At 37.2% G+C, this 72,089-nt stretch overlaps 2 long non-coding RNA genes across 2 annotated transcripts; one reads left to right on the top strand and one right to left on the bottom strand.

Moving 5' to 3' along the window:
* The first annotated feature begins 32,166 nt into the window (after window positions 1-32,166).
* Window positions 32,167-63,389, top strand: LOC103691486 (uncharacterized). Its single transcript, XR_590958.4, has 3 exons — window positions 32,167-32,217; window positions 61,274-61,319; window positions 63,120-63,389. It is a non-coding gene; the product is annotated as an uncharacterized LOC103691486 (long non-coding RNA).
* Window positions 63,390-63,884: 495 nt separating this feature from the next.
* On the bottom strand, window positions 63,885-64,892 carry LOC108350231 (uncharacterized). Its single transcript, XR_001837000.3, has 3 exons — window positions 64,808-64,892; window positions 64,567-64,705; window positions 63,885-64,462 (listed from the first exon to the last, which is right to left on the bottom strand). It is a non-coding gene; the product is annotated as an uncharacterized LOC108350231 (long non-coding RNA).
* Between the last annotated feature and the right edge of the window lie 7,197 nt (window positions 64,893-72,089).

Genomic DNA, 72,089 nt, shown 5'->3' with positions numbered 1-72,089 from the left:
ACACACTCTAGGGGAAGGGGGGGCTGGTGTGCAGCAGCAGGTTGGTTACCGAGTACCCGCACCAGGGAAGATGGGGCCCCAGCCCCATGGATGCTGCAGCAGAGTGAGGAGGGGGCCCACTTGGATAGGAAAAGGGTATAGGACCACGTCCCCTTGTTCTGTGGGGAAGGGGTGGCCAGTATTTGTCCCAGCCTGGAGTTCCCACTCTGGTTTCCTATTTGCAGTTACTTGAATAAAAAAGAATAGCCTTTTCTGGAAACGAAAAAAAAAGAAAAGAAAAGAAAAAAGAAGCCATGTTCTTGTGGAGAGATAAAGAAGGATGGAGGAAAGACAAAGAAGAGGGGGGTGGTCTCTTGGTAGAGGAAGAAATAGAACTTAAAACCTATTATACTTTTTAAAAAATTTCAGCCATTTCTTAACTGAAAGATTCAAAATAAATAGAATGGTTTTCTTACATTTTAAATAACTATATTCTAAGCTTATATATTGGATGCAAAAATTTACAGCATCTCACAGGCACCTTAACATGTTCTGTAAGCCTAAAAGAAAGACATAGACACTGCCTTGATGCTTTGGTTCTGAGCATCACCTTGGATAGCTGAGCTCCAAACAGTTTTTTTTTTAATAAAAATGTGTTTTAGAAAATGTTTCAATCTAAAATAAATGGTTCAAAATATACAGACTACAAAGGAGATAAAATGGAAGATAAGAGAAGAGGGGCAGCTGGGGTGACACCTCGGTCAGTAACTTGCTATTGCACAAACACTTGTGTTTAATCCCCCAGAACACATATAAAAAGCTCAAGATGAAAAACGTTTCTGTAATCTCAGCACTGGGAAAGTGGATAATGGAATATCCTGGGGGATACCTAGTCAGCCAGTCTACTTGAATTGGTTAGTACCATGTCAATAAAAGAAATTAGAAATATCTCAAGAAATATGGCAAATGGTGTAAGGAAATATAACTGAAGTTATCCTGCACCCTCCACAGACATGTGTGCACATCTGCAAACATGTATGTCCCTCAAATTTTATACACACACACACACATTCTCTGTCTCTGTCTCCGTCTCCATCTCTCTCTCTCTGTAATATGTTAATGAAAAACAATATATCCAGTGAAATGATATTGTACTTTGAATTGTGTGTACCCAGCATAAGCAAACTTGTTGCTACAGTGCAGTCAGTGAAATGAATATCCAGCACGTACTAAGTTTCATGTCATGTTCACACACCCAGCAAAAGGAACTGAAAGTCAACATGTTACTCTGAGGATAAAAGATCCAAAGGAAGGCCAAGTGAGTTTGGATAATGGTGAAAGACCATTTTCTTAGAAAAAGAAATTTGAGAAATTTTTTACAGGTTCATTATGAACCTGTAAGCACCAAAGCAATTACACTTCTAACCACTGGAAATGTGGTGTGTGTTTTGCAACAGAACCATACATAAAAGTAACATTTCTTCCCCTGAATTAGAATGAGTGTTACAAATAAATCAACAGAGAACATGTAGGAGACAAACAGTACACTAAACTATATGTAGACAGAAAGATAAGATCTCGACTTCTATGACAAGCAAATACATGTGCTGTATTGGTACCTGAAGAGCATTTACAGAATTCATTATGTAGTTGGCCATAATCTTTTTGTAGTTGGGAGTCTTTAAGTTTGGTAAGATGATCGTGTGTGGAAAGAAAGGCTAAATTTCCTTAGTTCCATAATTCATAAGTTTCATAGCCAGAAATAAATTATAGTAACATGATATACTTGAAGATATTTAATCTGTCCAAATGATATTTTAATTTTTGAACATGTGATAATATTTCTACAATTAGTCATTATTAGACTTGGAGGAGATCTGTGCAGTGAGGAGGAACACAAACCAAAACAACAAAATTAACTGATGTCTGCCTTACCCTGTTTTCTTTTGCAGTAATGAAGTATTGACCTGCGGAGCCTGCCTCAGCCATGAGCAGGGTCCTGAGCAACGTGGGGATGGGAATGGAATGCGTGCTAATTTAATAATGACTGGAGTCAGTAGTGGATGTAAGTTGACTGTTCAGGTGCTCTCTCTTTGCCCAAGGATTCTCATCATTCTTCCTTCCTCTCTGTTTTCCTTCTCCCTTCTCATTCTTTTGCCTTCTCTGGATCAGAGAGCCTGAACACAATCTTTCATTTACTAAACCTATACCATCAAGGCTTGGAACATTGTTAATAATTATTTTTAGACATCCTTAAACTTATATAAATTCTGAATCCTAGATAATTAATCCCGGCTTCTGCTTCCTTAAAACACTAAACACGAAGCAAAAGCACATTTATTTATAGGTTTACACAGCCTGGTCTTCACGGGTAGCTGGGCACAGCTCTTGTGGTTTCCTGGTACAGTGGACAGCAGCCTTTAGTGACTATGTAAGAAAAGGAAGGTGACAGACTGCTAAGGTTGTAATGACTTCTTACAAATGACTTGTCTCTAATATCTCTCTATGCATTGTCATCTCCAATCCTTTAAGTAACTAAAAGAACAAAGTACTCACATTTTTTATGCTTATACATCTTTTAATTCTCTAATCTTGTTTCCTCATCCTAGCAATTTCATGGCCTCATGTACTCTCCTCCTAATAATACTTGCTTCAAGATCATACGCAAGCCTTCTTCCTATAAGATAAGCCCATCCATCATTTGCTTGTATTCTATAGATTCTTTCTGTTTCTACCCATGCCTTTTCCTCTTGAGTCCACTTTACCTTTCTAACTTTGATGTCCCCAAGTTTACCCTGCATAATTAATGCAGCTGTCATTGGACCAGAAGGTACATGTATTTCCTCTTAATTCCAAATTCAAGGCAAGCCTGGCAATGAACTACTCCTACAAAGGACCATACATGGTTTTATAGTCTCTGTAGTTATGTTGTCTAGATCCTTTCCAATGGCCCTAAAGTTCAAGTAGAAGGCCTGTTCCTCAACCTCCATAGCCTCATGACCACTTCCATTCCTCATCTCTGAGAACCGTGTAGCATGAAATAAAAAAAAAAAACATGAATCCTATGCTACCACAGGCAAAGCACCAGCAGAAAGGCAGGCCTGTTCTCAGCCTCGCAGTCTTTCTGATCCAGAGCTAAGAAATCTCTCCACCTGGCTTGCTAAGTTCCCATGGCGGGTGGCTGCCATACCAGCCTCATGCTTTCAAATTCCCATGGCTGGTAGCACTTTTCGCAAACCCATGCTTTGCCACCATACCTTTCTCTCTGGAACCCAGTTGAGTTGCTGTGTGAAGGAAAAAAACCACAGAAACTTAGTTTAGAATCAACAGGTTACACAATTGCAGGGCACAACAACTAGCATCCTAATGTGTAAGCTATTGTAAGTTATAAATCCTCTGGTAGCCGATCCCATCGGATCCGCCACCTGAACCTAGGGCCTCCACTACGTACATTTTGGCCTCCATACTCTTTCCGAACCCGAAAGTGAGTATCCTTCTCCTGCCTCCCCTCTTCCTTCGGCTGACCCAGAAATCTCCCTACTCACCCAGTGATTGGCTCCCTAAAATCTTTATTCATTCGGGGAAGGTTCGGCTACAGAACCGTATCCATTTCATTTATTATGGAACATTATGAATTATTATGGAATATTATTGATTAGCTGTGAATAATGGGGGAAGTATATTTCCCAGAAAGAGAGATTGATAGTAAAATAGAAGTGGCAAAATATCAGCTTCAGGGCATTAGTAGTCAGTACTGCTTGTGAGGATCATGGGATCACCCTGATGCTCTAGGGGCAGGGTTTGATTCATACCTCCCCTTACACAACCATGCTGGACCCCGTACTGACTAAAGCTGACTTTTGGAGACATGAGCTACTTTCATCTGACAAACTAAGGGATGGTGAGATAGGAATTCAAAGCAGAAACCCAGAAGCAAGAACTGAACTAGAGATGAGGAAGAGAGGAGGCAGACTGCTTAAGGGTTTGCTGAATTTGCCTTCTTATATTTCAAGGGGTTGGCAGTGTCCATATTATTCTTGGCTATACCACATCAATTACTAATCAAAAAATTACTCAGAGACTTGCCCGTAGGCCCATTAGGAGGAGACAATTCTAACTTCAGAGTCCCTCATCTAATATGATTCTAGATTATGTCAAGTCAGCATATTTGACCACTGCAAACTTCACATTCAATTACAGCACTACTAAATTATAACCTTTCCTCTTTTGTTTCTTCTCAAGGCCTTAGATAAAGATCAAATTATAAAACATAGTATAACTTTAAATGTCCCATAATCTTAAGAAACTGAACATTTTAAAGGTTCAAAATCTCTTTCAAATACTAATGTCTTTTAAAAACCCAGTCTTTCAATTGTGGGATCTGTAAAAAACAAAGAAACAAAGCAAAATAATTCAACAAAAGTTACAAAATTCTTATTCCACGAGGTAAGAAGTGAGAGTACGGTTACAATAATATCGAAGCAAAGCCAACATTCAGCATTACAAATAAAATCCTACAGCTTAGTGTCAGAGAGCTGGGATTCACTCACGATTTTCCAGCCTCCAAAGAGCTTGAGTAGTCAGCTCCACTCCTGTGCTTTTCCTATTCAGAGCACACATAGCAAATCACTTAGGATCAGGCTGTCTCTACTTCATACCTGCCACGTGGTGTCAGGCCTCAGCTCTCGTACATTACTCCCTTAATCCTGGGGTCTTCACTGAAACTAAGGCTATATTTTAACTGATAGCCTCTCCTGTCTTCTCACTGTGCCAAGTGTCAGCTGTTCTCCATCTGGGAATGGAGATTCCCTTCAAACCCCACCATCTGGGAGCTCGGTACATATTATTTACCAGGAGTTTGTGTTGACAAGGTGAAATACTTCCCCAAAAACTTTCCCTAAGTATAGTGGTTCCTTCTTACTCAAGACTGATTGATTTTTGGCCCCAGATAACTGGTTTGTGTCGTGCCAGTAGAGCAAAAATTTTACTTCTGTGTTGCAAATCTTTTGTTCACCACAGGTGATTCTTCAGCTCTAACTGATTAGAAATCACACACCCTTAATTTAAAATAGCATGCAAACATCCAGTAGACTCTTTGATGGACTCTCAAACTTCTCTTTGTAATGTCACCAGGTAGAATTATAGTACCTACATTGCTTTTGCGTTATCCTTAAATCTCCTACAATAGCTGATTAAGCTGTGAGCACTCAATGACATTTCTGGTCTAAAGATCTAATGTCCTCTTAATATCGAACATAGATCCTTGTGAGCACTGCACATGTTCATGGAACCCATTTCTGTTTAGCTCGGTGTCTGTTCTAGTGACCAAACACTGACCAAACCAAAGTGAAACCAAGAGAGTTAATTTCCATCTGACAGGGTACAGTCCAAGCAAGTGTAAGATCATAAATTTAGAACCTGGAGGAAGAATCTGAAGCCCAGATCACAGAGGAATGCTGCCTCCCCACTCGCTTTTCACTATTTTCTCAATTTTCTTCCTTATATGACGCAGGACCACCAAGCCCGGAAGCGTAACATCCCACATACTAACCTATAGGCCAGCATGACGGTAGCAGCTTGTAACTGAAGCTCCCTCTTCTCAGATGACTTTAGTTGTGTCAACTTCACAAACTGACCAGCACAATCACCAACTTTTCAGTATTTTAAATGGAGTTATGTTCGAATTTCATTAATAAAAATGCCAGTTATTAGATGATTCAGTTTCACTGTCCTAATGAAGTTCAGTATCTTCATTACTTGAAGTGTCAGTGTTTCTCAGACTCACATTATGTGAGGTCTGTGTCGATTCTGACTCTCCTCCAGGGTAAGTAGACTGATCTACCTCAGGGACTAGTATTGAAATAGTGATGATTTTAAAGAAGATCCAGGGAGACAGAATAACCACAGAGACAATAGCTCAAGTGTTTTCTTGAATCCTTGTACCCAATTGTCATCAGCCAAATAAGTCACATAGCCAGGCCTGTGACACATCTACCACAGTACTTATCTAGAGGCACGGTGATTCCCAAGGTGAGACATAGGATGTACAAACAAGAATATAAACAGGGAAAATGCATAACCATGTGCGCGTGCGCGCACACACACACACACACACACACACACACACACACACACACACACACACACAGACAAAATGAGAAAACAACCTCAAATCAGAAAATAGTCTTCCATTCCTCTACCATTAAAAAAATTCAAGCTGAACTAAATTTAACCAGAGAGAGTTGATTAAAAAGTAAAGCTAAAGTTAATATATGTTTATTTTATATTGGGAGTGGTCAAGTGTGTAGAGCCTGCTGTACAGAGATTGATTAACAACATTAAAATAATGTTCTGCCCACAAATCTATGGAATTAAAGAGCTACTGAAATGGATCGTGCTCTCTTCCAACCAAGTTCAAAACGGCTTTACTAAAACGATAAGCTTTACTAGATAACTACTTAACAAGTGGATGTTAAATTAAAATCAGGATTTTAAAAAGATAGCATAATAACCGAGCAGCATATAACCTTTGAAAAATGCTTAAAATCTATCATGGATGGATCCCTATTTGGGCCTGTCACTGGACTTCCTTTTCTTCAGGCTTTTCTCCATTTGTTTTCTCTGCAGTTCTTTCAGACATGAACAATTCTGAGTCAGAGTTGTTAACTGTGGGATACCCTGCCTTTCTACTGGAGGTGGGCTCTACAAGTTCCCTCTTCCCACTTTAGGGCATGGTTGGCCTTCATGAAGGAGGCTTTCCACGGAGATCTCAGGTTCTGCTAGGTGTGCGGGTTCAGACTAAAGGGATAGAACTCGGACAGGGAGGTGGAGCTGCTTCCACTGCCTCAGCTGCTGGTGCTGCTCTGCTTCCTTCTGCTGCGTGGGCTGGGCTGAGTCACCAGGAGACTGACTAACCCGTGAGGGGTACAGGGGAGCTTCTGGCGGCAATTTCAGGAGAGTAGACCTCTTCGCCAAGCAGCAGTGTTACAGCTCTTAGGACAGAAGCTCTCAGACCATGAAGTAATTCCTGCACACCTTTAATCCTTCTGAATAGGATTCTTAAATACATTTTTGGGATGGGTCAGGGTCTGACAGCAGCTACTTTCTATTGGTTTGGACTGAGAGCTTGGGAAGACCTCATCAACATATTTGGGCTGTGGTCCTGCTTGTGACTGATCTATCTTGGGCCTTTGTGACCACATCTGTGGAGGAGGGGTTTGGGAACTGATCTGTCTCAAACTTTCTACAGGGAGCTGTAGTCTCCTGAGAGACTGGGAATGCACTGGCTGTCCCTTAGGGTTCCTCAGGGATTTGACCTATCTCAACCAGGAATCAGAGTACCTTTCATAGCTCACCACCCTACAGGGCATTTCATCTAAGGTCTCTGCCTTTGAGTCCTGAGAGTCTCTCATCTCCCAGGTCTCTGGTATACTCTAGAGGGTCCCCTCAACCTCCTACCTCCTGAGGTCTCCTCTCATTATTCCTCTCCCTCCCCAACTAATGGCCAGAAGCTGGTAATCCTTGCAGATGAATGAGGAAAAGGCTGGAAGAAGCTTGGGAGGAGGGCAATCCTATAAGAGGACCAGCAGTCTCAAATAACCTGGACCCCCGAGATTTCTCAGATATTGAGCCAACAACCAGGCAACGTAGATCAGCTGATATGAGCCACTCAACACATACACAGTGGAGGATATCCAGGTCTGGACGCAGTCAGAGAAGATGCACCTACCCCTTAAGAGACTTGAGGCCCCATGGAGAGGGGAGTTCTGTTGGGGTGGTGGGTGAGGACATCCTCTTGGAGACTCAGGGAAGAGGTATGAGATGTGGAACAGTCAGTGGATGGACCGGGAGAGGGATAAAGTCTAGATTGTAACAATAGACTAAAGAATAAAAAAAAATAAAATTTATCCTAGTAACATTTATTTTACAGGGGATGAAACTTGTAAAAATGTTTGTGCCATATTATACTATACACTAAAAATTTCAACCAAGTAGAAAGAAAAAGGACAATAGAAAGAATCAACAGAACCAAAAGTTGGTTCTTAGAGAAAATCAACAAGATAGATAAATCCTTAGCCAGACTAATGAGAGGACACAGAGAGTGTGTCCAAAAAAAAAAAAAAGAAAAAAAATTTCAATACTGCTAAATTATTACTTAAAGGTATATCAGTATATCACATATCTTAGCTGATAAATGACCAACAATATAAAATGGAAAAAATGAACATATTCAAGAATTACAATATTTTTCTAAAAGGTTAAGATAATTGTAGTAGAAACAAGTAATAGAGTATGAAGAATATTGACACATATATAGTCTTCTTACCATAAGTGTATGAGAGTAAACTTATATAGCATATATTTGGAAAAAGAAATAAATTCATGTCTAACAAAATCCGAGTGAAATTGTATCTCTCTTTCAGCACCTTTACTCTGTGAACAGAAATCAAATCATTCTCCTTATCTAAGACTCACTCCTCAACCCTATTTCGGTCACATCAAACAAATTTCATCAAATCCAATCAGTTCCATTCATTTTTGCAATGTAAACTGAAGGTTCACAATGTGCTAGTCAAGCGCTAGAGTTAGGGGGAAAACATCGGGCAAAACAGCTTCTGTCATGTCAGCATGTCTCCTCCTACACAATGACAACAATCACAGGATTACTGTAAGCCACCAGGATGTTGTAAGTGTCCAAATGACACGCTTGATGAACAACCTGTTAGGGATAGATTTTTTTTTCCATTTTAAAGCATGTCACCATGGTTTTCAAGAAAGAGTGAGTGAATTCTGTAATCAAATGATAAGGAGATATACTGTGTGCTTACTGAGCATGATCATGAAGGACTGTCACATGTGTCATGCTTCCTTCTTATCTTAGAATGGAAAAGAGATTGACTTTATAACACACACACACACACACACACACCCCAAAACGAAGGATATTACAGGAAAATCAGGCTCCTTTTATATTAAAAATGATATAAAGGATCTTCAGAGCGCTTGCCTAGGAAGCGCAAGGCCCTGGGTTCGAACAAAAGAACCAAAAAAAAAAAAAAAGGATCTTCAAAGATTTTGTTTTTCCTCATAACCAAAAATCAAGTATATGTGCATCATAAAACATTAGCAAAATATTGTAAATATAAAGTGATTTGGTGAGATAAAAGGTGGACAAAAGTAAAAAACATAATAGCATAAAATAGAAAGGATCCTAACAAAACAAAAAAAAATTATACTAGCAAACATTAAAATGCCTTCAGATATATTAGTTATACAGTGGTCCTAAAAACCCTACAAGATCTGTGCTGTAGATCATGGTAATCCAAAGCAAGTTTTTAAAATTTAAAGGTGGGCCAAAGTATCAAAGAAACAATGTAATGTTAGTCATACAAGATGAAAATTAAAGTTCTATTCTTCTAAATATAGGTACAGAACAAAAAAGAAAGTAATAAAACAAGTAATTACATGTGTACAAAATGGGACAAAAATCTGTCAGAAGTTGGCCAAATGAAACTAAATTATAAATCACAAAATATGTAGGAGAAAACAGAGATGATAGAATTTCCAGAGAGGGAAAACATTGGTAATTAAGAAATATAACAAAACTCGGTGACAGAAATTTTCCAGTTTTAAAATGTGATGATAAAATGACTTTTATAAGATTCTAAGTTAAAATAATGTGCTCAGGTACACAGTGAAGATTACAAATTAGCTGTAATGAAAAAAAGTCATGATGTGACTTGAAGTTCTCAGTAGCAAAGTCTGGGGCCCATCTGTCTTCTATAAAATGTAACTAAGGCTGCTAGTAACAAAGTTAGGAGCAGTTGTTTGATCTCAGCTATACCATCCCCCCTGATCTCAGCTATACCATCCCCCTGATCTCAGCTATACCATCCCCCCTGATCTCAGCTATACCATCCCCCCTGATCTATCTCAGCTATACCATCCCCCCTGATCTATCTCAGCTATACCATCCCCCCTGATCTATCTCAGCTATACCATCCTGCCTGGCGCATGGCTTCATTTATCTACAACAGATCTCTATGACACCAATACATCTTGACCAAGAAGTAGTCTGGGACAAGTCTGTGATTAGGACACAATGAAAAGACTAAAGTCATCTACTGCTCTTCGAAATATTTGCCAATCATTGTAGTGGGCAACACATAGGGTAAAAAGCAACTGCATCCCCATCACAAACATTCTGTGATTTGCTCATTCTACATAGAAGTATACAACTGAAGACAGCGTATGTCTCTCTGCAGCTCTTAAAACTTAGTTTATCTAGACCGCATGATTGGGATAACTTTATAGGTGTGGCCTTTGATGTTTGTCAGCAGACACAATTTAGTGTCTAACTTAGTGACCTTTTGTTCTTATAATTTTCCTCCTTCTTTGAAAAAAAAATCTAAGCCACGTTTTAGGTGATGGACTGTTTGTAGACACATCCATTGGAACTGGGCTCCACAACTCAATTCCTGTGGGGTGTGTGTGTGTGTGTGTGTGTGTGTGTGTGTGTGTGTGTGTGTGTGTGTAGTAATATTTAGTGAAATAAAAATGGTCAGGAACTTAAAATATATTTTTGGTTGTGAGCCTAGCCTTTAACAGCTGAGCCATCTCTCCAGCCTGAACTTAAAATATATCAAGGGGTGGTATATGAGTGGGTTTGGAGAGTAAAAATGGGAGAAAGGATGTAATTATATTACTCAGAAAATAAAATAATAAAATAAATATCTGGATTTAAATTTCAATTAGTTCAGTTAGTTTTGTTATGGCACAGAGGCAGTGTCAAAATTGACAGTTGTATCCTTTAATAGCTGCCATAGCTTAAAGCTAGGCAGATATCTTCATTAGACAGAGCGATACAGACCTGTTCAGCTTATTGTGACCTGGTCTCTACAACCAAAGTGCAGTAGCAAGATGACACAGCACAATGGTGTGAATATAAGAATATATTCAGTGTGCAAAATGTATAAAAATATCCTGTAATTTAGTGCCATGGAGTATATACAATAAAATACATAAATCCTTTAGAAGATGACAATAGTATATGTACATAAGAAAGGAGAAGGCAGATGGATGTTTCCACAGTGAAGGATTAAGTGTCTGAGAAGGTCCATGGTTTTAAAATTTGTTTCAAACACTATCTAATAAATCTATTTATTTAAATATGACTTTATCCCGCTAATCTAAAATTATTATTTTATATATCTGATAATATACATGAAATAAAAATATGTTGAAGCTTAGTGAATGGTGAAAATATTCTATGTGCTGTAAGGAAATTTTTATTTTAAACTTTTTCAAATCATACAGATGAGATTTACTCTCAAAATGAGTAGCTTTAATGGGGCAAACATTTCTCTATAAACATGTGAACAATATAGAATAGTGTTCTTTATTGTAATAACATGATATACATATCGATGTGGTGGTTTTTCCTGGTGGATTGAGTTTTGTATAATATGAGATTCTTGATTAAGCTATAACCGTGGTGAAATTCACACTGATGTGGCTTCTCTGTTTGGGAAAAAGAGAACAGCTGCTTTTTCTAATGTTCCTGTGGTTTATGAACACAATGCTTCCTTTATACATCAAAGGGGATTCTAATGAGCTCTCTTTACTCCCTCCAGGAACACATTTCTCAAATGTTTTGTAACTCACTGTGGCTTGATAAATGTTAGATTGCAGATCCTCCTAGGTGTAGAGCCTAGGGCTGCTTAAACGCTGCCATTTGCTTGTTTATTTTGTTCTCAGGCTGGGGAATTGTTTTATGAACTCTGAGACATAAAGGAGAGCAACTGAGTGGGAAGAAAGACATTTGCTCTAATACTTCTTTTCCTGAGAAGGAAATTAGATTTTTTTTTTTTACCTATTGTATAGGAGGTCACACATTTTATTGTTTAAAGGGTTAATGTGGCCTATTACAGAAGTCAGTGAGCTCAAGCTGCAAATGGTCTCTAGGCTCAAACCATGGGGAGTGTGCAGATTTCTGTTTTTCATCGAGTTTTACATTTGGTAACCTGAAACTTTTATTATACCTTTGATCGATTGTTTGCTGTAGTTGGTTTTGACCTTGCTGTAAGACTAACGCACACTTGCTTAAGCACAGAAATCCTTATGTGGAGAGCATAGTTATTTATATTTGAAATAACTTCCTGGAGGTGATTTATAAAGCAGTTGAAATGTATTAAGCCAATTTTGAAAAAAAATGCAGTTAAATATATGTGCAGTATGCTTAGGCTAGCAAGAATTCCAATTTAGTTTTAGTATGAATTGTTTTGAGAATCAATGTTTATGTTTTAGAAGGAGAGCATGCAAAATAGGAAAAAGAAAATGAACTAAATGCAGAATTATGTAACATATGAGGCTGTAGGTACTCTCAATTCACATTTAAGAATATAAAGAAATTGCATTGCCTGAGTATAAAATTTATTTCTTCCCATAGTTTTGGATGCTTCATTACATAAAACATCCTTTATATCACAATATACATAACATCAGCCTTTATATAATTTAAGATTTCCAAAAATCATACTAAAAAGATAAAATAAAATAAAAGCACAATTAAACTAGAATGTGTGGATAATGAAATTTCAGTATATAGCATAAATTATACATTTTCATTCACTTTCTAAGCTCTGTAAGAGAATAAGAAAAATAATGAATTATGAGTATTTTGAACTATAACGTTCTGAAACAGATACTGGAACTTTCTTAGCGATTTTCTTAATGATTTTCTGATGTTATAGTGTACAGCATTTGTCCCTTCAATGTCTCTGCAGTGGAAAGTCCATATATGAGTTTCTCTCACACTATGTACTATATATATACATATATATATGTGTATATATATATATATATATATCAGAGTGCATGAAATATTCCTTAAAGAGCTCATTAAAATTGACATTTTCCTGTAAGTCTGTAGAATGAAATATTCACATTCTCTAACCTTTCAACTTCTTGTGGACCTATTAAAACATGTCGATTTTCTGACCATTATGAGAAATACTAGAAGAATGATTTTCTGATTTCTGCTTTTGGAGAAATGTCTCCCATGTTTCTGAAGTCTCCTATTTGCCTGCTGTTACAGCTGCTCTTGTCTTATTCTCTTAGTAAAGCTGTTCTCTGTCTACCCAAAATGAGAGCTCTAAATGTCTTTGGAGCTGCTATCCCTGAAGGCTTTCTTTATACAACACAATAGTATTGCACACAGTACATTATACTAGTATACTTGTGCATAGAAACAAAACAGGTCCTAAAGTGAGCATTCTGATCTTAGGATCTGATGTGCTCCTACTGAACACCAGGAGTTTTCTCATGAGGTCATGCTGTGTTTATTTTTTGCCTCAATGAATGTGCTCATTTTCTTTCTATTTAAAACTTTTTTCTATAATCATTTAATCATCATGTGTCTTAGAGTCAATGCTTTGAAACCTTAAGAAAATTCAAATTATAAATATATGTTATATATGTTATTTAGATATGCATTTATTTGTATCAAAAGCACTTTTCTGACCAAACTGTCTTTCCTACAGATATCATGTAAAAATAGCTTCTTTTCCTACATATTTGAGATTTCATATTTTAGTATATTTGTTCTAACAATTTGGATTTCCACATCTATTAATATACAAAAGCATTTAAATTTCTAAAAATTTAAAATAAAATTTTATTCAGGTTAAAGTTTTAAGGTAAGTGATTACCAATGTTATTCTTTTTATACCTATAAAATTTAAACATTTTAACCAGTAGAGTCACTCTTAATAATTAGGTTTGCAAGATGACAGAATCAATATTTTGTTTTTAATCGTGATTTCTACATTATATAAAAACACCCTTTCAGAATGTGAAAGATAAGAAACACAAAGAAGTTTTTCAAAATATTTGCATTTTCTCTTTGAGATTTTCATTGTGTTTCAACATATTTAATCCATCTTCTAACTGATTCCCATTTTTCTGAGTTTTGTGTCTGCCATTTTTATTATTTTAAACCAGTTTAGTCCTGTTTGTGCTGCCCAGTTGCCCAAGTGCTCTCAGGTGTTTGACCACATTGGATCATAGTTGTTTGACCAGGGGTGATATATATATATATGTGTGTGATTTGTGTGTGTGTGTGTGTGTGTGTGTGTATTCTGAGCAGCTTCAATTAATGCCCTGTTTAAATGCTAAACTTTCAAATAACTCCTCATTTGTCACATTTGTGATTATGAATTCAAACACAAATTTCTTGGGAATACAAAACTCTGCCACAGATAGACTAACTTTTGTTGAAGGCACAGATATGTCTTCAACAAAGGCATTTGTAATATTCATAAACTTGTCTAGTGAAATGCTAGAGGTATATTCGTATTTGAAAATATCTGTTTAGGTGGCCTAGTGTCACATTGAATGGCTTTGGGAGTAAGAAATTAATATATGTCATTACTCAGTACTACATGGTTCACTTCAGATGGAAAGAATACTTTTAAAACAACATTTCGTGACCAGGGAATGGATTGTTGGGAATAGGAACTTGCTGCTGCAAAAATGCCATGACTTGAATTTGACCCCATAAAGGTAGAAAGAATGAAATGATGGTTCAACATTGTTTTCTGACAAATTACATGAATTTTATGGCACTCATTTCCCACCCTCACATATAAACACACACCCTTCACAGGCATATATAGACATGGACATACAAAATAATATTAATAACAATAACAATAAATAAAAATGTGGAGACTTAAAAATAACATTTAGTTAAATTAAACTATATGAATCGCTTTTAAAATTTCCTAACACAGGTTGGTGTTGTGCATGCTGCCATAACCGTTGTGAGTTTTTGGTGACATTTCCCAAGTATGCCCTAAAATGCTGATTCATTTTATCCATCCACCAACCTGAAGCTCATTATTTTGTACATTGAAGAAATAGTTTTAAAAACTGAATGGTATTAGTTTTGTTTTGTTCATTACTTAGATGCCTACTGGCTTTCACACCTCTGTCCATAGTCTACTCATTGCATGGCTGATCAAGTTGACAACTGAGATTAACCATTACAAAATACCGTCTTAATGCACTGTTAGATGTAAAATAGTATGCAAGCAGTGATATTCAGAACTTGCAAGTTCCACACTGCACTTATAAATTCAGCTCACTGAAATGATAAAACGTGTGATGTCGATTTTAGGAATGGATGAGCCAAGCCTGTGAAACTCGTGTTCAGGAAACTGTGGTGCTTCACCTGTATTGCCCAGGCGAGTCTCTTTCTGTTGACAACAAGCACGAGAACCGTGAAACATTGTGAACTTGGGCAACTACCATTTTTGTGTACAAGAGAAGACTAAACAGTGCAGCGATGGAGCGTCCGAGGCATATTTACACCCAAGGCTGTGATAGCTGTTTGTTTGTTTGTCTGCTTGTGTGTTTTTACAGTCTACATCAGCTCAAAGAATGTATAGTTATGGAACTTAAGGAGTATTTAGGAAAAATGGGGAGGGGTTGCTTGTTTGTTTGCTTGTTTGTTTATTTAATTTTTACACTCCAGATTTTATTTCCCTCCTGGTCCACCCACTCACCACCGGCCGGGTTCCACATCCCATATCTCCTCCCTGCCTTCCTGCCCTCCCCCGCTTCTCCTCCCTGTTTCCACAAGGATGTTCCCACCCTGCCCACCCCACCAGACCTCTAAACTTCCTGGGGCCTCCAGTCTCTTGGGGATTAGGTCCATCTTCTCTGACTGAACCCAGACACAGGAGTCCTCCTCTGTATATGTGTTGGAGGCCTCAACTCAGCTAGTGTAGGATGCCTGGTTGGTGATCCAGTGTGCAAAAGATCTCAGTGGTCCAGATTAATTGACATTACTGGTCCTCCTACAGGGTTGCCCTCCTCCTTAGCTGTCTCCAACTTTCCCTCAATTCAACCAGAAATTTAACCAATGTATTACAAGTGATATCAGTGAGAAACATGCTTTCTACAGGAAGCAGCAAATAAGTACTCCAGAAGAATATTTTTTTATCTTAAACTTGGCTGTTCTGTGAATTTTGCTTTTATTTTTAAAATTTTTTTTCCTTTTTTGGATAGTTTACCTATTTACATTTCAAATGTTATCCCCTTTCCCCCCTCTCCCCTCCTCCTACTTCTATGAACAGGCTCCCACGGACTTCCACATCACCACCCTGGCATTCCCATACATTAGGGAAACGAACCTTCACAGGACCAAGGGCTTCTTCTGTATTGATGCTGGACAATGTCATCCTCTGCTACATATGGGGCTGGAGACATGGATACTCTTTGTTGTATCAATGTTGTTGTACAACCATGTGTACTCTTTGGTTGGTGGTTTAGACCCTGGGAGCTCTGGTGGGGTCTGGTTGGTTGATATTGTTGTTCATTCTATGGGGTTGCAAACGCCTCAACTCCTTCAGTCCTTTCTCTAACTCTTCCATTGAGGTTCCCATGCTCAGTCTGATGGTTAGCTGCAAGCATCCTCATCTGTATCAGTTATGCTCTGGCAGAGCCTCTCAGGAGACATCCATATCAGGCTCCCGTCAGCAAGCACTTTTTGGCATCAGTAATAGTGGGTTTGGTGGCTGCATATGGGATGGACCTCTGGGTGGGGCTGTCTCTGGAATTTTTTACTTTAGTAGCATAGTAACAGGGAGGTTTTCTTTTGAAAGCATGTGCAAAATGGAAACCATATCTTTGTGTAGTAACATCTGTCAGGTGACGGAATACATCCAGTCCCTGAATGTACCATGTGCTTATCCCAAATCATAAAGCACACACTCCCATCCAGAGTAAGCCCACCTGAGCTTACTATGATATGCTTTATCTTGCTCTTTCTTAGAATTCAGTTTCTTCTGTTTTGATACATAAGACAAGCTGAGCACACCACACACACACACACACACACACACACACACACACTCACTCACACACACACACATCTTGATGTATTTGGTTATCAGGGAGATGTAACTGCTACTCTGTGGAGACTCTTTTGATCATTTTCAAGGGAAATTTTTCTAGGAACTGTATAAATATTGGGACATGAGCCTCTTTTGCAGTATGAAGTACTTCTGGAGTAGTGTTTGCCATCCTCACTCACAGATCATGTGTTTTCTACCCACTCATAGTATGAGACTGATTCTGGAAATGTCTTCACAGCCCTGGGGATGCTGGTGTGTCACATTCATTTCTTGTATGACTTCTTCTGTTGGAATTCTGAAATCATTTGAAAAAGTTATTGATCAGATGGATAACTGAGTATGTGATTTGACTGTTAGATCTCCTTTATGTTAGTTCCAGAGAAGATATTGATATGGCCTAGGATATACCACTTCGTTTTTATAAAGTAGCAGAAGTTGAATACACCTGTATTTTGTGCAGGTAAATTATCCCTATTTGATGGCTAGTCAAAGAATTGTGAGAAATCCCTGGATAGAATGATGTCTTGTAGGTTTAAAGCTTATCATTCTAAATTATCTCTCAAAACATGATTTCACTGTCAGTACCTTTGTCTCCCTTCTTTAAAAATATACTTAATATACTGCCTATCCAACTTACAATTCAATTCATGAACTTATGGTCCTGCTAAGAATGGACCCCCCAGTGTAGGGAAATGTCAGTGGGGGGAGATGGAAAGGGGGGTGGATGGGGAGGGGAACACCCTTATAAAAGAAGGGGAGAAGGATATGATAGGGGGCTTATGGCTGGGAAACCAGGAAAAGGAATAACATTTGAAATTTAAATAAAAATATCCAATAAAAATATCTAAATTCATACAAATTCCCAAAGAGCATTAATATGAGAAAATGTATTCAAACCTAAATTCTGGCATGTTATTAATATCCAAATATAAATATCTTTTGCAAAGCAGTGGAAAACTAAAATATATAGTTACAAATGTGTAAAGGCTATAATTGCAAATGCATCTGAAGATATGAAACCCAAACTATAATATTGCATACATACAACCCAAATAATGACTATACTAGGCAGCAGGCCAATGTGAGAAGTTCAGAAGACCCATATATAGGTGAAGGGCTACAGGTAACCAATAACTGACAGAAGAGAAAGGGTACATTTTCTCTATGGATGAACTCTCTCATTGTGTGTGTTTGTGTGTGTGTGTGTGTGTGTGTGTGTGTGTGTGTGTGTGTGTGTGTAAAACCATCTTTTTTTGGTCTATCAAAGAGAAGGATTGGGAATACCAGAAGAGTGTGTAAGGAATAGAGAAAGAAAGGAGGGGAAAAGGATGACGAGAAATGATGCAAATTCAGTATAATCATTTATGAAATGTTCAAAAAGCTTTAAAAATTGCAAACACATAGACAAAACCACAAATAACCCCAATTAAAAAAAATTCAAATCAAAGAATCAATGAGATCTTACTTTCTAGGATGAATTATGATAAAATAGAAAAATAGAAAAATTTGATAAAGAGGCAGAAGTACAGGAGCCGTGATACTCTGTTGATGGTAATTTAAATGAAACAGATACTACAGAGCATGATAGTCAAGTTTCTTAAAGGATAAAAATATAAGTATCAAATATCAAGTCATAGATCCCAATCTCAATCTTTCAATAAAAAGGGAATTAAAATCAGAATTTCAAAGACATGCTTGTGCTGCCATATTCTCCGCAGCTTTACTAAGATGCAGAGACTCATAAATGTTCTTTATTCTTGGTGGATAAACAGATAAAGAAACGATATGTACATAAAGTGAAATACTATTTAGATTATAAAAAGAAAATCTCCTGGCATCTGACAATAGGAGCAAAGCCAGAGAGTGTTATCCTACAGAAATAAACCAGTCATTGACCTAAGCTATACGTGATTCCCTTCATTTAAGTGTAATAACTAAATTTATGAAAACAAACATCAGGCTTTGAAAAAAGATAGCCAGTGGATGTCATGTCAGTTACACAAGATATTGTCCTTACATGGATAGGCTGTGCAGTGATGTTCCTAAGCATGAAAAGGTTGCCTTGTACTGGTAAGCATTTGACAAAAAGATATTCTTTTGGTTCACAATTCTCATCACAATAAAAATTGTTTTATCCAAAGAAAATGAAAAGGAAATAGGCACTTGCCAGGTATCTTTAAGGCATAGATCTACACTTATGAAGTAAATAATTAAAACAATTTCAAAAGTCTAGTTTTGTTTTGAAATATTCAAGTTAATTAAATATATAGATTGTCAGTTAATAATTAAGATATTGATGGAGAAGAAAATTTTTAAAAATATATTAAAATTACCTTCCTTGAATTAATCAGTTTTTAGTCCATTTTAGTATTATGATCTTGAGAATATGATATGATCATATTGGGTAAGTCAGAACAATCAAAATATTGTAATATATGTCTGTATGTTGCTCTTATATCCTCAGATGAAGGGATAAGAAGGGAGTTATAAGTAAGCTGTGAAAATACCTGGCTAGGGCTGAGCCCAGATCATTTCCTTTTTCTGTTCAAATCATTCCTATGCCTAGAAGCTTGCTTCCAGCCTCCCTATATTCTAATCTTCCAAGCTGGTTGGTGCAATTCAGGTTCTCTTTGCTTCTGATTGAATTGCTCTGGTTGGCCTTATACTAACTTTGACAAAATGTTCTCCTCAGGTGAAGGGGTGAGATGAGAGCTTTACAAATATTCTGCTTGGGATGAGCTCAGAGCATTACTTTCTCTGTTCTAACACCCCTGTTGTTGTAAAAATATATAAATAATAAAAAGTAACGGTGTCTTTTACCCTGCTAGGTCCGCGCCGCAGTGTCCCAAGATATCTGCTAGATATCTTGGCGGAAACACAGCCAGCCGCACACTTTCCTACACTCAAACCCTCACATAAAACAACACACAACACAGTACTCTTAGATCCAATTGATAAGATATAATTGTCCACTTAAACATACAAAGCCCGGTACCATCCATCCCTTAGGAACATTGATAACAACCTGTAAATACACAGAGCAGAATCTTAACATCACCTGCCATGGCTTCTCTCCCTCTCCTCCACCTTCTCTTTTTCTCCTCTCTCCCTTAGTCTCCTCCTATTCCTAAACTTCTCTCCCGCCCATCCTTCCTTCTCCTCCAATGACAGGCCTCCTTCTATCCTGTACCTGCCTCACCTGTGACATCATCCTACACACTCCTAGGCCTAGGCCAAGAAGTTTTAGCCTCCATAAAAATCTAATCTTCCAAGCAGACTGATACAATCTGGCTACTCCCAGTTTATGACTAAATTGTTCTGCTTGGTTTCATACTAACTTTGGCAATGTGTTTTAATTTTCTGACTTCTTCTCATTCTCTGGCTTGTTGTGTCTTAACTTGTGTCAACTTTGTTCTCTCTATAATCTTCATCTGTAAAACTGTCAAGATTTTGTCTCCCCATGTCTCTCTGTCTCTGTCTCTCTCTGTCTCTGTCTCTCTCTGTCTCTCTTTGTCTCTCTCTCTGTCTCTCTGTCTCTGTCTCTCTCTGTCTCTCTCTCTCTATCTCACACACACATACACACACATACACACACACACACACACAGACACACACACATATACACATGCATACACACATTTCTCTCTCTTGGTGCTCTTAAGTTGCCTCTCTTTTCTGTGCTGCTCCTGTGTGACTTGGGCATATTCTATCTGTGACTTTTTCTGTCAAATATTTCTTTGATTTGTGATTTTGTCTTCCCCTCAATTAGACATCATTTCTAACATAATTGGTTTACCTCTCATTGTTAGGGACTAGAGGTGTTTATTAAGGTATGTATTTCAGCAGATCCCATAGACCTAGAAAGTCTTTGAATGTTATCCCTTGCCATACAGCAATTTTTTTAAGAAAAAGATTGATTTATTTTATTTATATGAGTACACTGTAGCTGTTTTCAGACACACCAGAAGAGGGCATTGGATCCCGTTGCAGATGGTTGTGAATTCAGGACCTTTGGAAGAGCAGTCAGTCCTCTTAACTGCTGAGTCATCTCCCCAGCCCCTAGAACAGCCATTGTTAATGGATCAAAATTCTTTTACATATCTCTATTTTATTGGAGCTCAGGACTGTGTGCTTGCTACATAAGCATTCTACTACTAAGCTGTATTCCTAGTACTGAATTTTGAAGTAGTATATACAAAAAAGGCCATTATATAAAATCTTTATTGAAACAATATTATTTTTTCTTTTAAATAATTTTAATTATTTATGTACACACACACACAGAAAAAGAGAGAGAGAGAGAGAGAAGATTAAAAGGGGAGTGTGTGTGTTTGTGTGTGTGTGTGTGTGTGTGTGTGTGTGTGTGTTTCAGTGAAGTGGGGTGTTCATAAGCCTGAGAATGCCTATAGAATCCAGAAGCAGGAAACAAATCACTTGGAACTCAAATTACTTGTGACTATAAGGTGGCTGGCATGGGTTGTATAAACTGAACTCCTATAAAATATTTCAAGTACTGTTGGGAGCTGAGACCACTCCCCAGTAAAATATTAATTTTCCCAACATATTTTAAGTTGTAAGAAAATAATACTTGTTTAACAACATGGGAATTATATTTCTAGATGTTCTGTTTATGTGGAATTACTTGAATGAGAAGAGAAAAATAAATGTTATATCAATCAATAAGTCTTAGTGTGTTATTTCTTTTGTATCTCAACTTGATGGTTAAATTATATTCACCATACCAATTGTTCTTTATTAGACTACAATGTTTTACAGATGTTGCAGTTTAATTGTGGTGATGTTTCAACTAGAGAACCTTAATTAATTTGACCCTCTGGCTTCCCAGAGGGCAAAGATGGTCTTGAAAACATAAATGAAATACTGTAACTAGTTTTATAATTGAGAAGCAAACTTCATAACAATGAAGTGCTCAGAAATTCTGAACGGAATAACAATTGCTTTGTCAGGAGCAGAAATTTTAATACAGCAGGAACATATGCAAGAAAAGTCTCACGGAGACTGTTGAAATTAATGTATGCTTTTTACATTGTAGCATTTGCATTTAATTTAAATAAATTCAGCAAAATTTTTGAAGTAACATTTTAAAGGGCATTGTACGATATTAGAAAAATAATATAATTTGATTGATATAACTTTCAAATTCTAAAAATAAATTTCAAAATGTGTAAAGTTTGTGAGTTATTTTAAATTCAGAGGGTGAATGGCTGTCATTCTGAAGAGACACAGAATGGAAGTTTCAAGATCTATATTAAAAATCCTGAAAGTAGATGATTTAGCATGTGCCTTAGTAACTTGTGTTTTCCTGTGATGAGAGCTTACTTGGGGTATAAAATTTCAGTGGATTAGAATTCATGACCATCATTGTGAGGAGCATGGTGGGAGGGAGGCAGTCATGGCTCTGTAGCAGTGACTGGGAACTTATATTTATCTACAAATGAGGAGAGTGAGATAACTGACTGGAAAAGGACGGGCTTCGGAAAACTCAGAGCCAACCACCAGAGCCACCTCTCTTTCAACAAGGCTACTTCTCCTAATCCTGCACAAACAGCTCCATTACCTGTGGAATGTTGGTATGGGCAATTTCTCATCCATCGAAAAACTACATTAAGATGTCATTCTATCTTTGTCAGTGTAACAATGATTAATAAACAAATAACAAAATAACAACAATACTGATGAGGAAAGAAGAACCTTAACCCACTGCTAGTAGACATATAAAGTAATATAACCACTTTAAATGGAATTTAAATGTAAATAAACCTATTAGTTATGAATATGAACCAGCCATCCAATACTCAAGGCAGAATCTTATGCATTTTTTTAGTCAGACCTAGCACAGCTACTGAGTGAATTACTCCTGATCTATTTATCTATATGCTGGGCAGTTAACTTCCCAAGTACATGCTGTTTGGGTTTTGCCAGGGTTATTTATGCTCCATCAGCCTGTCCTCTTGGTACACTTCTCCTCGCCATGAGCTCATGATCCATCCAGCCTCATGGTGGCCTCCTCTCTCCTTTTTCCTTCCTCTGCCCCTCTTGCTCTCACGATCCATACCTGCAGCCACCAGCTCAGTAACTGAAATCCTACCTACATCTAGAACAGAGATAGGAATTGGTTACAACCATTTTTATTTAACCAATAGCTTTCTTTCTCTTCATTTTTGGATTTTTTAAATTTACATTTCAAGTGTTTTCCCCTTTCTCCGTTCCTTGTCCACAAACCCCGTATCCCATCCCCGTTCCCCTTCTATGAGGGTGTTCCCCCACCCAACTACCCACTCCTTCCTGACTCCCTGCCCTGATATTCCCCTACAGTGGGGGGAGGAGTCTGGCCTTGGCAGGACCAAGGGTTTCTCCTCCCATTGGTGCACAACAAGGCCATCTTCGGCTACAATGCAACTGGAGGATAGGTCTGTCCATGTGTACTTTTTGGATGTTGGTTTAGTCCCTGGGAGCTCTGGTTGGCTGGTATTGTTGTTCTTACAGGGTTGTAAACCCCATCAGCTCCTTCAATCCTTTCTCTAACTCCTCCAATGGCGATCCCATTCTCAGTTCAATGGTTGGCTGCCAGCATTTGCCTCTGTATTTGTCATGCTCTGGCAGAATCTCTCAGGAGAGAGCTGTATCAGGACCTATCAGCATGCACTTCTGAGCATCAGTAATGTTGTCTGGGTTTGGTGGCTGAATGTTTATGGGCTGGATCCCCAGGTGGGGCAGGCTCTGAATGGCCATTCCTTCAGTCTCTGCTCCAAACTTTGTCTCCATATCCACTTCTGTGAATATTTTTATCCCTCCTTTTAAGAAGGACTGAAGCATCCACACTTTGGTTTTTCTAATTGAGCTTCCTTTGGTCTGTGGATTGTATCTTGGGATAGTATGCTGCATGCTACCAAAATAGAAATGCAACTACCACCCAGCTGCAAAACGCTTTTGTCTACCAGATGACCTGTCGAGCAGCGGGGGGTGGGGGGATATACAGATGCAATGGTGTCACAAACCTTGTGGGAGTAACCAACACTAATATCTTCTTTGTCTTCAGGCCCACTCCAGGAAATGAAGCTCATACCTCATGCTGCTTGGGTCACTAATAATCTTTTTCTGAAGAGTCCTTCGTCAATCATGGAGACATTTAATGAAACATGTACAAATACAGTGTATATGCAATGAAGGAGATAACCCCTTGGTAATGATTTTTTAAAAGGTGCTCTAAAATGGACGAGAAAAAATTTACAATTAAATATATTCCTGAGAAGACCGAAAAAAATCATCAAATGCAGAGAAACAAATCTTGGGCAAGAGTATTCACATTAAAGGCTAGACACAATCTAGTAATTTTTCAGTGTGGGAAAGGAAATCTTCAAAAATGTTTTAAAAATTAAACCTGTAGTTTAATGAAATTAAACATTGTTGTCTTCAGTTTTCCCTGTCTATTGCTTTCTGACTTCTTCCTCTTCTCTGCTCCTGTCAGTCTTCCTGTTTTTCCTCTTTTCTCTTCCTTCCTCCTTTCTCCTATCTTTCTCTGCCCCCCTTTCTCTCTATTGTACAAGGAAACTGTGTTCATTTTTTTCTTGAATGTGTCATATAAAGCTTGAAAGTACAGGATAGAAATACAACATATTTCTGCATGATGCTAATTCTCTGTAATAGGATATAACAGGTTGCTGGTATTTTACCACCCATCCTGACACTATAAGTGTGTTTGTAAACAAGAGCTGTGAGGATGAGTGCAGAGACCCTTTCTTCCAAGCCACAATGAGATAACTTGATGAAATAACTTTGCTTAATAAAGATATGTAGACAATATATTAGATATTACAGAATATTTAATTGTGAATTGAAGTATCATTATTACAAATGTTATAACTGGAAAGACTATTATCTAAAATTTTGCTTCCTAATTCTTCATATAAATTTAGATCTACTATGAATTGTGTGTGTGTGTGTGTGTGTGTGTGTGTGTGTGTGTGTATACAATCACGTGTGTATGTATTTGTGAACAGGCTCAGGAGCGTATGTTTATAGATTTAACTTAGTAGAGGCTCCTCTGTCAAGGCACCAAATATGTTGGTTAAATGTATGAGACATAAAATCAGAGTCACCAATGTTGTATTAAAAAGAAAAATTAAATCCCTTATATTATCATTTATCTGAGGACAACTTTCAGTAGCTGCTTTTTGCCTTCCACCTTGTTGAAAAAGGTTCTTTTTTTAAATGCCATCTTACAGAGAATTCTAGGCTATTTGACCTGTAAATTTTTGGGTAATTTTTTTAAATCTTTGTCTCCCATGTTAGCATAGGAATGCTTGTATGACATATTCATATTATTGCATACTGTTTTGTCTATGGCTTCTGTAGACTTGTAGACTTATACTCTGGCCATTAGGAGTTGCTCACAAATAGTTTTTCTTTTTTTCGGAGCTGGGGACTGAACCCAGGGCCTTGCACTTGATAGGCAAGCGCTATGCCACTGAGCTAAACCCCCAACCCCAAGTTTTTATTTTTGAGCCATCACTTAGGCTCCTGGATATCTCTATTAAATATACTAATCACAAATGCATATATATATGTATATGTACACACACACACACACACACACACACACACACACACACACATATATAATACCAAATTACCAAGGAAAAACTTAAGCTAAAAATTTAAAATCCAGGGAATCATATTTAGACTCTCTGAAAAAAAATACTTCCTTCAAAGACACAGATTCATATAAACCTTGTTTCAATCTTAGCAGTAGAAAGTGGGCACATATTCTCATAAACATTGTTTCAATCTTATCATTAGATTAATATGAAACTAAACCTCAGAACTAGATGTTCTCACATACAGTTCTGATGGGAACATACACCTTCCGTATCTGTGCATGTGCAGCACTAGTCTGAATTAAGGGTGGAATGTCTCATCTCTTAGACAAATGACAAAAGTTATTCCAGATCCTTGAATGCTGAACAATGCAACCTCTTAAGTCAGACACTGTCTAACTGTTTCAGGCTATGTCCATGCCATATATCAATAGTGTTCCCCTTAATAGAGGTTTGATATGTATATATACATACATATATATTATATATATGACATATATGAAAAATGAATAAGTATGCATACAAAACACACAGACTACTTCTGAAATAATACTATTTTCATCAGATAAAGAGCATTCTAACACTATGAAAAGAAATATAGTTTTAATGAGTTTATTAGAAATTGTCAAGTACTTCCTCTGCATGTGGCTATTGTGCTCGACAATTATGCACAACTACTCTAGTCACTGGGCAAATGTACAAAACAGAGATGCACATTCTGCCTTTGGTGTCAGCTCCTTCTCACTTAAAAGCTAGCGAACGGCCTGTCTTCTTGAAATTCCCAACTTTAAGCAATATTGTTTCATACCCTGCTGGGAAATACATAAAATGTATCTCAGAATGTTATTGTTCAAATGCATGCTGAGCTTTCACTGCCATCAACTGTGAGCTTATTTTCAGAGGGTTCCATGAGTCATCTCAAATAACGTCAAATGCCATAAATAAAATTGTCATGACTGAACCTTCTGCTTCAAAATATGTCTCCTTTGCTACTGGAATGGAAGTGAAATGTGTGTGTCTTTTATTTTCTCTTACATGTGTGCACATATGGAACATGAGATGTGTGTTGTGAATGTGTATGTGTATGCATATGTGCATATGTATGTATGCATGCATAGGTGTGCATATTTGAGGACTTGGGAGTTGATACAGTATCTTTCTCTATGGCTCTGTTCTTAGATGTTTGTGACAAGGTCTCTTTCATTCAGCCTGGGACTTGTTATGCTGGCGAGAATGACTGGCCAGTGAACCCCAAAAAATCATTACATTATCATTGCTGCAAATAGTGGGCTTTCACTACTCCGGGTTTTTCTGTGGAGTCTGGGGAGCAAAATTCATATTCTCATGCCTACAAAGAGAGCACACAGCCCACAGAGATGCCTTCCTGTTAGGTTCTACACCCCAAAGGCAGCGACTTTCAAAGCATTGCTAGTGGTATCCCTCAGAAACCTAGCAAATGGGTTTCTGCCTTCCAAAAGGAGATATTTCCATTATTGCCTTGTGTCTGGTAAAGGGACCATATGGTTCTCTATTGAAATATACCTGCGGTTATATATCAAAGCCCATGGTAAATTCCTGGATCTTTGGCTCCCTAGTAACATGTGCCTATATGAATATCAAACACCCCACTCTAGACTCCTGGCCCTTCTCACCGACCCACTTCTTCCCACTATGCTGCTTCCACACTGTTCGAGCTTACAGATGGCAGGTCTGGACTTCTCCAGATGCCTCAGGCTCTTCTCTCTACTGTATTTACAAAAAGCTTTCCTTTATTTATTTTTTTATTTTTTGGGGGGTTTCTTTTTTTTTTATTAACTTGAGTATTTCTTATATACATTTCGAGTGTTATTCCCTTTCCCGGTTTCCGGGCAAACATCCCCCTCCCCCTCCCCTTCTTTATGGGTGTTCCCCTCCCCATCCTCCCCCCCTTGCCGCCCTCCCCCCAACAATCTAGTTCACTGGGGGTTCAGTCTTAGCAGGACCCAGGGCTTCCCCTTCCACTGGTGCTCTTACTAGGATATTTATTGCTACCTATGAGGTCAGAGTCCAGGGTCAGTCCATGTTTAGTCTTTAGGTAGTGGCTTAGTCCCTGGAAGCTCTGGTTGCTTGGCATTGTTGTACATATGGGGTCTCGAGCCCCTTCAAGCTCTTCTGGTTCTTTCTCTGATTCCTTCAACGGGGGTCCTATTCTCAATTCAGTGGTTTGCTGCTGGCATACGCCTCTGTGTTTGCTGTATTCTGGCTGTGTCTCTCGGGAGAGATCTACATCTGGCTCCTGTCGGCCTGCACTTCTTTGCTTCATCCATCTTGTCTAATTGGATGACTGTATATGCATGGGCCACATGTGGGGCAGGCTCTGAATGGGTGTTCCTTCTGTGTCTGTTTTAATCTTTGCCTCTCCCTTCCCTGCCAAGGGTATTCTTGTTCCCCTTTTAAAGAAGGAGTGAAGCATTCACATTTTGATCATCCGTCTTGAGTTTCATGTGTTCTAGGCATCTAGGGTAATTCAAGCATTTGGGCTAATAGCCACTTATCAATGAGTGCATACCATGTGTGTTTTTCTGTGATTGGGTTACCTCACTCAGGATGATATTTTCCAGTTCCGACCATTTGCCTACGAATTTCATAAACTCGTTGTTTTTGATAGCTGAGTAATATTCCATTGTGTAGATGTACCACATTTTCTGTATCCATTCCTCTGTTGAAGGGCATCTGGGTTCTTTCTAGCTTCTGGCTATTATAAATAAGGCTGCGATGAACATAGTGGAGCACGTGTCTTTTTTATATGTTGGGGCATCTTTTGGGTATATGCCCAAGAGAGGTATAGCTGGATCCTCAGGCAGTTCAATGTCCAATTTTCTGAGGAACCTCCAGATTGATTTCCAGAATGGTTGTACCAGTCTGCATGAACCTAATGGGTGGTCTCACTGAGCCTTTACTTTCTTATTTCAGAAGTATTTTTTTGTTGTTGTTGTTGTTGCTAAACCCATAACGTTTGATGTAGCATAAGAGGTGAAAAGAGGAGTATATGGGAGGTAGAAAATCAGGATATACATTGCACGTAGTTTGTCATGAGTGATTTCTGCTGCAGACTTCTAATTGTTCTTTTCCTGGTGAATTCCCTCACGTTGTCTTTTGTTTCTTATTTTACCAAAAACAAATGCCTGTCTGCATCTATTTCTAGGAGTGTGTGCGTGTGTGTGTGTGTGTGTGTGTGTGTGTGTGTGTGTGTGTGTGTGTGTGTGTGTGTTTACACATGCCATGGAATGTGTGTGGAAGTCAGAGAATAACTTTTTCCTTCCACCATGTGATCCTCTAACAGCCTACTTGAGTCATCAAGGTGGATGGCAGTTTCCCCACTTTACCTACTGGGCCTTATTTCTGGCCTTCTCAGGTACTTTCAATGCATAAATAAATTTAGAAAATAAGATTAGCATTTATTAGATAATATTCTTCATAAATTGCCTTTAGTTCTCAATGCTATGAAGTGTAAGTAGGTAAAAGAAAAGAATGCATATTTACGGGGTTGGGGATTTAGCTCAGTGGTAGAGCGCTTGCCTAGCAAGCACAAGGCCCTGGGTTCGGTCCCCAGCTCCGAAAAAAGGAAAAAAAAAGAATGCATATTTACAAATGAGTGTTTTTCTGTGTGTGTGTGTGTGTGTGTGTGTGTGTGTGTGTGTGTGTGTGTGTGTTTGTGTTTGTCTTCAGAACTTACTGTTTTCTCTCTCACTGTAATTTTGTACTCTTGGCCAATCTCTTTATAGTTTTTATTTCCACTCCCAACTAATCTTTTGTAAAACTATACTATAAGAATAAAAATTTAGCATTCATGCTTCAGTAGGTGTATATGGTATTTGTGTTTTTGATCACCATTTATTTTGTTTGCTCTATCACAGTTGAGTTTTATGTTTTAATTGATTTCTACTAGTGATAAATACCTTAATAATTTATCTGGAAATAGTTACCTTGGTAGGTTACTTTGACTAATATAGATTGCCTTGCCATAAGCAGAGGAGGGCAGATATTATCATAAATTTATTTCATTGTTAAGTATACATGATAGAATATTATTGCATCACTTGTGCAGTGGCTGCTTTTCTTTTGTTGTATTGAAATACCGTGACAAAGTATTTTATAGAAGAAAAGACTTATCTCAGGCTTCTAGTTCAGAGATTTTAGAGTTCATCCCCATCACCATGGGGAAGTGTGGCAGCAGGCAGGCATGGTGGCTGAAGCCTGCTTGCAGGCTTCAGACAATGAATTGGAAATGGCAGGACTCTTTAAACTCTCAAAGCCCACCTCCAGTGACCTACATCCTTTAACAAGGCCACCAACTATGGAGCAAGTATTCAAATATCTAATACTATGAAGCCATCTCATTAAAATCACAAAAGATGCTACTAAAAGGTTTTAATAATTTTAGAAATATATATTATGTATATTACACATTAGTTATCTTAATTTATATTCCTTTTCCTAACACCAATATATAAAAATACTGTTTTATTTTTCTGTAATGTTCTTGTTTAAGTTTTGGTTAAAATTATTTGTTTATTCATATTTGGTTCAAACTGAAGTGTATGAATTAATAAATGACTATTGAGTCCAGCATTCGTGAAGCTGTGTTTTGGCACATTTAGTTTTTTCATTTAACTTTAATATAATAATCATAGATAATTCATGTATAGGGAAAAGGGGATGTTGTTTGACTATTTGTCCCCTCAGGAGCTGTAAATTTCACATTTATTATCTCAGATAAAAGGATCCGTATCCTTTTATCTGTGTGAATATCCTATTGGGCTGAGCTCAGAGCATTTCTCTCTGTTCTAACTATTCTTATGCCTAGGCCAAAAAGCTTCTGGGCTCTGTGTAAAATGAATTGTATTAATATTAGTGTAAACAGTGAATTAATCTATTGTCTGTAATCCCTAATAATCATATAGAGAAAGCAAGATTTACTTCAAGCTGCACCTCAATACTGGACAGTTAAAGACAACCTTAACCCTCTTGCTAAGCTGGCTATTCTAAGCCCCATCTCGATTATATTTGCAATTTAGTATTGTTCTAGTTATCTCTCCTTCAGATATTCCTTACTATGTGTCTTCTTAGACCCTCTCCTTGTGGCTTCAATTCTTTTTTTTTTCTTGGAGCTGAGGACTGAACCCAGGGCCTTCCGCTCTCTAGGCAAGCCTCTACCACTGAGCTAAATCCCCAACCCCTGTGGCTTCAATTCTAACTTTCTATCCCTCTCTCTCCTCCTGGCTGGTGGAAGTTTCCAAACTATTCATTCTTCTGCCCAAGCACTGTGTGATCAGCATTTATTGACAAGGAAGAGAATAAATGGGAAAAATTGTTTACAAAAGTTTGAGGCAGGAGAGTCTTCATATAAGCACTGCCATGCTGTGTCCTGATTGAAATAAGATATGAGAAATCAGCATTTGGATAACACAAGGATAACAGATGGAACTAAGCTGCAGTTCTGACAAAATCATATCATGCAACAGGACTCAGGTGGGAGGTTCATTGAAGGGAGGGGTGAGGGGCAGCAATGAAGATGTGTCGCCTCTGGGCAGCTCATTGTCCTACTGAATCTCTCAAAGGCTGGCCAGGAAGATGCCTGACCATCAACAATGTCCTGAGGTCCCTTTTAGACTGACCCCAATAACCTTTACAGAGTGCCTAAAAACATTACACCTACATCTTCATACAATCTAACCTTCCAAGCTGACTGATTCAGTCTGGCTTCTCTCAGATTATGACTGATTTGCTCCTCTTGGTTTCATATTAACTTTAGCAATATAGTCTAATATTCTAGCTCCTTCTTGTTCTCTGGCTTTTTCTGTTGTTACCCAGTCTAGCTTTTATTTATTTTTTTTTCTGTAACTTGTCTCTAAAAGTGTCATGGTATAATTGCCATATGTACACACAAGGTCACTACCCATCACACCACATTCTTCTCTCTCTCACTGCTCTTAAGTAACCTCTCTTTTCTGTGTTGTTCTTGAAAAAGTTGGGTTTATCCTGTCTCTGACTCATGCTGTCAAATTTTTGGTGATTCGTTACTTTATCTGCCTCTCAATTAGACATAACTTTCAAACATGGGTGCTTCCTTCTACAAATTAGCCTTACCATCATTTTAGGGATTAAAAGTGTGTATTAAGGGTGTGTTTGTATTCTAGCCACATCATACTGTAATGCAGGACATGTCTGCATTTCAGCCAGATCATATAGTTCTAAAAAGTTTTTCAATGCCGTCCCTTGCCAGGGCAGTCATATTGATGATCAAATTAAAATTCCAAGATGAGCAAAATCTCATCTTGGAGTGCTTGCTATATTACCTTTAAGAAATAGACGTAAGCTACTTAAGTATACATACCACACTGCATTATAGCATAGTGTTTTTATATCTGTCATTTTAAACTAAAGGATTTTACCTAATTTCCCATGCACCTCTGTTCAATGAAATACTGTTGCTTCAGACTTAAGCGTCACATGAATGGCATTAAGATGCACTGAGCATCTCAAGGGAGGTTGCTGAGGCAGGGTCTTGGACTGCCTGCATCACAGAGGAAGCAGAAGCCTTCCTTTTACTTTTGATTATGACACAGGCAGGTAGTGACTACGCTGCCTCAGTTGCTCTGCAATCCACCATTTGGTTGGGGAATACCCAGGCTTATGGTCCCCTTGCTTCAGAGCACCAAGTAGGTGGCATTGCAGCCCTGTGTCACATCAGAGCACCAAGTAGATGAGATTACAGCCATGTGTTAACAGGTTTCACCTCCAAGTTTTTGGGTATAGTGTTTTTACCCTGGTTCATTTTATAGTGTTTCTTCATTTTCTGTTTTTATTCATCATGAAAATTTGTCTTATTTTCACAGACTTGGAAATTTTAAATTTACCATTTTGATAATAATGTTTAGCTTTATTCCTATTATTTCAGTTATTTTATGTATATTGAATTTGATTTCTGGATCATGGTATTGTCTGTTTTGGTGGATGCTTTATTATTACTTACCTAGGTCATAGCTCTTTTATTTGTGTATGAGTGTATATTTGCATTAATATATAATTGAATGAAATTAATGCATGTAGTAGATTCTAAATTTACATTTATTACACATCTTAATATGTGTATAAATATGTAAATATGTATATAAAATATAGAATCATTCACTGCAACTATACAATAACCATGTACAATATATTTAGTTTCTTTTCTTTTTATGGCTATATAGTTTTATTTATGAACCTTTATGTTGAATAATGTTGCATACTAAGACACTTGTTCTCCCAGATAAACACCAGGGAACCCAGAAGTGTTAAACACACAGGCTTGTCTCTTTCATGGGAGGGATTATTTTCTACCCAGAAGGGTAGAGATTGGATGGAGGTAACAGCATCGTCATCTGTGCTATCTACAGGGTCAGGCCAAAGCTAAATCCTCCAGACTGTTATATTTATTCTAGAATCTTCCTCCTAGACCTTAACTTTAGCTTTGTAAATAGAACCCATCCGAAGGGGAGATGTCATATGTAATTTATAGCTAGGCGACCTCCATGCCATCTGTAGGACCCAAATCATGCCTCCTCTAGTCCCTTAAGCTATACCACCCATCTTTATGGAAGGGGTCACATGTACTTTGCAAAAGAGTTTCAATGTAATCATGCCTTAGGCTTTCTAGCACACATGGGATTGAGATAATTGCTTCTAGGAAAGTTTTGTCAAAGTTGTACTTTACTTAAATATTCCTAGAATAAACTGCAGGGTCAGATGCTACTAGTTTGAACCAGCACTGGCTGACTCTGCCTTATTGAACCAGATTTCCTTTTTGTTTCACATAGATTGTTAGTCTGCTGGCCTTGGCTTTTGCAGGGACCCGTACAGAATAAAGACTTAGTATTGTAAAATGTTTGTGGGAAATTGATATTTGTATTAATTATTAAATGAAAAGTAATACTCTCCTGAAATACAGATTATTTTGAATTTTGAAGCCAGTTTGATGATCTGGCATTCTGAATAGTGTTTTGGAAAGCTGTAGAGTTTTTTATTAAAAGCACACTCTAAGGTCACATCAGAAATTCATTCTCACATCCTTGTTATCTTCTTACTATTTCTAAATTTTGGTAATGACAGTAGGAATGAGTGGTAAGTCTCATGCCACAGTCTGTCCCAGAATGTCACCTTGTTTCACTCAAACATGTTTCCAATGTCTATGGATTTTGTTTTATGATCTTCAGAAAAGAATATGGTGACTTTTCTTAAGAGCAAAAAGGCTTGGTTCTTAAAACAGCTCAATTGGAACCAAGAAGTTCAGAGTTCTGTTATATTTTATGAGCTTCGGTAGGATCAGTGAAGGCCATCTGTCCCCCATAAGCAGATTGATACTCCATTCTGAATGGGCAGGATCAGCACTTGTCATGATGCAGGAAGATGTGATTTCTGGCTGATCTCCACATGTGCTGTTTCTGCTAGAGTTCTACAGCCTGAGGCCTGAGTTATACAGGTATTTTTAATTCCTACATCATGAGGAGAAAAAAGGACTACTTCTATTTTTTTAGTTCTAACAATTAGGATAAGACAGATATTGCTTGACAAAGTCCTCAGGGACCTTGCCTGAAGTAGATATAGAAAGCAGAGAGGTCAAGATATAAACTCAGATTACCCAAGCCTACATTGTTATATAACTTAGGATTATTATTATTATTACTTATTATAATAATAATTTATTATTATTATAATTTATTATTATTATCCTAAAATACTGCAGTACCCATAACTGGAGACTCTGATTAAGTCCTGGACCTTGAAAACATTGAGTCACAGACTGTGCTGAGATGTTAGAGCTATGTCTGCTGCCTGTGTCTGTCTGGTGAACCTTCTATTTTTCATAGCACAGCACTCTAGCCTTCCCTTCCACCCTTGTGATTTTGTCAGGACTACACATCACATGCTTCATTCTGCCAGCTAAATGACTGAGGTATAAATCCAATTTACCCACATCCCATGTTTTCCCACATGCAACTGATAGGACTCTGAGATTAGTTTACCTCAGAAATGGAGTAGTAGAGTTCACATTCTGACTTGAGCCATAATCTTCTAAGTGATATAACAACTCAGAAAGTCAACAATAACAAAATTTATGTATTCGACATAGGGTTGCAAGTATTTTGGAGCTTGTCAGTAGTAACACTAAGATTCACACATAATGGAACTGGTAATATTTCAGTTGCAGAAATTGAGAGACAACCAGTTTTGACTGAAAAAACTCTTCTTTGTTTCTGGGGGCTCTGGAGAGATGTCTCAGCCATTATTTTCAGCCACAAGAAAAAACATCCAATTGAAAACAGATTACATTCTATTAAAGGCAGGTTTACTGGAAAGCCTTGCAAAATCAGGGAGTTTCAGGTTGAGGGAGACAGCCTGTCTCAAGGCAAGGAATTAACAGCAATACAGAGGAAGCCATCCAAAGTCTTTCTCTAAACATAGCATGTACACATCTGGGTGCACACTTGCATTCAAGTATAAACTATATATTACAAACACATGTACATTTACACACACACACATATGCACATGAACACACACATACACACATACATATACACAAACAGACACACATGCACATGCACAGGCACACACACATGCACACATGCACATGTGCATGCACACACACTTAAACACACATAAAGACACACATGTACGCATGCACATACAGGCACACATACACACACACAGAGGCACATGCACACATACATGGTAGAAATGGAAAGAAATTGCATATAAGAGCCATATTGCTCTGAAGTAAAGAAACAGTCTGCAAATATTTGAATTATTTTCTGATTTTTCTTCATTAAGAATTTATCTTAACTTTTTGATGTTTCTTTGTGGTTACACATTGTATAATAAAGTTTTTTTACTTATATATCCTAAAATTTATATCCATATCCATTGTAAAATAATTTCTGTAGTAGTTTCATCAAATTGAGCATTGATTTCATGTGTCTTCTTATAATTCTTTGAAGTTAGTTTTTTCTTCTCTCTGTCTTTCTTTCTTTGTTCCTTCCTTCCTTTCTTTCTTTTCCCTTAGATCACTCTTTTAATCACTGTTATCAATACATTACCCCAAAGAGAACAATAAAATTCATTTTTGTATGTAATTCAATGGAACACATTGATTTTCATATAAAATCAAATGTCCTAAGTAAGCTTTCTAAATGGAAAAGGTAATGTGTTCTGTGACGCTCATAAATCATTTTTCAATTAGTTTTACTGCATCCATCACTCTGAAAGCTGTATATCAAAATTAACATTGCATTGTGATTTTATAGCCTTATCATAACAGTTTAAGAGCTTTGTTTTATGTATTTCATCACTATTATCTGTGGTTCATTAAGAGTTATGGCTGGTTTATCTTTCGGAGGATGTAAAAAAAATGGTTAGTAACAACACATTGGACCTTTTTTTAATAGGTAGCTGTCCTTTTGTTTTTACACTTTATTTAATAATTGTTTTGTCATCAGAAATTTGGATAAATTTATTTGGCATTTACATAAATTTTAACTTTTATTCTGACATAAATTTCTTTGTAAACTGAATTATAAGAATGTAGTAGACAGACTTTCCACTTAACCTTTATTTTGAGGGTTACCACTTCCTCTTATGATTAAGACACTCTTTTCACCAAATTTCTTGTCATTTGTTAGGAAGCAGTCAGTGATGTCACAAATTATGTTATTATTAAGAATGACATTTGTCAATGTTGGTTAACATATTTTTCTTTGATCAGAAGCTTCCAAGGACAATTAGAAATAACTGGATCATCTGAATATCACCCAGTGTCTTGCTGACATGCATCCATGTCCTTTATCACCTAAGTTGTGTCTTAGTCATAGTCCAATCAGTCTTTTACCTTGCAGAGAACATTACTTCCCCCTTTCTGTGTTTTTTTAATTTCCCATTCAATTTATGTTCACTCAAAATGAATCTACAGATGTTAGATAATAGCACATTCTTGAAACAATTCCAGGTGTATTGACTGATGTCAATATAGAGGACGCATGCTTCCTCCAGAGTCATGACAGAGGTTATAGAATACATGAAAGGCAAACTATAGAAAGAAAACTACAGAAAGGATAGAGTAATATAGAATGTTTGAGGTTTCTTCATTTGTTTGTAAGAGTATATGGGGATTAGGAAGATGCACATCTTCCAGAATGCACAGGTGCACAAGTGTATGTGCGTTTGTTTGCACATTTTTGAGTATGTGTTCATGGCTATGCACAAGATGTCCTATACTGTTTCTTTAGGACATAATCTCTCATTGGCTTAAATTTCAACAATTTTTTAGATGGGACGTTTATGCTTCCTTTAGTGGCTTGCAGAGTATCAGTACCTTTCCTTGTCAAAGAGTCTAGAACATGGGGTGAAACTTCTATGTAGGCACCAGCTCAGATTTCTCTACCTTCAATGAATTGTATCATTTTTATTTTCTTCCACAATTTGTCAATTTGTAGAAAGGAACATACTGTCTTGGATAACACTCTGAGTTGATGATTTTCATGGTATTCATCCAACAACTGAAATGGATGGAAGTCAGTTCTGGTACTGGAAGCTTTGGTGACACAAGGTGACTAGTTTAGGTTCTATCTCCATTATTGTTTGGAGACTTCTTTGGGATTTCATTTGTATTTATAGAAAGTTCCCGTTGCACTAAGTTTCCATACCTCCCATCAAGTCTGGTTGTCTCTTACTTCATTTCCTTCCTCAAGCTTATCCCACATCCTCTTCCTACCTCCTGTTCTTGCTCCGTGCTCTAGTCCACCCGTAAAATCTATTCAGTTTACCTGCTCCCATGGATGCCCACATGTCCTCTTAGTCCCATCTACTTTGTCTAATCTGTCTGGGATTAGAGACTTTAGCTTGGTCGTCATTTAATGGCTAATATCTAAACATGTGCTATCTTCCTGGGAGAAGACCCATCTTAATTGTAGTCTGAACTCTTCTCTGGGCTAGGTATTCTAAACTGTTAAAATGGAGAAAATAAGCCAAGAACTGGAATGAAAGCACGTCTGTATACTCATTGACTCTGGATGTTACACAATCACATTCATCAAGGTCCTGATACCTTGATATCTCAATCATGATGAGCTAGCTGTATCTTGAGCCATAATAAATAAACCCTTTCTCCTTTCAACTTGCTTCTGTTAGAGTATTTTGTTACAGTAACATGGAAGAAAATTATGATAAATTTTCCCAAAAGACACACACACACACACACACACACACACACACACACACACACACAACTAGAGCACTTCCATTTCTAACAACAGAATTATTTACAAGTTGGTCAAATAATGAGGCCTATTAAAAAGCATATAAGGAAATTTTTCCCTGGAGCATCTAGGAAAATTAATTTCTTCATCTAAAGTAATTGCAGAGAGAAAGGCCTCTCTGAGGATGCACAAAACCACAATAGAATTTAATATGTGTCTGCATATAATATAATATATATAATACAAAATTTTGTATATAATTGTATATTGTACATGCTTGAACTTACGCACACCTATATGAAATCTACTTTAGAATATTTATTAACTAGGTTTAACACAATCACATATCTATCAAGTCTTAAAGCCACTTTTATTTAAATGTTTTAAGCCAAGTATGGCATTGATCCTACAAATCCAATAAATGATACTTCTGTCTACAACAATGAGAAGGCAGGACTGAAAACTGAGTCACAGGCAGTACAAATTTCACAATTTGTGAGAACCCATACTTCCTATCCACCAGCAAAAAGAGTAGGCATCATTACTGCATGCACTCTTTCTACCTTCCTCTCTATCTAGTGCATAGGCTTAGCGAACTCTGACCCTAATCTCTTACCTGAGGATTGATGCCACGGTAGTGGTGATTACAGCTGATTATAACAGAAGTGTCATCCTGATGAAAACACCCAAACATGAACAATAACAAGCAGCCATAACAAGACACTGCCATAGGTAAAATGGGTGAATTATGTTCCTTAAGTCATGAATTTAAACTGCTATCTACAGATACATATTATGGGCCGATATGAATGACACAGTCACAAAATGAGCGGCACGTGTTAAAGCAAATCCTAGTATGAGCAAGATAAAGTACATTTTAGAGAAACATGCATGTGACAAAAGAGGTGTTCGGTGCTAAGAAAAAATACATGTGTCATAGTGACATACAAACTAATCAGTAATAAAAGAGAAATAGAAAAAAATTGATGAGACACTGAAAAAGAATGACAGTGTAGAAGAGAGACAATGGATGCATCAAGTAAAAGAGATTCAAGAAAATTCTCTCAATAAAAGCCTTTTCTCAGCTTAATATTTTGTTTATATGCTAAAATGATTATTACTTTACGTGGACTATGTTATAGAGGTCAAGTAGCCTGCTCAACAGATCAGGATGTGTTACCCTCCTCTTCCCAGAAGTTAATTTGACTTGCTTTCCACATTACCACTTAGAATGTTTATTGCCTAATCACTTAATTAGAAACATTAAATGTAACATTAATTTGCTGGGTATTTCACATTAATGGTATATAATTATATAGCTATGTTTAAAATTAAATAAATATGCATATTAATTTGTTTTGACTTATCATTTTAGAATCTTTTATTTCTTAATAAAGCTTCATCAAAATTAATGTTTGGAAACTCAGAAAATGTTCTGAATTCTTATGTGTATATGTTTGTGTATGGACAAGTTTTCCTGTACAACTATAAAAATAAAAACAATTAGAAAGTGAGAAGTAAGAACAGTTTAATAAAAAATTTTGACAACATTATTAGGTTATAAAAATCATGTTTTAAAGTTTTTCCTTATGATTATTTTTCAATAAAGAAAAATACTAATTATATATATGGCATTTAGTCTTCTTAAGGATAGCTGTGTTGTTTTTGATATGTTTTGCTTTTTCTCCTAAAAATTATCTATATGAACATGTATATAATCAAATGTGTCATAAAATATTGTTAATATATCTGCCTCTGTCTCAGTCAGAACCAAGAATACACATAAGCTGGGCTGAGGCTCCTGGCACAAATATAGCAGAGGTCTTCCTGGTCAGGCCTTAGTAAGAGTAGATATGCTTAGTTCTGGAGTGACTTGGGGACCCAGGGAAGGAAGAGGCCTGGTGGGCCATGGAGAACACCTTCTTGAAGCAGTGGGAGGAGGAATAGGATGAGGAACTGTGGGAGAGGAGCACTGAGAGGGGGCAATGACTGGAATGTTAAATAAATAAGTTAATAAAAATATAGTCAGTGGAATATTTATTGGTGACATCTCAAAAAATATATTCATACTATTAAAATACATCAAGGGAAATACAAACACACCTGAAAGTCTACTAGTTTTTCCTTTCTAAAAATAAGACGATATTAAAGAAAGTGAAACCCACACACTTCATTAGACTTCCAATTGGTTATAGGGACAATTCGTGAGATGTATGCGATGACAAGAGAATTTCAACTTGTAATATCAAAGGTTATTAAAAAATTCGATATTTCATTTATTTACATGTCAAATGTTATCCCCCTTCCCAGTTTCCCCTCCAGAAACTCCCTACCCCATCTCATCTCCCTTTCCCATTCTTATATGAGGATGCTCCCCCCACTCCCTCCTGCCTCGCTACTCTGATATTCTCCTACACTAAAGCATCATAGGACTAAGGGCCTCTCCTCCCATTGATGCCAAATAAGGCCATCCTCTGCTACATGGGTCCCTCTTTTTGTACTATTGGGATTGTGGTTTAGTCCCTGGGAGCCCTGGTGGGTCTGGTTGGTTGATATTGTTGTTCTTCCTATGGGGTTGCAACCCCCTTCAGGTCATTCAATCCTTTCCCTAACTCTTCCATTGGGGTCCCTGTGCTCAAGCAAGAAAATTTACATTAATTTGAACTCAGAGGGCAAAACCTAAGTTGTCATTGGTGAATTTGCCTTATGCTTTTTTTTAGAAAAAATAACAAAACATAGAATCTTCCAGGGAAGCCATTCATGGGTAATGTATCATTTTTGGTCCTTTTGCCTCCAGGTGTCCTTACCTAGTTCTTACTGTGACATTCTTTGTTACATTCATACATGCTTAAAACATTGAGAGAAAAAGGTGTCTTTTCTAAATTCTTCTAGAGGGCTTAATATTAACAGGGCTTGACACCAAGAGAAACTATTTGTCAGGTCCTAGTCTAGTGGGGTTTTCTATCACAAGCTGTTTAACTCTGTAAGACAGAAATACTGTCTCTAAGCCAAGTTTGCTTTCCATAAAGGAGAAGGAAGAAAAACACACAAGTCTAGCCACTTTGGCTACTTGCCCATGTTTTGGGTTTGTAGGTAGGGATAAAAGTGGACATTTTAGTAAAGTTGGTGGAATGAAAACTGGTCACAAGAAAGTTTGAACCCCACTCATAGCACACTGTAAAATACGACCGGAGTTCTTTATAAAGCATTAAGACTCTTGGCAGAATTATTTTTACTAAGTGCATGTAAACAAAATGACTAAAGCCAAAACAATGAATTGGAAAAGCAGTTTGAAAGGATGGGCATATAACATATCAGAATCAGACTCACACAGTATAGAAATATTGCAATTATTAAGCTGAGAAGTTTGTATAATTATGATTAATAAACTAAGTATTAAACTCACAATGTCAATACTGTTCATTTGTAATGTTAAAAATCATTTTCTGTTTGGCACAGACAGATATCATTTCCTTTGAGTTCATAACATACAGACTCACTAATTTGGAGATTTTCATGGGGCCCCTTTAACCAACAGTTTGACTTTACGTAACCCCTATATGTCACTAGAGGTTTCATTTGATGACAAAAGATGTCTGGTTCCTCTGCTATTTAAGAATTCCATTTAGATACCTTTCATTCACACACACACACACACACACACACACACACACACACACACACACACACACACACACTTCTACTATAGTTGGTCTCATTATGACCATTGGTTAAGCTATCCGTCACTATATTACCCTAAAATCTTTTGCCCTTCCCTCTCTGTGTATAGCTCTCATCCCCTCCACCTCCAGCTATCTATTCTATTTCTTTTTTGGGGGGGAATCCTCTGTCAACTCCAGTACCTTACTTTGTACATAACTGCTTTTGTTATATGATGACTCCCATTATTTCAATCATGCCCAAGTCCGGCATCTTTGTGTCACAGAGTAATTCTAGTTTTAGTTTCATGAGGAACCTTCACAGAATTCTCATAGTGACTTCATTTTTTTTTAATTCCATCCAGAGTATGAATTTATCATCTCTTCACTGAGGGAGGTCATAGCATGAACTCAACAGGACAATGACTTGAAGATAGGAGCTAATGCAGAGTCCATGGAGAAGTGCTTATTACTACTTGCCCTTCATGGCTTGCTCAACCTTCTATGTTAGAGTACCCTGGTACACCAGCCTAGCAGTAGCACTGATCACAGTAAGCCGGGCTCTCCCAAATCAATCATCAATCATAAATCAATTGTCTACAGGCCAATTGGTTGAGATTATCTTTTCTGAAAGAACACTAGATTGTGTCAAGTTGTCATAATACTAGCCATCATACACAAATTCTTTCTTCCCAAGTATTTTTGTTGTCTTTGTTTGGTTCTAATGTCACACAAAACCATGTACAGTTGCATATTTTTAAAGGAAGCTTAAAGAGCGCCTTCATTAAATTAGAGGTCTAGTTTGACATTCATGTGTTTATGTGGTTAGTGACAAGAAATACCACTATTGATGTTAAGGTAGATTTATAAGTTTACATGAAAGAATAAATGAAATTGCATTACCATGATAAAATGTGTGGAATAATTATTCTTTAAAACATGCGTTATTAAATTTGTAAGTCAAGTTACAATTTCTTTTTTCATTTTAATTGAAAGCAGAACAAAGTAGAGAATACTTTGAGAGCAGATTAGAGCATAAGGGGACAGAATTAAACTATATTCACTCCACGAATATAGAAAAATAGTTCAATTGAACTGAAGTATAGGCAAAAGAGAAAAACATAAATGAAACCTTCCTATGTATTCATAAAAAGTTCCGTGACTTTTAAGCACCAACCTACCCTGTCTTCATTTAGAAAGAGAAAGCAAATGGCAGTCGAAACTCACTTCTCTGCCTTCATAGCTTCTTCTATACGTTTATATTTTCTAATGTTTTACATGAAAATAAGCCCATTCTGGACTTCCTATGACCTTGAATTACTTCTGAAAACATTTACCTTTGTATTAGAAAATTACTATTTGGTGCACAAAGGAAGAACAGATAGCCGAGGTAAACCCCAGGCTGAGGGGATTGCTGGACAAGTATGAAAACGCGTAAATGTTTTTCTACCATTATAATGAGCTTTTCAGAAATGAGTAGGAAATGAAATAAATGATTTAACAGCAGAGTTGCCATTTAAATAATAAGTGGCTAATATTAACTTATGAAAGTCCTTTTCAATAAAAGAAAATAGACCAATAACAGTGTCAGGAATATACAGGGCAAATTACCAAATACTTATCACAAGATGATAAATTACATGGAAACTATTAATGAAACCAACATAAGTGGAACTGTCTATGTATCTGTCAGATAATCTGTCCTTGTCTGTGCATGTGTCTTCCAAAATCCCCAAGGCAATCCTGAAACATAGTGTTGAATCATGGCATCATGTAGCAAAAATGCCCAAGTACTAAATCTGAGGTTCAAGATAGATAGCTATTCTGTGACTAATGGATTCATAGCACGGGAGGAACATACATGCTGAGCAGAGGAATAAGTCACTGTTCAAATGGAGGAAAGAAGATGAAACAGGAGAACACAGGTCTGACTATAGTGCACAGAAAAGCTGCATTTTGACCCCGATGCCAAACTTCTCATGCAATTTCCCAATAAATATCTTCAGATGACATTCTACTGGAAGAAATAAACCATGAAATACAGAATGTAAATATATATATTTACATAGTTACACAGTAACCATGTTCTATATCACAATGATCATTTTTGTGTGTGTGTGAATGTGGTTCTTTTAAACAGTGATTCATGTTGGCTCAGTTTATAGCTTGCTAAAAACACACTGTAATGTAAACAATGGTTGGTTTTAAAATTTGTAGTGTATATTTAGTTATTTTTGTAGAGATGTGTATGCACATGTGTGTGTGTGTGTGTTTGTGTGTGTGTGTGTGTGTGTGTGTCTTTCTGTCTGTATGCCTGTCTATCTGTATTTCTATATTCACATCAGGGGATGAATAAGAGCATTAAAGGACATATAGCAATCAGTTTTTTTTTCATGGACCCTTGGGCTTTAACTCGGGTTGTTAGGCTTGGGGAAAGTGTCTACCAACTGACCTATCTTGATAAACAATAAAAATAGTTAAATGACATTTTTACACACTTTCAAGAACTTGAACAAATGGTTTCTTCAGGCTATTCATGCCATTAGAAAATATATTGTGGTACTATTTCTTTTAGAAGAAAGTTTGAGAAGCCATGCACTAAAAGTAATACAGTTGTACAATATTGTTTGATATATCCTTGAGAATATAACATAACTGCAGTAATTACTTATGACAATGTTTTAATTGTATTTTATTTGTGAAAAAGTTTAATTTATTTAATGCTATTGAAAATAATGAAAATTGTAAATAAATAAAACTACTAAAGCAAAATGAGAAATAGCAAGTGTAGGAAATTTAAATTATCTAAAATCATTTTATACTAATTTGTCTATAAAAATATAGTTGAGATACCATGGCCTTGATGGCAGACATTTTGTTACCTCTGGAGTAAAGAGACAGACACAGTTGTGTTTTGAGATTTAGACCATTCTGGGTTACACAGAGAGTTCGAGGCCAACATGGCACTATCTCAGAAGGTAGCAAACTACACCCGTACACCAATCAAATACTTGCAGTGAATAAAATCATTGGTTAAGGGAATGTTTTATTTTAAACATATTCTCAGAAACTTGTGGGTTTGTACTAATATATTAAATGGCTTATAATAAAGTCAAAGATATGGTCTTCACCAAAAGTACTTATCTTTTTCTTCTGATACACTTCTCAAAATCTCCTTAGGCAGATCAGCCCTATCAATTATTGCATACGTTGTCTGGATGAGAGGTAGTGGATGATTATGTTTGCAGGATGATGCATCTGTTCTGATTTGATTTAACTATCTGTCAGTGACTGTAAATTGTTGGGTAATTGTGTTTGATTGGCAAAATTATTGTAGAGCAATTGAAGCAATATTGTTGCACATGGACCAGAGTTCTCAATTTGCCGTGGTCTGAATCATATTAGAAGGATGATAGCAACAGTTGCTTCCTCCCTAAGTCACTAAAACTGATCCAATAAAGTCATACACTAATTAACTTTACTCCAACTTTATGTCCTCCAATATGCACAATCCAGTGAATGTTTGAATTCACATACAACCACACATGTTTCTTTGACTGGTCTATAAGAGAAATTACAGATTCATTCTTCCTCTGTTAAGTGAGTTTTCATCCTCTAAGTTTTCCAAACAAAAGGCATGGCTGACTTCTGGCTGCAATCACCTTTTTAACTCCTCAATAAATAACAGCATTGGAAAATTCTATTTTGGCTATTAGTCCAAATCTGACCACGTACTTCTTACTTTCTTTAATGGTGCAGTTCATCTGTTATACAAAATATCCCTTCTCATTTTCACAATTCTACTCATGTGTAAAATGTATTTGGTAATATTTACCTTTGTTACTATTTCTCATTCAAAATATAAACTCTATTAATTGTAATGTAATAACATTTTTCCAGCCATTACATATGTGAGGAAATTTATTGATTGACCTTGTGATACTGGTTCATTTTGTCTAACTTATTGATTTCAAATTCTAAACATATACTAAAAAAGATATCACTTGAAATTTTTATAGCTGAGGTAAACAGCATTTTCTTCATCCAGCAGTTAGGTCCTTAATAGCTATGTAGGCAGTCTCCATACATGGTTATTGTGAACACTGCTGTGGGAATTGTGTTGTGTAATTAATTTTATAGCAAATTGTTTATTTCATAATAAAGGTTAAGGTAGATTATATGATAGAGTCCCTCTAGGTTTTAGAGAAACATACATATGCAGTTTATTTAATAGGAGCTACACTATTTTAATGCCTAATATAGTATCTGTTTCATTGGTTTTATCACTGAATAGGCATTCTTGGCAAAATGGAACCTATGTATGATTTCAATTTAAAGTTCATCAATGTTGGAAGTTACTTAACATCTTTTTCTCTGCGTATATTGGTCAGTTTGTATTCTTTACTCAAAAATATCTGTTCTATGCTTTTGTTTACTTTCTATTGGACTCACTGCTGAATTCCACCAATTCTTTAATAGCTTACTTAGTGTTCCTAAATATTAGCTAATATCAATGTTCCTCATACTATTGCCGAATACAGATTGAATTAATGATAAAAATGCAGTCTACAAATATATTGATCAACTTAATTATTGAAGGAGTTGTAAAAATCCTCGGTGAAATCCAAAGAACCCATATTCAACAGCACACTAGAAAGACAATCAAGTATGATCACATGGGTATTATACTGGTGACAGAGGGAAGTTTCAATGAATTCTAATCAGTAATACAATGGAGAACATAAATAAATCAAGGACAAACTGGACATGGTTGTTTTAGTAGGTGCAAAAAATGACTTTTAAAATATTCAATATCCCCACCTTGAAAAGCCTATATATGAATTTCTCAACAAAATAAAGGCTGTAAAAATGTATAACTAGTAACTAAGATTATACTGAATAGAAAAATCTTCAGAGTATTTGCTTTAAAATTAAGGGTATGGCCATGTACTCCCCTCTCCCCACTCTTGTTCAGGATGGTATTTGCAATGTTATCTAGATAATAAGGGAAGAAATATAACTAAAACTTACAGGAAAGGAAGATATCAATTTTTCTCTATTTGCAATATTCATATTCTCCATTTAATGTACATAAACTAAAGACTGTTGGATCTGATAAACACTCAGCAAAACAGCAAGTTAAAGACATAAATATAGGGCTGGAAATACGACTCAAAGTGAGAAGGCACATGCCACTGAGTCTGCTGACCTGAGTTTCATCCCTGCAATACACATTTTAAAATGTAAATAAAATGTAAATATAAATAAATTGAACTTTAAATTAAAAAATATCCAATAAAAAATAAAAAAATGAAAAATGAAAACGGAAGAACTAACTATTCAGGTTGTTTGCTGACCTCTACATATATGCCATGACACACATCTCATAAATAATAAACAAATAAATGTAAATTTTAAGTCAACATATAAATTTATATCCTTTCTATATACCAATAATAGAGTTTTTAAAAAGGAAATCAGAGACATCCCAAGACATTTTTCTTATAATTGAAAAAAATACTCTTAAAATTCACATGAAAACAGAAAAGATCTGTGCTATGTTAAGCAAACCTTAGAGGGTAAAATGATTCTAGAGGTATTGCAATACTTCATTTCGAAACATCGCTGTAAAAGTGTGCTTAGCTATGGACTATTTCGAGGTTGTGATGTTATACAGCTCCTATCTGTTGACTTAGAGTTTCAGAGTCTTAACTCTTTAGTTCATTTTCAGTTATTTTATTTTTATGGGGTTAATAAGGGTCCAATTAACTCTTTAAATCCAATTTAACACTGGTGCCTTTTTTTGCCAGCAGTTTTTGGAAAGTCTACCCTTTCTCCAAGGAGTTGTGATATAACATTTCAAAGGTCTTTTGACTTAGTGCACAGGACTGTTTGTAGATCTACATGCTATTTCATCAGAGGATATATTATATCTAGGACAGTAGCACCTTCATGATTTTTACAGCCTGGTACTGGGTTAAATCCTAGTTTATGCAACAGTATGCTCGCTAGTTTTCTTCTTTTCCAGGATTATTTTGCCAACTTGGGAATGATTGAACATTTAAATGACTTTTGTGTATTTTAAATATATCTTGGGGATAGTCTGATATTTTACTGTAATGCCATTAAGCCTCTAGGTCGCTTCAGTAGTTTTAGTATTTACGATTAATTTCCCACATAAGAAAATAACTATTTCAGTTACATCATCTTTGTAGATTTTATGTGCAAGATCTCACCTCTAGGATTTAGTTAACTTCTATGCTCCATTTGCATCTAAGTTGTGGAATACTCACTTCAGGTTATTTATGATTGGCTTGTGGAAATTATTTTACAAGCTAACTTTGTGTCATGTGCTTTGATGATTTTATTTTGTGGTTACAGCAGTTTTATTACTGGACCTCCAGGGTTTCTACATCTAGGATCAAATTATGTGAGGTCAGATTCATCATATTTCTTCTATTGCTGTTTGGATGACTTTCATTTCTTTTTCTTGAATAACTGGTTTGGAGAGAAAAGAACAATATCATTAGAAGTAGCAACCATTATTTTCTTGTTTCCAGTCTTGATTAAAGCCTTTCAGTCATTAACTATAGAGAATATTCAGTTTGCCATACATATTCTTTATTTTAAATACATGATATTGTGTAACCCTATTTATTTTCCGTAAAAATATTTTGATCTTTGTCATGTGTTCTTCAGAATTAATTTAATGATAATTTTCATCTCATTTTATTTATGTGGAGATTGCATTAACAATTTTTTGTTCTCTAATGTGGAGCCTTCTTTGATTACTAGGCTTTGTCTCAATATGACATAGCTTAAACAAATTTGAATGTAGTTTCACACAAGTTCAAATTTCTCCTTTGTAAGTACAGAATTTTTATAATGTTTAGGTGAAATATAAATATTTAGTTTGATTTCCTCATTGAATTTTAGTTTTTTATTCATATGTTTTATGTGTATGATTGTCTTGCCTGCATACAAGCCTGTGCACCATGAGAATGAATGTTGTATACCCAAAGGCCAACAGATACCCTGGGACTTGAGGAATATATTGTTGAGTCACTATGTGGGTGCTGGGGATCAAATTCCAGTCCTCTCGGGAACAACAAATGGTCTTAAAGGCTGTTCCATCTCTCTTATAGTATCACAAATTAATAATCAAGAATAAAATCAGGATCACTGTGTCTAGGCTTTTCCTTTGTTAGAAAATATTTGATATAGTGATTCAACTTTTCTTATATATTAGAGACTTATTTTCATGTTCTATTTATTCATGATTTAGTCTCTGTTGCTCTTTTTCTCCAGAAAATTGTTATTTCATCTAGTTTGAACAGTGTGTTTCTCTACATCCCCATTATCCCTCTGCAATTGCTTTCAGTTCTGTAGAGATGATAATGATGTATCTAATTTAATTTCCTTTTGCTTTATTTGATAATTAACTGATTTTACTGAGAATAGTTATAGGTAAGGAAGGATATATTCAGTTAGTTATTTTGCAACTGTTATTAAGCATTTTTTGTACCTTTGGTCCTGCTTAGGTATCTTATTTGAAATTCATTTGTTTGTAGTGAAATATTTTTATTTCCTTCTCATTTTTTGTGTATGCATTCAACTGCTGATTTCTGGTTACAATGAAGATTTAGTTTATCACTCTACTATTATAATTCTCTGACTTGATTTATATCAGAGTAATTTCAATAATATACAAAATTATTTTTTCTTTCTAGTTTCCATATGAACTTCATAGCAGCATCTGAGTTGTTGATGTCATAAGAGTACAAGTTTATATCTCTAAATGTGAAAGTAATAATTACATACCTAATTCTCTAGATTATGCAGAAAAAAATTGGTTTTACAAACCAATCTTGTGACATATTCTCAACTATGCTAGTAATTTTTAGAATGTATTAATCTATTAAAATATGCAGGGAGCGAAAAAAGAATGACTAAGCATTCTGATATTACTGGTGATTCTTACAATAATTCATGCAACCCCCCCTTACTGAAATTTCTATTTCCTCCTATAGCTCTTATCACTGTCTAGTGTAGTGTTTTCATACTCTGTGTAATTCCCGTCAGTATTCATTTTGGGTGGGTATAGTTGTGGGGACATTGTGGTCTTTTATTTATTTGAAAATAATTCAATTTTACCTTCAACTTTGAAAAATAGTTTTGTTGCATATATAGTTTTACTTGCAAGTTGGGCTTAATGGTATAAGCTTGTAATTCAAGCTTCTGGGGGCAGAGGTATGAAGCTCCTCATGGTTGCTGGGAACATGGAGTTAGTTCAAAGACAGCCTAGACAATTTTGAAATATCTTCTTTAAAATAATAAGATAGTAAGAAGACTAGTGACACGGCCTAAAGATCAAGCACATAAGGATATAAGCATAATCTACGCCATATAATTATAGCCATTATAACATTTGCTTAGAGTGTTTTATCTTTTAGAACGTTGAATATATTTGACTACTGTCTTCTAGTCTCCAGAGATTCTAATGAAAAAAAAATCTGATAGTCATGTCTGAAATTGGAGCTTTGTGGGTTCCTGAGATTGAACTCAGATCTTCAGAGGTTAGTGCAAGCAACTTTAGCAACTGAGCAAGCATGATGAATGCTTTTTGAGTCAATTTTGTGCTTTCTGTGTTCTTTCTAACAAGACGCCTTCACATCATGGATGTGGTCCCTCAATGGTCTCCCACTTCAAAGCCTCACCACAGCCTCCCTTCTGGGAGCCTCCATCACCTTTAATACAGTTTGGTTGTGCATGGTGCCAAGTTTTGCTATTTGGAATTGAACAGTTTAGTATGATTATTGAAAATATCTGCTCAGATTTCCTTCGTGCATGTGAATTTGCTACTCTTTGTTAGCCATTGTCATGTTTTGTGATATTTATCAGTTACCACCAGGTCAAGGATCAACCTGATTGTAAACTCCAGGCAGTTTCAATAATTTCCAAACCAGAAATTTTCCCCAGGTCATGTCCTTGCTTTCTCCACACATTCAATGTCTTCTATTGATTTCCTCTTTTATGTGCAGAATGTGAACATGAAAAATTCATGAAATTTAATTTGGTTCATAGTTTGATCTGTTCCTAAAAGTATTCCAAAGTTACTTGAGTAGAAGGTATAAAGTACACCAGTGTGAGCGGAGCAACATTAAGAGTTGCCTCCTGTAAATTCATTTTTATTTTTTCTTTTATTGGATATTTTCTTTATTTAATTTCTTTTTATTGGATTTTTTAATTTACATTTCAAATGTAATCCCCTTTCCCGGTTTCCTGTCCATGAATCCCCTTTTCCATCCCTCTCCCCCTTCTTCTATGAGGGTGTTCCCACACCCATTCATCTACCTCCTCCTGCCTCCCTGCCTTGATATTCCCCTACACTGGGGTTCCAGCCTTGGCAGGACCAAGGGTTTCTCCTTCCATTGGTGCCCCAAAAGGCCATCTTCTGCTACATATGCAGCTGGGACCATGGGTCTGTCCATGTGTACTCTTTGGACGGTGGTTTAGTCCCTGGGGACTCTGGTTGGTTGGTACTGTTGTTTTTATGAGGTTGCAAACCTCTTCAGCTCCTTCAATCCTTTCTCTAATTCCATTTCAAATGTTTCCCCTCCTGAAATTACCCATCACCTCCACCACCCCTGACACCATGGGGATGCTCCCCTTCCCACCCATCCACTTCCTCCCACCTCCCAGCCCTGGCATCACCCTACACTGGGGCATTAACCTTCACAGGACCAAGGGCTTCTTCTCCCATTGTTGTATGACAAGGCCGTCCTCTGCTACATATGCAGTTGGAGCCATAGGTCACTCCATATGTACTTTTTGGTTGGTGGTTTAGTCCCTGGGACCTCTGGGGTGTCTGGTTGGTTGATATTGTTGTTCTTCCTGTGGGGTTGAAAATAATCCCATACATTTTTCAGAACACAGAAGTTTCATATGTGGGTCACTGAACAGTGGTGTGCAGTAAGATTACCTTCATAACAATAAAGATTTAAGTTTTTTTAAAGTAAAAAGATAGCATCAAAACAATTTTATGTATCCCAGAGTGATGCACATGAACTAAAAATACTTTAAAAAAAATCCCCAGTGTGAATAAATATAATTAGTAGTGCAACAGTTTCATTATACAAATAAGGGTATGGTGTAAGTAACTATAATAACAGTACATAGGAATGTATCTAAAGCATGTAACCATGAAAGTAGATGAAAGATCTCAATTTTGTTATTTTTCTCTAGGAGGAGGAAGACACCTTTGTTATATTTTTTTTCCTAAAAAGTGAAACCAATGTTGATATAACTCAAACCGTCTTTATAAGATGGCCCTTTGTGTTTATGGAGTCCTTGCTAATGAGTATGTGAAAAAGAAAAGGAAGGAACAGCAATTAGGCTAAATGTTTTCCTTTGCCCCATGATACTGAACACTTAACTGGATGTTAAGTGCACTTAAAGGAAAGAATCGTACACAGAGGAGCCCGCCTTTCCCAGGGCAGCCTACAATGTGTCCTAGGGATCAGTCGTATGTAATTGTGCCTTCTACTCTGTTACTGTTTCTATTAGTCTGCTCATTTTCCTGACTATGTTTGGGAGAATGTACCTACACAAAAATCTGGAGTGTGTGTATCTGTGTGTGTGTGTGTGTGTGTGTGTGTGTGTGTGTGTGTGTGTGTGAGATATAATATACATTACAATCAAAATTTATATATTATAAAATACATATCTGTGTAAGTGTATATGAGTATACCATATATTATATATAATAAAAGGAAAAGGATGAAATTTTAAACTTTATTTTTTTCTTTTTCCTCTAGAAGAAGTGAGACAAACTACAAACTTTTGCTCTTTCACATTGTCTCTCTGTCACAATTCTGCTGGCTTTATATCTTAGGGACTTTTCAGTTATAAGCGTCCCAGCCAATAGATGAGAGCTGGGGAACTCTCATCAGCACCGTGACTCAACCATTCCATTTGCTCTTCAGGGAACTCTAACAAACTGATCCCACTCATCAGCATTCTGGAGTTGGAGTGTTTCTTGGATACTCAGGACTCTTCTATTCTTGCTTGAGGGAAAGTGCCTCTGTTAGCCACTGAAATTCAGATATCCCTTCTAAAGTTTCTGATTCATAGATACTATTTATGGTTTGAATGCAACTGCAAAGTTAATTACTTCAAGTATGATATTTGCACATGCATTTTACATGCTTGTAGAGAGCAGTGGTTGACATCAAGATGTCTTCCTCAACTGCTTCTTTATGGTACTCACCAGGTTGGCTAGACTGTTTGTCCAAGAAGTTGTGATGATGGGCTTGTCTCTCTATAATCCCTTAACCTCCACGTTGGAGTTATAGGTGCATGGAATGCTACATAGCTTCTGTAGATGTGAGAGTTATCTAAATAAAGTGTTATGCTGACACAAGAAGCCCACTAAGCCATCACTGCAGCCTGGAATATTTTTCTTGAATCTCTGTGTGCTTCACACATAGGAAAAGGAAACTAAACATACCAAATAAATTAATATCTATAAGATGGCATGGATTTAGGTTCTATGTGTGTGAAATTATTAAGAACTACCTTTCACATTTTTACTTGTACCATGTTTTCCCATAGGTCTTCCTCATATACCATTTAACTGCATTTTTCCTCTAATAAAACCACATTATGTACAACAGTCTGCTTACTAGAGGAGACATTTACCTTCTACTAGGAATATTAAAATTCTACAATGTTAACTCTTAAAGATAGTTTTCTTAGTTTCGTAAATTAATGCTTATGTTTCATTAAAAATAACTGTACATTTAATTGCTGTATAGTTTTTCAGACAAAGGAAAACAGATGAAGAAATTTATCACGGCAGATTATGTACTATATGGCAAAATGAAACAAGCAATCAGAAGAACCAGTTTGAAATATGTAGTTAACACAATGCAGACTAAGCACCCTAGCAAGGAATTTACAGCTCTCAGATCTTGAGAAATACACCGTTGCTCATTAGCTGAGAAACTGAGAAGAGTAATGAGTGAGGTTTGCAGAGTAGCTCATAAAAGAACAGATCTGACACCAAGGCACAATGAAACACAATTAAACTGTTCTCAAGACAATTCATAAAAGGATGAAATGCATTGCACCAAGTTTTATGACCTAATAAAACTAAAATGTACATTCACCCTGCTGGAAAGGTTTATGGAGAGGAAGGAGAGACAAGGTAATATAAACAGATGGCTTTGGTGGCTGCTGACGTTCTCTGTAAAAGGACAGGTGTGTGAGGCTTCACTTGCAATAAAACAGAAAGATTCTAGAGTTGAGAGACATTATGATTCTTTCTTCTGAGTGTTCTAAACACATATGTTTTTTTATATGAGCAGATTTATAAATATTGAAATGAAAGTTTAGAAGACCAAAGTTAAAGGCTATTAAGTTCTGTAAGCTACCTCCAAATTTTTATCATTAATTAACTTTCTTTCCACCACTAATGTATTTATGGTGGATTAGTAGTGGGGTTTATGTATATTTGAAATGTTTTCTTTATATAGAATACGATTTTCCAATAAAACAGGTAATATGGCAAAAAGTTAAATTTCTCATGCTCCTAGACATTGGCATAGAAACAGAAGATTTAAAATTTGTCTATGATTCTAATGAACAGATACTATTGTCTATTTTTTTTCCTGGATATGATTGCTTTAATTTTTCTTCTTTTTTTTTTTTTTGATGTTACAATTTTTTTTAAATTTATTTAATACTTAATAAAAATTCTTTGGTTTCCGGGCAAACATCCCCCTCCCCCCTCCCCTTCCTTATGGGTGTTCCCCTCCCAAACCTCCCCCCATAGCCGCCCTCCCCCCAACAGTCTAGTTCACTGGGGGTTCAGTCTTAGCAGGACCCAGGACTTCCCCTTCCACTGGTGCTCTTACTAGGATATTCATTGCTACCTATGAGGTCAGATCCAGGGTCAGTCCATGCATAGACTTTAGGTAGTGGCTTAGTCCCTGGAAGCTCTGGTTGCTTGGCATTGTTGTACATATGGGGTCTCGAGCCCCTTCAAGCTCTTCCAGTTCTTTCTTTGATTCCTTCAACGGGGGTCCTATTCTCAGTTCAGTGGTTTGCTGCTGGCATTCGCCTCTGTATTTGCTGTATTCTGGCTGTGTCTCTCAAGAGCAATCTACATCCGGCTCCTGTCGGTCTGCACTTCTTTGCTTCATCCATCTTGTCTAATTGGGTGGCTGTATATGTATGGGCCACATGTGGGGCAGGCTCTGAATGGGAGTTCCTTCAGTCTCTGTTTTAATCTTTGCCTCTCTCTTCCCTGCCAAGGGTATTCTTGTTCCCCTTTTAGAGAAGGAGTGAAGCATTCACATTTTGATCATCCGTCTTGAGTTTCATTTGTTCTAGGCATCTAGGGTAATTCAAGCATTTGGGCTAATAGCCACTTATCAGTGAGTGCATACCATGTATGTCTTTCTGTGATTGGGTTAGCTCACTCAGGATGATATTTTCCAGTTCCAACCATTTGCCTACGAATTTCATAAAGCCGTTGTTTTTGATAGCTGAGTAATATTCCATTGTGTAGATGTACCACATTTTCTGTATCCATTCCTCTGTTGAAGGGCATCTGGGTTCTTTCCAGCTTCTGGTTAATATAAATAAGGCTGCGATGAACATAGTGGAGCACGTGTCTTTTTTATATGTTGGGGCATCTTTTGGGTATATGCCCAAGAGAGGTATAGCTGGATCCACAGGCAGTTCAATGTCCAATTTTCTGAGGAACCTCCAGACTGATTTCCAGAATGGTTGTACCAGTCTGCAATCCCACCAACAATGGAGGAGTGTTCCTCTTTCTCCACATCCTCGCCAGCATCTGCTGTCACCTGAGTTTTTGATCTTAGCCATTCTCACTGGTGTGAGGTGAAATCTCAGGGTTGTTTTGATTTGCATTTCCCTTATGACTAAAGATGTTGCACATTTCTTTAGGTGTTTCTCAGCCATTCGGCATTCCTCAGCTGTGAATTCTTTGTTTAGCTCTGAACCCCATTTTTAATAGGGTTATTTGTCCCCCTGCGGTCTAACTTCTTGAGTTCTTTGTATATTTTGGATATAAGGCCTCTATCTGTTGTAGGATTGGTAAAGATCTTTTCCCAATCTGTTGGTTGCTGATTTGTCCTAACCACAGTGTCCTTTGCCTTACAGAAGCCTTGCAGTTTTATGAGATCTGATTTGTTGATTCTTGATCTTAAAGCATAAGCCATTGGTGTTTTGTTCAGGAAATTTTTTCCAGTGCCCATGTGTTCCAGATGCTTCCCTAGATTTTCATCTATTAGTTTGAGTGTATCAGGTTTGATGTGGAGGTCCTTGATCCACTTGGACTTAAGCTTTGTACAGGGTGATAAGGATGGATCAATCTGCATTCTTCTACATGTTGCCCTCCAGTTGAACCAGCACCATTTGCTGAAAATGCTATCTTTTTTCCATTGGATGGTTTTGGCTCCTTTCTCAAAAATTAAGTGACCATAGGTGTGTGGGTTCATTTCTGGGTCTTCAATTCTATTCCATTGGTCTATCTGTCTGTCTCTGTACCAATACCATGCAGTTTTTATCACTATTGCTCTGTAATACTGCTTGAGTTCAGGGATAGTGATTCCCCCTGAAGTCCTTTTATTGTTGAGGATAGTTTTAGCTATCCTGGGTTTTTTGTTATTCCAGATGAATTTGCAAATTGTTCTGCCTAACTCTTTGAAGAATTGGATTGGTATTTTGATGGGGATTGCATTGAATCTGTAGATTGCTTTTGGTAAAATGGCCATTTTTACTATATTAATCCTGCCAATCCATGAGCATGGGAGATCTTTCCATCTTCTGAGGTCTTCTTCAGTTTCTTTCTTCAGTGTCTTGAAGTTCTTATTGTACAGATCTTTTACTTGCTTGGTTAAAGTCACACCGAGGTACTTTATATTATTTGGGTCTATTATGAAGGGTGTCGTTTCCCTAATTTCTTTCTCGGCTTGTTTCTCTTTTGTGTAGAGGAAGGCTACTGATTTATTTGAGTTAATTTTATATCCAGCCACTTTGCTGAAGTTGTTTATCAGCTTTAATAGTTCTCTGGTGGAACTTTTGGGATCACTTAAATAAACTATCATATCATCTGCAAATAGTGATATTTTGACTTCTTCTTTTCCGATCTGTATCCCCTTGACCTCCTTTTGTTGTCTGATTGCTCTGGCTAGAACTTCAAGAACTATATTGAATAAGTAGGGAGAGAGTGGGCAGCCTTGTCTAGTCCCTGATTTTAGTGGGATTGCTTCAAGTTTCACTCCATTTAGTTTGTTAGGAACTGGTTTGCTGTATATGGCTTTTACTGTGTTTAGGTATGGGCCTTGAATTCCTATTCTTTCCAGGACTTTTATCATGAAGGGGTGTTGAATTTTGTCAAATGCTTTCTCAGCATCTAATGAAATGATCAAGTGGTTTTGTTCTTTCAGTTTGTTTATATAATGGATCACGTTGATGGTTTTCCGTATATTAAACCATCCCTGCATGCCTGGGATGAAGCCTACTTGATCATGGTGGATGATTGTTTTGATGTGCTCTTGGATTCGGTTTGCCAGAATTTTATTGAGTATTTTTGCGTCAATATTCATAAGGGAAATTGGTCTGAAGTTCTCTTTCTTTGTTGGGTCTTTGTGTGGTTTAGGTATAAGAGTAATTGTGGCTTCATAGAAGGAATTCGGGAGTGATCCATCCGTTTCAATTTTGTCGAATAGTTTGGATTATATTGGTATGAGGTCTTCTATGAAGGTTTGATAGAATTCTGCACTAAAGCCATCTGGACCTGGGCACTTTTTGGTTGGAAGACCTTTAATGACTGCTTCTATTTCCTTAGGAGTTATGGGGTTGTTTAACTGGTTTATCTGTTCCTGATTTAACTTTGGTACCTGATATTTGTCTAGGAAATTGTCCATTTCCTGTAGATTTTCAAGTTTTGTTGAATATAGGTTTTTATAGTAAGATCTGATGATTTTTTGAATTTCCTCTGAATCTGTAGTTATGTCTCCCTTTTCATTTCTGATTTTGGTAATTTGGACACACTCTCTGGGTCCTCTCGTTAGTCTGGCTAAGGGTTTATCTATCTTGTTGATTTTCTCAAAGAACCAACTTTTGGTTCTGTTGATTTTTTCTATGGTCCTTTTTGTTTCTACTTGGTTGATTTCAGCTCTGATTTTGATTATTTCCTGACTTCTACTCCTCCTGGGTGTATTTGCTTCTTTTTGCTCTAGAGCTTTTAGGTGTGCTGTCAAGCTGCTGACATATGCTCTTTCCTGTTTCTTTTTGCAGGCACTCAGCACTATGGGTTTTCCTCTTAGCACAGCTTTCATTGTGTCCCATAAGTTTGGGTATGTTGTACCTTCGTTTTCATTAAATTCTAAAAAGTTTTTAATTTCTTTCTTTATTTCTTCCTTGACTAGGTTATCATTGAGTAGAGCATTGTTCAATTTCCACGTATATGTGGGCATTCTTCCCTTATTGTTATTGAAGACCAGTTTTAGGCCGTGGTGGTCTGATAGCACGCATGGGATTATTTCTATCTTTATGTACCTGTTGAGGCTCGTTTTTTGACCAATTATATGGTCAATCTTGGAGAAAGTACCATGAAGAGCTGAGAAGAAGGTATATCCTTTTGCTTTAGGATAGAATGTTCTATAAATATCTGTTAAGTCCATTTGGCTCATGACTTCTCTTAGTCTGTCTACGTCTCTGTGTAATTTCTGTTTCCATGATCTGTCCATTGATGAGAGTGGGGTGTTGAAATCTCCCACTATTTTTGTGGGAGGTGCAATGTGTGTTTTGAGCTTTAGTAAGGTTTCTTTTACGTATGTAGGTGCCCTTGTATTTTGGGCATAGATATTTAGGATTGAGAGTTCATCTTGGTGGATTTTTCCTTTGATGAATATGAAGTGTCCTTCCTTATCTTTTTTGATGACTTTTAATTGAAAATTGATTTTATTTGATATTAGAATGGCTACTCCAGCTTGCTTCTTCTGACCATTTGCTTGGAAAGTTGTTTTCCAGCCTTTCACTCAGATGTAGTGTCTGTCTTTGTCTCTGAGGTGTGTTTCCTGTAGGCAGCAGAATGCAGGGTCCTCGTTGCGTATCCAGTTTGTTAATCTATGTCTTTTTATTGGGGAGTTGAGGCCATTGATGTTGAGAGATATTAAGGAATAGTGATTATTGCTTCCTGTTATATTCATATTTGGATGTGAGGTTACGTTTGTGCTTTTCTTCTCTTTGTTTTGTTGCCAAGACGATTTGTTTCTTGCTTCTTCTAAGGTATAGCTTGCCTCCTTATGTTGGGCTTTACCATTTATTATCCTTTGTAGTGCTGGATTTTTGGAAAGATATTGTGTAAATTGGATTTGTCATGGAATATCTTGGTTTCTCCATCTATGTTAATTGAGAGTTTTGCAGGATACAGTAACCTGGGCGGCACTTGTGTTCTCTTAGGGTCTGTATGACATCTGTCCAGGATCTTCTGGCCTTCATAGTTTCTGGCGAAAAGTCTGGTGTGATTCTGATAGGTCTCCCTTTATATGTTACTTGACCTTTTTCCCTTACTGCTTTTAATATTCTTTCTTTATTTTGTGCGTTTGGTGTTTTGACTATTATGTGACGGGAGGTGTTTCTTTTCTTGTCCAGTCTATTTGGAGTTCTGTAGGCTTCTTGTATGCCTATGGGTATCTCTTTTTTTAGGTTAGGGAAGTTTTCTTCTATGATTTTGTTGAAGATATTTACTGGTCCTTTGAGCTGGGAGTCTTCACTCTCTTCTATACCTATTATCCTTAGGTTTGATCTTCTCATTGAGTCCTGGATTTCCTATATGTTTTGGACCAGTAGCTTTTTCAGCTTTACATTATCTTTGACAGTTGAGTCAATGATTTCTATGGAATCTTCTGCTCCTGAGATTCTTTCTTCTCTCTCTTGTATTCTGTTGGTGAAGCTTGTATCTACAGCTCCTTGTCACTTCTTTTGGTTTTCTATATCCACGGTTGTTTCCATGTGTTCTTTCTTGATTGCTTCTATTTCCATTTTTAATTCCTTCAACTGTTTGATTGTGTTTTCCTGGAATTCTTTCAGGCATTTTTGCGATTTCTCTCTGTAGGCTTCTACTTGTTCTCTAAGGGAGTTCTTCACGTCTTTCTTGAAATCCTCCAGCATCATGATCAAATATGATTTTGAAACTAGATCTTGCTTTTCTGGTGTGTTTGGATATTCCATGTTTATTTTGGTGGGAGAATTGGGCTCCGATGATGCCATGTAGTCTTGGTTTGTGTTGCTCGGGTTCCTTCGCTTGCCTCCCGCCATCCGATTATCTCTAGTGTTACTTTGTTCTGCTATTTCTGACAGTGGCTAGACTGTCCTATAAGCCTGTGTGTCAGGAGTGCTGTAGACCTGTTTTCCTGTTTTCTTTCAGCCAGTTATGGGGACAGAGTGTTCTGCTTTCGGGCGTGTAGTTTTTCCTCTTTACAGGTCTTCAGCTGTTCCTGTGGGCCTGTGTCTTGTGTTCACCAGGCAGGTCACTTGCAGGGGAAAAGTTGGTCGTACCTGAGGTTCCGAGGCTCAAGTGTGCTCGTGGGGTACTGCCTAAGTCCTCTCCGCAGCGGCAGCAACCGAGGAGATCTGCGCCGCTCTTTCCGGGAGCCTCTGTGCACCAGGGTTCCAGATGGTGTTTGGTGTTTTCCTCTGGCGTTTGGATGTGCGCAGAGAGCAGTCTCTTCTGGTTTCCGAGGCATGTCTCCCTCTCTGTAGTTTTAGCTCTCCCTCCCACTGGATTTGGGTGCAGAGAACTGTTTATCCGGTCTGTTTCCTTCAGGTTCCGGCGGTGTCTCAGGCGCAGGGGTCCTGCTGCTCCTGGGCCCTCCCCTACGGGAACCCAGAGGCCTTATACAGTTTCCTCTTGGGTCAGGGATGTGGGCAGGGGTGGGCAGTGTTGGTGGTCTCCTCTGCTCTGCAGCCTCAGGAGTGCCCACCTGACCAGGCGGTGAGGTCTCTCTCCCATGGGGTTTGGGAGCAGAGAGCTGCTGTGGGCCGGGATCCGCAGGTGTGGGTCTTCCGGTAAACACAGGAAGTGCCCGGTCCTAGAGGAATTTTGCCTCTGTGTGTCCTGAGTTCACCAGGCAGTTCACTTGCAGGGGTAAAGTTGGTCCTACCTGAGGTTCCGAGGCTCAAGTGTGCTCGTGGGGTACTGCCTAAGTCCTCTCTGTGGCGGCAGCAACCGAGGAGATCTGCGCCGCTCTTTCCGGGAGCCTCCGTGCACCAGGGTTCCAGATGGTGTTTGGTGTTTTCCTCTGGCATCTGGATGTGCGCAGAGTGCAGTCTCTTCTGGTTTCCCAGGCGTGTCTGCGTCTCTGTAGGTTTAGCTCTCCCTCCCACGGGATTTGGGTGCAGAGAACTGTTTATCCGGTCTGTTTCCTTCAGGTTCCGGCAGTGTCTCAGGCGCAGCGGTCCTGCCGCTCCTGGGCCCTCCCCTGAGGTTCCGAGGCTCAAGTGTGCTCGTGGGGTACTGCCTAAGTCCTCTCCGTGGCAGCAGCAACCGAGATCTGCGCCGCTCTTTCCGGGAGCATCCGTGCACCAGGGTTCCAGATGGCGTTTGGTCACTATTGTCTATTTTTAACCTTAATTGTTCATTGGACAAGTATGACTAAATAATATGTAATATAACAAGACAACAGCTTGTAGATGGGTCCTCTATCAACAGCACAGAAGCCTGTTACCTGATTCAAGTGCTTATCACTAAAACAGCAAACTCATGTCATACTTCTCTTTTACAGGTTTTCAGTGATGAAAAACTGTATAGTGAAAGCCTCCAGTGAATAGGTAAGTAATGGATAAAATCTTGAGTGAATGTTTGTTTAATATGGGCATAGTTGTGTCATGGACTCATGCCTCAAACCCATGATGAGTCAAGTGAAGGCAAGCTCCATTGAGAAGTTCACGACTAAAAGCAAAAGAGCAGCAACAACAAAAACCCACCAACAATCTGCCCCCACCCAGAAAAAAGTAAACAACGTCAAAAAAAAAATAAGGAGAAGTATGAGAGCATCTTTCTGTTCATAGGATACAGATGAGGGACACACAGAACATAAAAGATGGGTAGTCATACTTTGACAAATAGTTTTAATAATCTAGAGAGAGGTAATCACATATTGGTGCTTTGAAAGATAGTATTTTGAGTATCTGGTAGTAAGATGAACACAATGGACTTCACCCATTCTTGGATCTTGGACTATGTTTGGGAGACATGATCTTTGTTTCCAGAAGTGGGGGTAAGTTCAGCTAATAGGGAGTAAGAGGGAGAAGGAATTAAGCATAGATCCATGGCCCAAGGACCCAGGTGTTTTCACTTTCTGTTTGTGGATGTGGCAAACAGGACAATCTTGTTTAAAATATGACTTTCTATTTTCTTAAGTTTCAGTCCTCACTCCCTGCCCTTGGTCCAGGCTTATGTAGTAAAGACTGAGTCTGTCATCATTCCTACTAGATACAAGCAACATTTTGTGAAAGTTAAAATATGAATCTGTTTATCAACCTAATTTATGATTGTCTCAAAGCAAATGGACAAATAAAAATTTCAGTTATCCTACAAATGACTATTAATTTAAAATGAAATAGTTTATAGAACATAAATTGTGCTCCCCAAAAGGCATGCTAATGTCCTAATTTTGAGTATTTCACAATATGACTTGGTTTGAAACATTTTCATTGAGACTGTAATTAATTCATATAAGGTCAGGCCATTTTGGCGTAAGGTGAGCAGTTAGTGTTTTATGACTGTTATTCTGGCAAGAGTACTGAATGAAAGGCAAGCATTTGATTCTATGTGGTAAGGACAGCAAGGATCCAGGTGCTGCAGTTGCAAGGCAAGGAAAGTATAAACATCTGACAGCCAATAGATGCCATAGGAAAGCAAGAGAAGGCCACTGTTTCAGCTTTCAGAGGAAGCATGGCTATTCTGGAACTTGAACTTGGATTTCTGGTGATGAAAATGTAAGACAATATGTCTCTATTTCTTCTTGACACGATTTTGTTTCTCATGCATGGTTCTGGAATCTAATAAAAAAGCTTCAAGATATAAATATAAATATTAATATGTAAGCAAATAATAAATTATATATGCACATACATGCATATATAAATAATATATTTCCTCTAATGAATGGGAAATACTTTCATAAAATAATTTAATTACTGGTGACATTAAGACTGATGAAACTGATTTATCTGCGTTGTGACACTGCTGGAATAGGCAGTAGCTGATTGTCAGTGATTTAAATATATCTGCATCATCGTCATTAGGCAGCTTCGTAATAGATGAGTACAAGAAAAACAGTCAAGTTATGCTTCCGCATTCCCCTTCTCTTTCATTAGAGAAATAATAAAGTCACATCTAATGGGTAACAGTTTGGAAACTTTCTCTTTAGAGAGGAAAAGTATAGTGAATGTATTTGTTTCTTTTTTTAGCATTGTAGTACCAGCTCTGATGAGTCTTTAAATGACTCTCAGTAAAACCACAGCCAAACTACTGCTGACCTTTTGCTTACATAAATGTTCACTCTGATCTTATTTGTTTGTCTCTTTTTTCTTTATTTCATTTACAACTCAACCTCTACATCTAAGTCTCAGAGATTATCATGGACGAGCTGGGCAAAAAAGGACTGTAGAAACCAGAAGACCTAGATGGCTACTGTGAGATCGTGTCTTTTCTATATGACATGAAGTTGCATCCATGATATTTTGAACAATGTACTCACCCGAAAAAGAATTGCACAATGACATCAGTTGGCGTCCAAATGTGGGTGGGGAGACTTACAAGGCCTTACCTTTAGTTGAAGAACTACAGGGTATAATGGCGCCCTAAAGTGGGAGAATAAATCTTCAGGAATGAGACACCTGTTAGGTTACTCAATCCCAAGTGGTCAGCCAATAGCTACACAACAGAATAAGGTTAATAGGAGCCAGCAATATTTATACATATAGATATGAAGAAAATTTCATGTAATTTGAGAATTAGGGGAATAGGGAGAATTGGAGGGGGAAGAAAGTAGGGTTGAAATGATCTGGTGGGGTGGGGGTGGGGACATCCTCTTGGAGATATGAGAGGAGAAATGGGACAAGGAAAGTCAGAGGGCAGATGGGAAGGGGATAGTGACTGGCCTTCAAAATAAAGATTTAATAATAATAATAGTAATAATAATAATAATAAAATAAAATAAAAAATCATACAAAAGAAATGATGTGAATCCAGTAGTTGTGTATGAAATTCTCAAAAATTATAAAGAGAGAAAAGGAAATGTTTTAGAGTGCAAAAATAATGAGAATAACTGCCATCCAAACATGAACAGATGCACACTTACACACTACATACAGTCAAAATGTTCAGCAGCAGTCTTCACCTTCGTGTTTTTTATTATTTACTTTATGTACCGATGGAAGTGTCCCCTCCCTCCTTTCCTCCCATTATTCCCTTACCTCCCCTTCCTATTTCATCCACCCTTCCCCTTCTCCTGAAGAAAGGGGAGGCTTCCCATGGATATCAAACAGCCGTGGAATAGAAGTTTGACTAAGTAAGACTAAGGTAAGTGCATCTTCTTTTAGTGAGGTTAGACAAGTCAGCCCGGCAAAAGAAAGGGATCCAAAGGCAGGCTATGCAATTAGAGACAGCTCCTGCTGCTTCTTTCTGAGTCTCACATAGAGATCCAGCTGCACAGTTGTTATGTGTTTGCAGAGGGCCTAAGTCCATCCTGTGTATGCTTTCTGGTTCACAGTTCATTCTCTATGAGACTGGAGACTCAGATTAGTTGATTCTGTAGGTTTTCTTGTGGTACCTTTGACCCAAATGGTTCCTTCAGTCCTCCATCCCTCTTCCACTGAATTCCCAAAGCTCCATTTAATGTTTGGCTGTGGGTCTCTGCGTCAGTTTCCAATCAGTTCCTGGGATAACAGCTATGCTAGTTGCCTGTCTGCAAGTAGAGAAGAAATCATTAGTAGTGTTATACATGGCTCTCTATTTGGCTAGGCATTGGTTGGCTTTTCCTCAAATTTTACTCCATGCTCTGTTTTTTACCTGTGCACATATCTTGGCTCTCTGGAGTATATTTAGTGTCAGCATCCCAGTGGAACTCATCTCCTATGAAAACAATGCCCTCCTGTAGAAGGCATCATCCTGAAGAACTTGCCAGATGCCTCTTTAGTCATCTTTTTCCCTAGTACAGGAAAAAAAGTGTATTCTAAAATAATTGTAAAGAATGTAGTAGAATAAAAGCACACCAGTAATATAATAGTTCATTATCATTAGCAAGTGTTACCAAACACATGTGATCATAAGTACTGTACTTTTCTGACAATGGCAGGACTGTATGCTGATTTCAACAAGTCTCAACTGGAATTCTGGATGAGTAGGCTGCATTGTTACCTCATAATAGCTGTGACATCCACAGGTGATTTTTTTCAACTCCATTATAATAAGCTATCCATGTTCTACCATAATGGCTCACCGTGGACCTTCATTGTGTTACAACACGTGGATTGGAGCTACACTCACTACCATTAATCTCTCCTAGAAGCAGGTTCAGCTGGGCAGCTGGGCAAATAAGAAGCATTCTTGACTAGACTGTGATGGGCTCCCTAAGAAACTTTTCTCTGTGCGTTATGACCCCTGGCCACAGGTCAGAGACTATTTGGAGCTTTCAGGACTTGGAAGCATTGCTTCTTCTCAGTGTTTCACCATCTCTGCAGTTAGACATGCTCCAGTCTGCATCCTGTCTGTGCAGCATGCAGTTCCAAGTGCTTCCCCTTCCCGTACTGCCTGAGGTTATTTTAGTCCTAGATTTGAGATTTCTTTGACACTACAGTCTTCCAGAAATGTGAGTAAGCTCCCAGAGTCTACTTCCACATATGCCTGCTTCTATTTGTGAACTTTCAGGTTCTACTCAAACTTACCTACAACCATTTTCTTTATTTCTATAAACCAGTGACCTCTGTATTGAAGACCTTTATGTCACTTGGACAAACAGTGGAAATATTTTTGCCAATTTTCCAGGATTTGCTACAATAGTTTTCATCTTATTATTTGCTGTTGATATTTCAGTTGCACTCCATCTTTTTTTTATTTCTAGAACCTCAACCACGGCAATGTGTTTCTGTTCTATTTCATCACTCTTTAAAGCCGACCTAACCATTGCCTGGTGTCTTATAAATTATTCACAGTTTCTGGCAAAAGACAATATAAGTACCACTGCATTACTTTCTGGTCTCAAGGATTTGGGAAGAAATGAATTTGTTATTTTTTATTATTATTCATTTGAAAATTGTACACGTATAGGTAATGTACCTTGATCATGTTTAGTGCTTCCCCATTAAACTCTTCCCAATCCTCCCATTCTCATGTCTGTTTTTTCCTACATCTCATCCTTTTCTATAATTTACTAAATCCAATCACTGCTGTTCATGTGGACGTAGGAGTAGGGCCCTCTGGTGGAACATGGACAACCCATCACGGACTACTTCTCTGATCCTACCTGACTCTCTACCACAGTAGCCTTCAGGAAGGGGAGGGACATCATGATCTCCTACCTCATCCATGCCAGAATCCTAACCGGCTTGATTTCTGCCATTCTCCGGCAAGGTACTCCATCCATTGTGATTTCATTAATGAAATGAAGCTTTGCTTTTAATATTTCTTTATTAAAGAAATATTAGATTTCATCCTGGTCATTAAGAAATTATCACATTTTTGTATTGCTATAAAGGCCTTAATTTCAATGTAATGACTGTATGCTTAGAATAAAATTTACTATTTTTAAAACAGAGTCAGTTCAACTCTCATATGATCTGTTCTAATGTCAGTAATAAGTGCTCCATCTGTGGTCAGCAAGAATGAGGAAATAAAATTATCATAGAATCTAGAAATAGCCTCACTTCAGTGTCAGATCATGGCACTAACATTTTGCAATTTAGTTTCAAATAGTTTTCTTCCTTGTCCTTCTTGACTCAGCCAGAATATATGCCAAAGACATGTGCCTGACTCATTTGCTTAAATCTTAAGAAGGCTTCTCTAGTTCTCATCTCACACACAAGGAAAGGCAAAGAACTTCTGATGTCTGCTAAGGAAAACCAGTAAGCAGCTTTCTGACCAAATATCCTTCAACCTTCATACCTATTTGGTCTCACCACAACTGAACACCTATTCTCCAACAACTTCCAAATGTGCTATGAAAAGGCAAGTTTTTTAACTGTTATTCTCAGTGGACAGCACTTTTCTAATATATTCCAGTGGTTTTTAGCTCAGGTCCTTCCAAATGTCTGTTCTCTGAATAGTATCCCAGATCAACCAAATCATTTCTATGCAACAAGGATCATTCTGGTTTCCATTGTGTTTCTTGAAGGCTTCTCTAGCTGTTTTATGTATCACAGAATAAACAGGGAAACTCTGAGCCACATTTTCTCCTACAAGATTCCTCCAGTAATCTCTAAACCCAGGATGAAGACACTCCCCTTAGATCCCAGACAGAAGGTATCCAGCAAAATCTGGTAAATGTTACCATAGCTGCTCCTCTGTTAACAAACTCCGCATGGCAGATGTAAGGCAGCTCTTCGTGAAAGTCCTTGAGCTCAGGCCCAGTCCCTTCTATCTGTCATCCTTACTGTTGTAGTATTTGTGCTGGATAGTTTTATGTCAACTTGACACAATCTAGAATTTTCTGAAAAAAGGTAGTTGAGAAATGCCTCCCTAAGATCCAGCCCTAGTGCATTATTTTAGATTATTGATTGATGTGAGAGAGTCCAGTTGTTGGGCTGTTAGTCCTGAGTTTATAAGAAAGCAGGATGAGTGAGATCTGAGGAGAAAGCCAGTAAAAAGCATATCCCCATGGCCTGTGCATCAGGGCCTTTAGAATCTTGTCTTGTTTGGGGTCCTGACTTTCTTCAATGATGAGCAGCAATATGGAAGCCAAATAAATCATTTCCTCTCCAACTTGCTTTGGTCAGGTATAGCAATAGTAACCCAAAACTAAGACAGTGCTCCTTTTTTTTCTTATTAAAAACCAGAAAATATTCTTTATGTGCAGGAACAGAAGTTATTCAGACTCCTATATCTTAAAAGCTAACACCCTAACACGGCTAAGACAGTTTATTAAAATTGGAAACTTGGATCCTATTGTACGCCTGGCAGTAGATCAACATGTTGGAGAATAGGCTTTCCAGGGAGTTCAACTTGTCTCAATGTCTCTTAGCAGTCATTCTAATTTCTATAGGCTGAGGACCTACTGATCTTGTTCTATTTCAGTGACTTTCTGAAGCTGTTGCCTTCTTTTCATCCTAAGCTTAACAAGCTTCTTCAAATGGCAATGGTGGAATGTTTACTTGTTTCAACTCCCTATAACATCCTGTGCCTTAACTAGCTCCCCTCCGAGATGGAAAGTTTAATCCTCAGAAATCATTGACATGAAACACAGAAATACTTCACTTAAATTTCGGCTATAAGCCCTTTAAAAAGTCCTTAGACTAGCAGCTGGCTGGTAATTCACTCCCCTTTCCCAGGGACCCGTCCTGCAACATAGGAACTCTGATTTCCTTTTTCTCCTAAGCTCCGTACAATAAACTATTATTTTTCTAATTCCCTTTCCCTATGGCCCAAAACTCATGCCTCTGTCTTCTGCCCAACCACTGACCACTGGCAACTTTATTTACCAATCAAAACTTACTTGGGGTGGGGTTCCCTCAGTTTCTTATGCCTTGATGTGCAGATTCTTGTGCAATTCTGGGGACCAGATTGGCATAATACAAGCAGCATTAGATCAAATCCACAACAAGATCCTCTGGAACTGAAGTAGCATGCATTACTGAGCATATGGCTATGAGTGCTGGGAACTGAATCTAGGTCTTCTGCAAGAGCAGGCATAAGCGATTTTAACCTTTGAGCCATCTCCCCGGACCCTATGGCTGTCTTATAAAAACATTTAAAATATAGAAAAATAGTGTGGTCCAAAATATTAGATAAATATTTTTGTAGAATGATGTTCCTGGAGACAGATTTTAGTCAACTCTGCACAGACATTTCGTTATCTGGCAAGTTCTGTTATTCTGTTTAATTTTAGAAATTCTCTGTTGAATAATTTGTGAACTGTGGACATATGCTTCAGAACATGACAGTGATAAAGCCATTGAAATAATAAAACACTTCTGTTATATAATTTTACCTAATCAACTTCTAACTTTCTGTGTCCTGTGGAATGAAGTGTGTGTGTATGTGTGTGTGTGTGTGTGTGTGTGTGTGTGTGTGTGATCAGAACTTTTTTCAGTAATATATGTTAACACAGATTCAGTCTTAAATTACTTTATATTCCTTTCATAATTGAGATTCGACTTCAAATACTGCTATATTTGTTTCTTCTATCTATATTTTACAAATTAATGTCTTCAGTTTTAAGATCTTAATCTTATATACAAACATAATATATAAAACATATACACCTAAACACATTTAGTTCATTTATTTCATTTCTTTTGTTTCTTAAAAATGAAAAGAAAATAAGGATATTGAAAACACAATCTTAAACACCTATCATCTGAGTCCATGTAAAATAGTCTTTTAAAAAATTCAAAATATATGTAGAGAAGTTATAATTATTAATATCTCCACTCACTGCAACTAAAATCTGAATAATCTGAGAAGCAAAAAGCAACAGCTATTTTGATATGGAAATTTAAAAATATATAGAAAAGTTCATATGTCCTTAAATTTGTGTTTTATTCTTTTAACTTCACAAATGTGAGTGAATTTGAAAAATTGTAAGGAGCACATGATAGACAAAACCTGGCAGGTCAGCAGTAAAGTAGGGTATTTAGGAAACTACAACATTCACTCCTGTCACTCTACTCTAATGGCATCTTCATTCCATTAAAATCCAGTGATGCCACAGTGGTCACATAACTGGTCTAGTATGGATCTAGCTTATATTTCTGAAAGAGACTGAATCTTCAAAGAAGAGGTTCTCTGAGGAACTAGAGGCAAGTCCTTTTGTGTCTCTCTGTCCTTTTGCTATGTTGTTGTACATGTTGCTATATATAGATGGAGATTTGTGTTCTGACTGAAACCAGGACAAGAGACTCTGTATTATCCAAACACATTGAAGGGCTACAGCTGAGAGCAAGCTTGGGCCACTGGCCAAAAATTTGTCCACGAGAACAAAGGTGAATCTCAGATCAGGAGCAGTAAGAGCTCTTCTCTGTGTCTCCTGAGCGATTGAGCCCATTGATAAGTTTTACATAGCCAATAAACAGAATAGAAGGAAACAAGTCAATAAACATGCCCTATCTAGTTATACTACAAGTGCATTCTGATTGGGTCCTTGATGAGAAGACGATAACATAAGCAAGAAAGAACTTTGTTTGCTGACTCAGCCAAGCACCAGTTGTCAGCCCCGTGAGTCTACAGTGCCACCTGCCTATTATCAATGTCCCTATCTAACAAACACATACTGCGAGAAACAGTTGATACAACTGTGTATAATGGCTTCTGTGGATGCTTACTGCAATCAAACTGTTGGAAAATAAAGGCCTTTATATTAAATCACATAATTTGGAAATTGTTTACAATATATAATTGTCCGGATTTAAAGTTAAGAAAGATCTAGTAAAGAAACTAAAAGTAGACATGAAAATATCAGACTGATTATTTTTTGAGAAAGATATATGAAATTTCAAGAACAAAGAAAACCACAAAGAAGGATGCTTCCGTGGTTTGGGTGCAAGATGGAGAAGTCTAACATCCATGACTTAAGATCTTAGAGTGGTAGAAGAAATTATCTTGGTCATTAAAATAAAATCATGATAAGACTTTTCAAATTTGCCTTAAAAACATAAATGCTCTTAGTAAAAAATAATCTTAGTAAGCTTCAAGAGAAACAAGAGAAACACTGGTAGCAAAAGCTACCCAGATACACTGATATTTAAATATTTCAAGATAAGATATTATTACATAGTACTATTATAATAAATGCACATGGATACTTCTTTAAATACACAGTATTCAATACTAATGCAAAGTATTGAAAATAGACAGTGAGACCTGATAATCTGATACTTTGGAATTAATATTGTGGGTTTCAGAAACTTCTCTGCAGGAAGCATTTGATCCCAGAGGATATCAGTGTGACATATTGACATGGTTGGTTGTGAGGTAAGAAAGCTATGTGTCTTTAATAATCTTAGTAGAAGGTATTAAATAACATGCATTATTATTTTTAAATTAAAGTTAAAATATTCATCCTTGTACCACAATGTAACTATATTGCTTGCTTCAGAAAATATTAAAAAGCCAAATAATAGCAAATAGAAAATAAAAGTTCACCACTTGAGAGTGACAAGCTTCACAGCCCGTATAACACTGGCAATGACACAAAAAATATGTGGCAAAGTAGGTTTTATATAGTCAGCATAATCAAAATCTACATTTTTATTTATTATGTATATTATATATTACAAATGAATGATGTATCATTTTATTTTGCCAGAATTTCCCAGATCATGTGATTAAAACAAAGATTCAGATTTCACAGCAACATCTGCTAAGAATTTTTTCCTTGTATCACACTGTTCACAGATCTATTTAAAAAAAATAGCACACAAAAATGTTAAAATTAAATTATGAAACATCCAGTCTTTAAATGGTGATCATTTCTTGTATAATCGAATCCTCTAAATAAAGATAGACTATAGGCAGCACATTTATCTCTTTAAAAGAAATGGAAACACCATTGGTTTGATCTCTTGTGAGAGATACGGTTACCTCTCTGCTTGCATAATGTGTGGAGTTTTATCACCGGGAATTTACTGAATTGGGTACACTGACTGAGTTACTGAATAAATATATACCCTTATTCTGTTTTGTTCTTTCTCCTAATTATTTCCTGGGCTGGAACAGGAATGTGAAAAATGCATCCTCATCTCCAGTGTTCTTGCCAGCTGAGGGCAGCAGAAGGCCTCCTCCAGCTTTGGAAACACAAGACTTCTAAGCAGTCTTCAAAGAGGGTCAAATAAGCACATAAAACCCCACCTAAATCAGGGATGTGGCATCAGAAGGGATAGAAGAGATTGTAGCAGGGGTTATCCTGCTGGATGATTCAATGGCCAGAAGGATGTGATGGATCTATTCTTCTATTCTCCATCAAATGATGCATTTTTTCATCTTGGCCTCAGTTTTCTCATTTACTAAACAGATGCTTCTTAAAACAACCTCCTCCAATTATGTCGACATCTAGTGAGTTCTACTCGTGACAAAACACCGTGAGCCCTTTTGAAACTGTTGCCTATTAGAACATGAGAAACAACTATTTAATTGGAGCAGTTTAGAAAAAGAAGCAGTAGTCATCATTGTAATAAAGCCAAATACTTCTGTAAATGTATAATCTGCTTACAAGCAGGCTTCTAATTACATACACCTTAAATGCAAAAGAAATGTCATCGTTCTAGTTAAGGAAATATGGTGAGATTACCCATGTGCTATGCTCATAGATGATAGGACACAGCAAATATGCTCATATGGTTAAACAGCATGAGATCAATTACTACACCCACATGAGAAGTTGA

Source organism: Rattus norvegicus, chromosome 2 (genome assembly GCF_036323735.1).
Source record: "Rattus norvegicus strain BN/NHsdMcwi chromosome 2, GRCr8, whole genome shotgun sequence".
Classification (NCBI taxonomy): Eukaryota; Metazoa; Chordata; class Mammalia; order Rodentia; family Muridae; genus Rattus; species Rattus norvegicus.
Note: the sequence above shows the minus strand (reverse complement) of the source record. Positions and strands in the feature narration are given on the sequence as shown.